General features: G+C 41.4%; 1 protein-coding gene across 2 annotated transcripts; it reads right to left on the bottom strand.

Annotated features, from left to right (window-relative positions):
- Window positions 1-20,566: 20,566 nt before the first annotated feature.
- Window positions 20,567-60,839, bottom strand: Cand1 (cullin associated and neddylation dissociated 1). Of its 2 annotated transcripts, none has more exons than XM_059245737.1 (15): window positions 60,042-60,839; window positions 48,405-48,548; window positions 42,194-42,348; window positions 40,798-40,921; window positions 37,645-37,901; window positions 37,261-37,366; window positions 36,030-36,175; window positions 33,442-33,734; window positions 31,865-32,006; window positions 30,053-31,546; window positions 29,198-29,293; window positions 26,881-27,050; window positions 26,635-26,799; window positions 25,606-25,713; window positions 20,567-21,136 (listed from the first exon to the last, which is right to left on the bottom strand). In XM_059245737.1, exons 1-15 carry the CDS (start codon window positions 60,107-60,109, stop codon window positions 20,912-20,914), a joined length of 3,693 nt encoding a protein of 1,230 aa, XP_059101720.1. In that variant the 5' UTR covers window positions 60,110-60,839; the 3' UTR covers window positions 20,567-20,911. The 2 variants fall into 2 exon arrangements, with proteins under 2 accessions (XP_059101720.1, XP_059101721.1); XM_059245738.1 differs by lacking the exon at window positions 60,042-60,839 and adding an exon at window positions 59,760-59,782.
- Window positions 60,840-72,089: the final 11,250 nt, after the last annotated feature.

The raw sequence follows: 72,089 nt of genomic DNA, 5'->3' as shown, positions 1-72,089 counted from the left end.
TTAAGACCTCCTCCCTCCTTCAATAAATGTCATTTGGCATTAAAAAAAAATTGTGCTAGTTGTTTTTAAATTTTGAAACCTTTCTGTTAGAGGTCTGTAAATAGGCATTACTTTAATGAATAAATTATTCTGTGTGCTAAATGAAAAAACAAAACAAAACAAAACAAAAATCTCTGTGTGCTTGCATTGGATATTGGCTCTGTGGTGGTCTTGTTTGGGGTTCTTGCAACCTGGGCACAACACCACCAGCTTGGGTCAGCTAAGATGGGTTTATTTTGACCTAAAGTTTGAGAGGGACACAGTCTGTCCTGGGGAGCAGAGCAGGGAGGCCTGGGCAGGAGTCCAGATGGCTCTATGGTACCTGCTGTCAAGAAGCAGAGTGAGGGACGCTTGTTCTCAACTAGCTTTTTCCCTTCAGTGCAGTTTAAGGCCCCAGCCCAAGGAAGGGTGCTCCTCACATTGTGGGTGGGTCCTTTTGCCTCAGTTAGCCCTGATGTAGAAAACATCTCACAGACAGGTCCCAAGACTCTTCTCCAAGGTGATTCCTGCCATGTTGACAGTCAATACAAACCATTATGCCAAATAACAATTCAAATAGGGTTCAGGAATATTTATTATGCTTGTACTTTTTAATATTCCAGTTCAGGAATCTGCCTGACTCCATTTTGAAGGCAGGAACCATTATTCTGTATTGTTAAAAGTAAGTTTCTATTTACTGTAAGTGCCTTGATTTGTTTTTGAGAATACCCTAACCCTCTCTGATCACATGGTGACCGCATGATGTTTTTTGAGATTTTTTTCCTGCATTCCCTTATTGCCCCATTGTCTTACGTCTATAAACCTGTTTTGCAACTACTTGTGATTTTGCTCTTTAGAAGGGGCTCAAGAGGTGGATTTGGGGCTGGGATGCTCTCTTTAACCTGACTTAGAAGGCAGCCACAGGCCAGCTCTTGGGTGCAGCCCAATAGGAACCAAGCTTGCTTCGAATTTGGCTCCAATTGTGGTAGTGGTCTTAGTCTCATTGGTGTGATTAACGAGGTAGCCACTCTATGTACCTGAATAGATTTAGAGAGATATAGTTTTAAATGTTCAACAATGACATGAAACCTGTTGGTTTGTTAATAAGGGAATACTTCAAAAATAAGAATTTCTTTTTTTTTTTTTTTTTTTTTTTTTTTTTTTGGTTTTTTGAGACAGGGTTTCTCTGTATAGCTTTACACCTTTCCTGGAACTCACTCTATAGCCCAGGCTGGCCTCAAACTCACAGAGATCCGCCTGGCTCTGCCTCCCAACTGTTATTAGTCTTCAAGATGTCCCCGTTTGGTGGATGAACTGTACTTCTGTGTAAACCCAATCTCAATGCAGACTGTGTGGCGCTGTCATGGCTAACATTATGTATTAAGTTTCTATTACTGTGCTTAAGAGGCCCATAAAACAAAATTGCCTCTAACCTGGAAACCCCACCTGCCCCAGGAGAGATAACTTCCAGGAATGCTGGGGGCTGTTCTTGTAATCTTTAAAAAACTCTTGTTTATGCAAGATAATGGTCACAAAAGCTTGCTTGCTCAAGATAACCGAGACATCTGTTTGCTAACTGGAACATAGCCTTCTTTTTGTAGGACGTGTGCCTGCCCATAAAGAGAACACAGCCTTATGGGTATTTTGTTTGTTTGTTTTGTTGTTGTTGTTTTATTTGTTTGTTTTTAGGGTTTTTTTTTGACTTTATAAACCTCTAACTAATGGGGCTCAGCATTACATTTTGGGAATCCCAATTTCCATGTCTAGCTCTGGTGCCAGAACCCAAGTAAAACCCTCTTCTTTGTTAAAATACACACACACACACACACACACACACACACACACACACACACACACGCGCGCGCACACACACACACACACACACACATATATTCATGGTCAGACTGGTGACTCTCTGAACAACCCCAGACTCATGACAGCAGCTCAGGAAGGAGTACGAATCAGTCTTGTCAATTCATCCGAGGAGTCTGGTGCTATTCTGATTGTTCGGGCAGCAGAGGACAGAGCACAAGGGAAGAGAGATGGGTAGAACTGGGCAGGGCTGTCGGGCGTCTGCCTGCATTCCCACTCACATTCAAAGCAGCAATCTTATTTCTGTCTCCCATACTGCACTGCCATATAAACTGTAATCTGAAGAAATGGTTTTATAGCTAAAAATAAGCTTGCTAATACAGCTGTGGGCCATGAAGAGTCAGGAAAGGATCTTAAGCAGGAGAAGGACAGGATCGAGTTTGCATATTTAAAAGTCACTCTGAAAAGAAGACGGATGTTTATGAGAAATAAACACCTGGAGCATGTGAATTTAGAAGAGGACTTCTCTACATTATGAATTAATGTTTTATTCTTAGATTCTGAGAAAACCTCCCAAACTGTGTTTACGGAGTCCCTTGTTCAAGGAGCTGCGCGCAGAACGATAATTTGACTTTCAGAAAAAATGATGTTTGTTCAGATGATCTCATGTTTGTTTCAACACAAATAAAAAAGAACTATTTAACTGTGATAGTTCCTGTTTTTAAATTTTAAAAATGTGTGTTTGTCCATGAGTTTTAGTGTGGGCACATGCATATCATAGCGCATTTCTGGAGGTCAGGGTCAGCCTTGTGTGCTGGCGCTCACTTCCCTGCATTTGAGACAAGGTCTCTTCCTGGCCACTGCTGCATATGCCTGGCTAGCTGGACAGAGGTCCAGGGATTCTCCTGTCTGCACTTCCCATCTCACCACAGGAGCACAGGGATCACAGATGTGCACCACTGTGTGCACCTTTCCGTGGGTTCTGAGCATCCAAGCACAAATCCTCCCACTCACGTGGCAAGTGTTTTACCTATTGAGGTCTTAAAGGGACAATGACTTTCATAGGGACTTCAGATCGTTAGAGGTACGGAGTGGGCAATTTGAACACAGATGCACGAGAATAACATCATTTGAAGATGGAGGTGCACCAAAGAGTATGCCAAAGTTCAATATCGTCTTAGTTAGGGTTTCTACTGCTGTGAAGAGACACTATGACCTCTCCAACAGGCTGAGTCAAAAACCCAGCCAGTGTCAGTTCAGAGGCAGTGGTTCCTGAACGGAGAAACAGTCAGAATGCAATGACAGAGCTGAACTGACAATTAATTTCACAAGGCTGGCCGGGCCATTAGGCCCAGGTCTGCAACTAGCTATTAACATGTTTAGTGCACTCTCGTCCAGAAGTAATAAAACGGGGCAGGTTTCACCTGTTTCCAAGGAATTCAAAATGAAGCAGTTTTCAAAGCTCTTCTTTAGTGTTTCACTCTGTCTTAATCAGGGTTTTATTGCTGTGAAGAGACACCATGACCACAGCAACTCTTATAAAGGAAAGCATTGAATTGTGGTGGCTTACAGTTAGGAGGTTCAGTCCATTATCATTATGGTGGGACATGGCGGTGTATAGGCAGGCATGGTGCTGGAGGAGGAGCTGAGACTCCTACATCTTGTGCAGCCAACAGGAAGTGAACTGTCATACTGGACATGGCTTAAGCATATATGAGACCACAGAGCCCACTTCCACAGTGACATACTTCCTCCAACAAGGCCACACCCCCTCCAACAAAGCCACACTTCCTAATAGTGCCACTCCTTATGGGCCAAGCATTCAAATGTATGAGTCTATGGGGGCCACACCTATTCAAATCACCACAGGTGTTTTGTTTTAACTTGCTTGCAGTACATACTACTAGTATTAATATATTTGTTAGTCTGTTAAAACTGAGTAAGCCTATAAAGATATCTCTATTCTATCTCTCCAAATTTGTTAAGGAAGATTGAAAACCTGGCTACATAATACGTTTATAGCCTTGAGAAATGAAGTTATGAACTGTGGATTACACATGCCATCCAGACCATCTTGTAGCCCAGATGCCCCACTAATGATGTTCCTTTCATTACTCCTTACCTGTATCTCTCCTGTAGAATGTTCGCACCCTCAGGGTATAGGAAGGTCCAAGAGAGCATAGCCTTGATTCAGAGATCTTCAGTCCATCCTCGTGATCATCACACTGAAAACAGAACATTTCACTATTGAGAGTATTTTGTTAACAACAATTACAATGTTATTGTAACTGTAAAGGAAACAATAAGGTAATAGGATATGTATCCTCCCTCACAAATCATAAAGGAATGTACACTTTGCTGAGAACAATGCGTGTCAGAACAGAAACTCCTAAAGCTGCGGTTTGTCTGTTCTTTCTTTTCTCATCTCTGGTGAGGCAGGCGGGACAAATGGAGTGCTGATGACTTATTCATTGTTCTATTGCTGTGAGGAGACACCATGACCAATGCAACCCTTATAAAGCAACACATTTAATTGGGGCTGGCTTGCAGTTTCACAGGCTTAGTCTATTATCACCACGGCAGGGAGCATGGGGGCATGCATGGCACTGAGCGGTGGCTGAGAGCTTTACTTCCTGGTCCACTGGCAGGCAGGCAGGCAGGCAGAGACACAGACGACACTGGGTTTGGCATGGGCTTTTGAAACCTCAAAGCCCACTTCCAGAGACACACCTCTCCTCCAACGAAGCCATACCTCCCATCCTTCCAAGCAGTTCACCAACTGTGGACCAAGCATGCAAATATATGATCCCACGGGGGCCACCATTCTCATTCAAAACGCCACAGCTGGGAGGCACAGTGGCCCACAGTAAGCAAGAAATGACAGGGAGGCCGGGCGGTGGTGGCGCACACGCCTTTAATCCCAGCACTCGGGAGGCAGAGGCCAGCAGATCTCCCTGAGTTTGAGGCCAGCCTGGTCTACAGAGCGAGATCCAGGACAGACAGGGAGACATAGAGTGTTGTGTGATATTTTGTTTCTGTTCTGACAAATAAAGCTTGCTTGGAGTCAGAGGGTAGAACTAGCCATTAGTTAACCATAGAGGTCTGGAGGTCTGTACAGAGAGGAGACAGGAAGTGAGGAGGCAGGGCGAAGACAGGATCTCGGCCCTTTTGGATGGAGGAACAAAAGAGGTAGGAAGCAACTGGTGGTTGATCCCGGTTCTCTTTCAGGTTTTTTTTTCAATTTATTTATTATGTATACAGTGTTCTGCCTGCATGTGTCCCTGCAGGCCAGAAGAGGGCACCAGACCTCAGTATAGGTGGTTGTGAGCCACCGTGTGGTTGCTGGGAATTGAACTCAGGTCCTCTGGAAGAGCAATCAGTGCTCTTAACCTCTGAGCCATCTCTCCAGCCCCTCTTTCAGGTTCTTACCCCAATATTTGAATCCTGATTTCTTATTGATTAAGATTAATTAGATTAACACTTCAAAAGAGTCTATAAAACACACACTCATCTGTTTTATACCCCAACGATGGTAGTGTGCTGAAGCAAGGCTTAACATTTCATACCTCCAATGAGAACATTTCAAAATACGGTCAAAACTCCAAAAGAGATAGAAAAGAGCCTATCATTCATAAATCACTTGCTAAAAAGAACTCTTTTGAAACTTAAAATCTAAATGTTTTCTTTCTTTTTTGGTTTGTTTTGTCTGCGTCAAATGCCTTCCTAGCAGTTACAACAAGAATATTCATTGCACTTGAAATAATATGGTGGACCCAATTTTGTATTGATTAACACATTAAAGACAACCTCAGATGAACCAAAACACAGACTTCCTCTTTTCATTAATTTGACCAAGAGTGAGCTCAAACATGAATTCACTTCTCTCCTTATTCCTTCCGTTCCTCTGTAGTTTGTGTTTATTGGCCTATCTTTACTCTGTGGTGTCTATGCCTTCCTGAATGTTGTCTGATGTCTGACTGCCCCTGTGTCTGTCTGCTCCTAACAAAGGGTATTGCTGTGTATTTACTGAGCAGCCTAGAAAACATGGTGTAGTGGTATTTGCTCTGCCCATAACCTTGGGCTATAGGGCTCTAAGGAGGTGGTGCTTGTACATGACCTCTTAAAAGGTAAGGGAGAAGGGTCATGAGCCCTTTCTCCCTGCTGCCTGCTTCCTGGTCTAATCAAACTGCCAGGTGGATTGGCTCCCGGTCAGATCAAAGGATGACTTCAGCTGTCTACTCCGTTCTGTATTCATGAGTGTATTTCCTCAATTTATATCTTAATAAATCCCTATTACCCATTAAATAGACTCACATGGATTGATCTTAACAACATGGCATGGGAAAGAAATGAGAGATACTTTACAGCAATCTTTTAACAGAGCTTTCCAGGACAAGAAGTCATTTTAATGACCCTAAGTGACTTCAAAGCTCTCATAAAAGCAAACAGTCTTGCAAACAGATACTATCAACCTATATCTTTGGGTTGTTTCCAACATTTATGGCAGATATTTGTTGTATAAGGCTGTTTTCTAACCTATTGGCTGCTTTAGCAAAAGATTGCCACAACATAAGTGCTGGATAGTTTTGTATTAATTCGACACAAGCTAAAGTTATCTGAAAAGAGGGAACCTCAACTGAGAAAAATGCCTCCCTAAGATCTGACTGTCAGTATTTTCTTAATTTCTTAATTAGTAGTTGATGGTGTTTTGGCACAGCAATAGAAACCTTAAATAAGACACACATAAACACATGCATTATTCTGGGTCAAGGACATGGATGAGTACATAACTTAAGATTAAAGCTTTGCATTGGCTTAGATTTTAAAAGCTGATTGCATGGTATATCAAAAGAATAAGTCTGATTCTTACATTGTTTTCCTAAAGGAAAGTTAGACTTAGACAAGCTGATACACAGTAGGACAGCAGGAGAAGTCTTGAGTGATCCCAAGGTGAGTTGTTAACTTGGCTATGAGGTCTAATGACAGTTCAGACCTTTGGGAGGTCAAGAAATATTTTCATAAAATTGTATTTTTACCAAATCTACTATCATGGTGAATTTATATTATGGATTACTAGAGTACTTTCAAAATATGAAGCATATGTACTACTGCTAACATGTGAGATTCTTTAAGCTACATTGATAAATTTTTAAAAGCAAGATGGCACATGCTCCCAAGTAGGTAAGAAAGAATATACAGATATGCTTATATATGTTTAAACAACTTTTGGCATGATGCCTAAGAGCAGTGGTTCTCAACCTTCCTAATGCTACAACCCTTTAATATAGTTCCTCATGCTGTGCTGACCCCAACCATAAAATTATTTTCATTGTTACTTCATAACAGTAATTTTGCTACTATTATGAATTGTAATGTAAATATGTGACATGCAGGACATCCAATATATAACCCCCAAAGGGGTCACAACCCCCAGGTTGAGAACTACTTCACTAGAGTCAAGAGCAACTCCCTGAGGACAAGAGGGAAAATTGGAGATAAATACAGAAGAGAGACTTGCTTTTTATCAGATATCCCTTCTGAAAATCCACTTTTTGAACTTTCTGCTACAAAGTGATTACCAATTCAAAGGAACAGTGAATTCTCAAATAAAAACTTCCCATGTAAAATTAGTAGCCTCAAGGGTGGCTGCCATAATTCTTGTGGAATCAACATGTCTCTTGCAAGAATCACACACAAGACATCTGCAACCATCTGCAACCATCTAGAGCTATGGGAGATATTTATTCATGTTTTCACCCATCCATTCACTCAACATTTATGAGTATATTATCATGCATGTCTTAAATATTAATGCTACAACTGTTATGATCAGATGGTGGAGACCCCCCAAAAGACCACCATGGAGACCGAATCTCATACGTAAAAGCAAAGAGCCTTTATTTCAAGCTCGAGCTTGGACTCTCCATCTGTCCAAATCAGTGGTGAGAGCAGAGAGTGCCAAGCCTGGGTGGGATAGGGTTTTTATTATAGTAGAGGTTGAGGGTGAGGGGGTTTCCAGGGTTCAAGATCCTGAATGGCTGACATTTGTCTAGGGGGTCTCTTGGCAAAAAGGGAAATAGGTGTGTGCTAGGTTCAGGAGCATCTAATCCTATCTAGTAGTTGGAATGTTTGGAATGTTAGGTACTTCCCCTTAGATGCTGGCCCTCCCTGGATGGTGTCAGCTTATTGGCTTTTCCTGGATCTGGGTGCTCCCCGCTAGTAAACTGAAAATCAGGCCTACCTTTTAGCTGGTTTTTATGGAGCCTGTCATGGCAGCAGTGTGGCCAAGCTGCTGCTTGGGTCCCACAACAACAACAAAGTACATAAAACCCTCTGCCCACTTGGAGGTTTTATGTTGCCATATAGACAGCCTGAGCCAGGTGGTGGTGGTGAATGCCTTTAATCCCAGCACTCTGAAGGCAGAGGCAGGCAGATCTCTGTGAGTTTGAGGCCAGCCTGGTCTACAGAGTGAGTTCCAGGAAAGGCACCAAGCTACACAGAGAAACCCTGTATATATATGTGTGTGTGTGTGTATATACGTATATATACACACACACACACACACACACACATATATATATATATATATATATATATATATATATATATATATATATATATATATATATATTCTGTAAAACTTTCAAGGGCAAACCTAAATTTAAGGGCAACCTGTGACTCAGTTAGTCCTCCCCCTGGAGGGTAAATGTCTTTTCAGAAAATTGCAAGACAAGCTGATAGCCTGAAGGGAAAATGCTTTTAGGTGTGCCTTTGGGGAAGTATGTTCACAAGGTAGATCTGATCCTTTATGACCTGTAAGAGCTCTCTTATGTAGAGCTCTAGATAAGGTCTACCACTCCCAGTAATCCCTCCCACCTTGCCACCCGCCCCCACTCTGCCCTTGAAATATACCAAACTGTAAAACAAAGTTGTTCTCTTTACTCAGTAAAAAGAACCCAGAAAGTCTGTGTGTCTCTCTGCAATAATTGCTCTTCTCTTTCAGGAACTCTAACTTTTAGCTCTTGCTCTACTGGATAAAGCAGTTTTGTTCTCTAGGGAAGACACAGGGAAGTTATATGTGTGTGTGTGTGTGTGTGTGTGTGTGTGTGTGTGTGTATTCATAGGTAATATTGTACATTATACGGTGGTGAAGATTGTTGTGTAATAAATAGGGCAGTAACAAGAGCCAGACATGAAAGGATTAGTTTGAAAAGACGCACATAAATTAGAAGGTATGATCAAAGTGACTATCTGGCTGAGACAGGGCACTTTGGAAGACAGTGTTCTAGGCAGAAGGAAGAGCCAGTGCAAATGTCTTGAGGTGGGCGTGTACCTGGCACCATGGGGTGACAAGTAGGAGGCTAAGAGAGATGCAGCCGAGTGCATCTTGGAGAGTAGCTGAAGTCAGAAAGGTAATGGACAGTTAGATCCTCGAGGGACTTAAAAGCTATATGGAAAGGTCTGCTGTTCTGAGTAGAGGGCTCTAGATTATGAAGTGGTATAATTGTTGTGCCTGCATCGAGAGACCCCCAAGCAAAACCACCACAGAGCTGATATCCAATGCAAAACACACAGGGGTTTATTGATGACAAGCAAGCCTGGCGTGGTCTGTGTCCAACACTCCAGGGTGGAGGAGGGTGGCCTTGAGCTCTCAGAGTGAGGGGTTTTTAAAGGGAAAAACCGCAAGCAGGGTGGTATAAGCCTTGTGTCATAGGACTGGGTGAGAGTGTGTAACTTTTGAACTTACTGATTGGGGGTTACAGGCTCTGTCCTTGAGCTGCCGTGGAGGCTGGCTGGCCTAGCACATACTGACTGTGGGGGCTGACTCAGTGTCCCAGGCTCTGTCCTTGACTCATGCACGTAGCTCTAAGTTGGTGAGGGGTTCCAGACAGTAAACAATTGACTGAACCTTAAGCAGTCAGAGTACATGCAGAAAGGGAGCTACTGCAAGGACTGTGTCTTTTGTTCAGGGCCCTCCCAGAGACTGCTTGCTCAAATCTCAGGGAACTGAAATTGAGGCCTGATCTCTGAGAGAAGACTGAGCAGCCTGTTATGGCATCGGCTTGGTCTTTTCATAATCAGATTTTACTTTCTAGAAGACCACTCTAATTCCTCTGCTGAGACTTGCCTTGAGGGCTAAAATTATGTTTTAAGTTTAAATGACTGTGCTTAAGAGATCTATAAAACAAAAATGCCTCTAACCTGTAAGCCCCATTTATCCAAGGACAGATACTTCCTGGAATGCTGGGGGCTGTTGTTCACGTAAGACAACAAGCCACGTGTTTTCACTTCTGCAAACAAGGTTGGTTGCCCCAACTGCACAGGATGTGCTTGATCACACATAGGTGAGAGGTATGTAAGGAGAATGTATGTTTGCCCCCCCACCCCACCCCACTCCATTGGACAAAGGTGGGAAGTATGTTACCTTGAGGGTTTTGCCTTTATAAGCACCAGACTAATGTGATTCATGGTCATTCTCTGGTAATCACAGGTGTCCAGTGTCCATTGTCCTGGCCAGCATTTAATAAAGCTTGTTTCAAATTTGACTCAAAAAATTGTGGTAGTGGTCTTATTCTCATCCAGTGGGATTAACATAGCCTGTAGGAGAATAAGCAAAAGAGCGCTAAAGAGAGCTGGGAAGTAGTTACCAAAATCTAGGCAGACCAGATGTGCTCATAAAAACTAACTAGACTAGTGTCAATAGAGATATAGAGAAGTGACCAGAAAGATGGAGGATTCCTACAAGAAAAAGGATGCTTCATAAATTGTGTATGTTATATGAGAGGGCAAGGGGAATTGAGGATGACTTGAAGCCTTGGGACTTGTAATTAGAAGATGAGGCTATCATACTTAGTATGACAAAGGACCCTGTGTGTAGCACAAATTTCTAATAGGTCTTTAAATCAAAAATAAATAATAAAAAAAAACCCTAGGGCCAGATATTGGGTAAGTGCTGAGAGATCAGAGAGACAAAGGAACAAGCCACAGCCACCACCTCTTACCTCATCAACTCAGCCCGAAAAAGCTCTAGCTGAAAGGGATAATTCTGCCAAAAAGCCTTTAGTTTCTGTCTCCTCATGCCTTATATACCTTTCTCAGGCCAGCCATCCCTTCCTGGGACTAAAGGCGTGTGCTTTCCAGTACTGGGATTGAAGGTGTGTGCCACCACTGCCTGGCCCCTATGTTTGATCTAGTGGCTTCTTCTGTTCTCTGATCTTCAGGCTAATTTTATTAGGGTACACAATGTATCACCATACCTGTGGGCTGAGAAGTTACAAGGGAGAGTTAAGAATTTAGTTCTATGCCATTAAACTGGAGATGCTTGTAAGATTATCAAAATGACAGTGTCAAGTAGGCAGTTGGATAAACGAGGCTCAGGTTCAGGGGCAATGTTCTAACTGGAGACATTAATTTCAGAGTTGTAGGTATACAGACAATATGTACATTTTTAGGAGTTTACTGGCCCACAAAGGGAGTGAGTATGAGCCCCAAAGTCTTAGTCCTGGTACTTAAACACTAAAAGGACAATGTGATGAGCAACAAGGGTGAAGCAGGGTGCTGATTAGTCATCTTTTCTGACCAGAGTGATGGCCACACGAATGTGTTCACTTTTTGATAACTTATTGAACCAGAATACCTTGGTTCTATATATGTTATTCTCCAACAAAATTTTGTCCCTCTTTTCTAATCTTTTGCTTTTTCTATTCCTCAGTTTTCTCTCTGGAATCATAGAGAAATTAACTTCCTCAAAAAATTTTAAGATGTCTAGTTTCTTTTCTTCCATTCTGATGGACTCTTCTTTTCAAAAACATGGCTAGCCTCAGAATTAAGGCATACTAATTTTTTCAATTTAAACTTAAAAAAAAAAAATTCTGTCTGCGGTGTTTTACTTGCATGTGTCTGTGCACATGTGGTTCATGCCCAAGAAAGCTGGAAGAGGGCATCAGATAGGCTAGGACTCGAGTTACAGATGGTTGTGAGCCACAATGTGGGTGTTGGGAATTGAACCCAGGTCCTCTGAAAGAAGAGCAAGTACAGCCATTGAGCAATCTCTCTAGTTCCAAACATTGAATTAAAAAAAAAAAAAGATTATCTGAGAAGCCATTATCTCACTATTTAAAGTGGCATGAATTCAGTCTCATTATTAATGGAGGTGGACAAGGAGGTGACATGGAATTCAGTCTCATTGTTATTAATGGAGGTGGACAAGGAGGAGTGTTGGCTCTCACTCTTTATCCAGGCTCATGTTTCCCCATCTCCTGAAGAGCAAAGGAGTCTTTCTTCAAGGCTTGGAAGCCATGGGACTCAGAGTAGACAGAATTCCCATTCAAAGTCTTGGTCATTGTGTAGAAGCACAGATTGCTACATACTAGTGTGGGTAACTGTCTGTGATGGTTAAATTTGGTTGTCAACTGATTGGATCTGGATTCAACTAAGACACAAGTCTCTTGGCACACCTGTGAGAGATTTTTTTTCTTTTTTTTTCCCCCCCGAAACAGGGTTTCTCTGTGTAGCTCTTTGTGCCTTTCCTGGAACTCGCTTTGGAGACCAGGCTGGCCTCGAACTCACAAAGATCCGCCTGCCCCTGCCTCCCAGTGCTGGGATTGAAGGCGTGCACCACTGCCGCCCGGCTGAGAGATTTTCTTAATTAGATTATCTGAAATAGAGGCTCTACCCTAAGCATGGGCAGCACTCCCCTGGAGGCCCAGTGTAGTTTCATCAGAGCCTCTGAGAGTTTTGGGTTAGTCTGGCTTCCTGAGGCCAAGACATAAGAAGGTGCTGTGGAATAATCCTCTTGTATACTGTAAAGATTTGTCACTCGAATTGGTTTGATAAAATGCTGACTGGCCAGTAGCCAGGCAGGAAGTATAGGTGGGGTGGCCAAACTGAGGAGAAGGCTGGGAGAGAGAAGGGTGGAGTCAAGGAGTCGCCAGCCAGATGCAAGGGAAACAAGATGAGAATGCCATTTTGAGAAAAGGTACTAAGTCACATGGCTAAACATAGATAAGAATTATGGCTTAATTTAAGTGTAAGAACTAGTTAGTAATAAGCCTGAGCTACCGACTGATCATTTATAAATAATATTAAGCCTCTGAGTCAATTATTATTTGGGAACAGGCAGACAGGAGAAACTCCTGCCTACAAGAAGGTCCAAAGGGAAAGCCTTTGCTTTTTGCCTCTTTTACTTCCCATCTTGATGGCAAGTTCATCTGTTTCTGCCACTGCCACCACTGCAATCCTTGGCTGACATTTGAAACCAGATCTTTTTGGCCAACATAGATTGAAAACCAGTGGCTTGCTCTTCAGGAATCTTCTGTGCCTTCAGCACCACATTGAGACTGCTGAGGCATCCATCCTCATGGATGGAACAGCTCCTGAGTTCTCATCCTGTCTACTGTGAACAAAGCCACTGTTAGACTACCCAGACCATGTCATGTAAGCCTACCTAAAATACCTTTCAGTTATGTTCATTCTATTGGTTCTGTTCCTCTAGAGCAGATTAAGAAAGCAACGACACATGGGCTGAGAAGATGGCTCAGAGGTTAAGAGCACTTGCTGTTCTTGTAGAGGAGCTGGGTTCAGTTCCTAGCCCCCACCTGAAGGCTCACAATGTTGTCTTTTAACTCCAGTTCCAGGGGATCCAACACTCTCTTCTGGCTCTAGAGGCACCAGGCACACATATGGTACACATACTTGCAGATAAAACTAAATTTTTTTTTTTAAATCCACACATAAACCATAAGCGTGGCGATATTTCTGAGCAACCCATCTTTCAATTCCTTTAGTCCTCTTATGGTAGATTTGGCGGTGGACAGCAGAACTGCTATTGTAGATCCAGACCTACGAGCCAGTTCTCAAGCAGGAACCAGTGCCAACCACTCACTATTGGAAACTCAGTACTTTTATTATGTACAGCACAGGATGGGGTTAGCAAGTCTTGGAGGGAGGTCTCTATCAGGGAGCAGTCTCAGGTGAGTCATTCAGGAGGAAGAAGCTGCAGTTGTAGATTTTGTATACATTGACAACATATGCTCACATACTAGAGGAAGGCTTTACCACTTCCCTGACCCTGACCTGGGGGAGGCTTTGCCAGTTCCCATGGGTCTGAGGCATTGGGGTCCTTGTTAATAATACATCCATTCAGGACTTCATCAGCTCCTCACTCTTTCACTCAGGGCTTCCTTCAATCCCCACAATAATGGGAATCAAGGCTGTAATTTCATTGGTGAAGTGAGGCTACTGGTTTTGCCAGAGTATGGAGGTAAGGATTAAGTAGTAACACTTAAAATAAGCACCTGTAACCCAGGAAGAGACAAGCAACTGCACAAATAAGTTATTCACAACACCAAGAGGAACTGGACTGCAGGCCTCTGGGATGTTTCAGTGACTGAGGCTCACAGACCTTGATGGATAGAAGAATGTATTAGTTACTTCTCTGTTGATACAAAACACCAAGGCAACTTTCCTCCAAACAACTACAAGAAAGGTCTTAGAGTTTTAAATTTAAATAACCAGATGGAAAATGTTCAATATAGCTTGTAGAGGTTGGATGAAATAGTGGGTAGTTTCAGTTAGAAGTATTTGAGATCTACTGTACAACATGATGACCTTTCATAATTAGACCAAATTTCAAAAAAAAAAAATCAAAAAAACAAAAAACACCCACCCACCCACGTATACTTTTTGACCCATAAATATGTGCCATTCTAATTTGTCAATTTATGATATAAATAAAATTTACAAAATTAAAACTAAAGAAATATGGTAAAGATTAAAACAAGACTCATGGGTACGGAATGTAAAATGAAGGCACCTAAGCATGTTAGAAAACATCTAATGTGCTGGTCCTCTCAGGGGGACCATTGTTACTCAGAATGAAACTGGTGAGGTTGCCTTGGAAGGGGCGAGGGCAGTTTAGTCAATAGCCATGGCAAGGTAAAGGGGGGAGATGGGGCAAAGAATAAGCTGTTCAGCGGCAGGGGGATTGAAAAGGATTTGTAACAGGCACTTGACATTCTGTAGTGGAGTGTACAACTGATCCAGCCCTTCTACGCCACTCAACTGCAAGCTGTTTTCACCAGCCTGGTGAAGGAGCTGTTGGATAGCATCTTGTTCTCTCACCTACCCAAACGTGGTCAAATGTGGTGTGTCATCCCAAGTGAAAGTATAGAATCTGATGGGATTCACTTCCCACTTCCCTCTACTGCAAACACCAGCGTGTCTCAAAAAGGTGTTTTGGTTATCCTGGGTCCCAAGTGGGACTGGAACAAATCCTTCCTCCCACGTTGCCAACAATGTTTTCACAGAATAAAACACTCTTGTTCTAAACAGCAAACTATATTGGTTTAGTTAACCACTCCCTACATTACTCCAGCAATATCCTGCCTTCTTTCCAGTGCATTTTCTAAAAGACAGCTCATCTTTCAAGTGCAAATCCCACCCCATCACTGACTAGCTTTGCACCTTTCTCTAGCTTGCTAGTGTCCCTGCAAATTCCAGGTCTCTAACCCCTGCATCCCAGACTCTCACTACTCCATTTAAACTAGCCACACTGTGTTCCTTAACTCGCCATGCAGGCATGCCTGTCTGCCTTAGCCAGAAATGTCCTGTCACATGCAGTCGTTCTCGGTATCCCTATGCCAGAATAGAGCCTCTCTGCCCTAAACCACACCAAACTTCACTTTCCCAACTAGCATGCTATTTACTAGTCCCTTTATGTGACTGAGCCTTCCAGCTGATGGTCCACAGGAGCAATAGCAATGTCTTTTATATCAGGCCCTTTTTCCTTTAATGTTTACGTGTTACCCGCATTTATGTAAGGACGTGCATCACATGCCTGATCTCTCGCCAGCTCCCTTTTGAGTCTCAATGTGTCTATGTTGGCTGTGTGAGAGCCACGCAGTACCTTTTTCAGTAGTGCTCATCTGGGCAGCCTTGTATGCTTATCTGACTTCCGGATTGTTATTTTCTACAGATCTGATGCTGGAGAACAAGTGTTTAATGTTTTAAGTGTAGATTTTATTTTTAAAATTTGTTACATTTACTTTATGGGGGGTGTCCAAGCACACATGCCATGGTATGCGTATGGGGGCAGCCAGAAGACAACTTGTAGAATTGTCTCTCGTTCTACCATGTGGACTCATCCCAAGGACCAAACTCAGGTCAGTAGCTTTCTGAGGAGCAAGTGCCTTTACCTCCTGAGCCATCCAGTGGCCCTAAATGTAGATTTAAACGCATTTAAACCTCTATGCAAGAATGTGCTCAAGGTTACCAACCCAGTCACCATTCTAGTCATATTCCTGGTAAATTAACCTCATTAGTATTCCGTTACTGTGTAAAAAAAGCAATCAAGTTATCATCGTTGCGTATGCTGTTCCTCCCAAACAAACCCATTCAATGGCCTCATTTCAAAGACAATTTGTGGCAGTTCTTCTGCCATTGTGCCCTACCGTCTTCAGTCTTCAAAATTCCACAGGACTAGCAAGATTCACACTAAATCACTTTCTCTCTGACCCCGAGCGAATTCTAGCAAAACAGCAAAAACCTGCTGTAGTCAACTTGACTTGAAATATGCCTTGGAAGCATGAAAAAGTCACCGTTCGGCACCAACAGGACCCATATTGACTAGGAAACAAATTAATGGGGAAATCTCATGAAAAAAGGGTTGTTTTGTTTTGTTTTACATCTATTTCTTAGGTCTTACTAAGAACTCAAGTTCATTAGATGCTTTTGGCCACTTAAGCTTATTATACGCTGCACACCAATTTCAACTGTTTCAGACACATTACACTACTGGCCCTTTATAATCAGACTTCTATTAAATGTCACTTTATAGCCAGAGGAAAGTAGATGATAGGACTTACTGAATCATGCTAACTAGCACAATCGATTGATTATAAGCAACAACCATACACTAAGATGAAAAAATGATACACAGGAAGACCTCTTCCATGAGATGGTTACCTTCTTCAAAGAAACATCTATTTAACTGCTGCTGGATATGGTGGCTAGAAAGGAGATGGATCTCAATGGAGGCAATGCAGTCAGTGCCCCTCCTCTGGGGACTTGCAGCAGTCTCTGAAGGAGTCTTAGTGCCGGCTGGCCCCCAGAAGGTAGCAGCCAGGACCGAGCTATCTTACAATACACTCACACTCAACAACGCAAACTCTGAACAGTGTCAACATCCAAAATCCTTACCTGAAGTAACGTTTGTCTACTGCAGTATAAATTCTCAAGGAAAACATGGATTTTGTTTCTAGAATAAGGAACCAGGAGTTTATTTCCGAATCTTGTAGGAAAGCCTTGCTTGGTTTACACGTGGCAATGATTGCAAGCAAATACACGTCTTACACTAGTACAGGTACATTCCCATTCAGCTGCCCTCACCTAAGCAAGCAGCTGCAGTTTTGTTTAAATGTGGGAAAAAAAAAAATCTATGAAACAAGCAAAGTAACTTTTCAGATAGCAGCTTATTACAAACCAGTGAACAAGGGGCTGCCGTGGTATCATACAGAGTACAACTCCATAGCTTTTCATCCGTGTGTGAACATTCCCAAGGCACTCAAGGAGCACCCACTACCACCAAGTGGCAAAATAATGCTAATCCCAACACTCCTTCAGCTGCAAAGGACTTTGTTCCAAGTAAGTTTTCTCTCCATTCTCCCTTCTGAAGATCTGAACAAAACAAACATCCCCGAACAACCCAGAGATCTGATATGAGAACGGAGGTCTGAAGGCTGCACCACGGAGCTTTAATCTACTAAATAACATCTTTGGGAATCGGACTCACTGATGCTGTGGGTCTAGCAGAAAACAATCACATACATCACCTCTTCGGCATTTTCAGAGTTGGTTGTTTAAATGCCTCAAGAAGACGAAATCCTTTTTGGGATGCCATGCTAGTTTTCCAACATAGAAAGAACAGAACCATGTTACTGAAACCCAAAAGCCCTAAACCATGATACAGGTCTTCACAAAATCTTTATTAGTATTACTAGGAGAACAAGCTACTCTTGTACTGAACAGGGAAAAATAAATAATACCACTTTGTGTTTTCCCTAAGAAAACAGCCTTATCTGGTGAGCTCTGGATAGCTGCTGGCACACTTCTATTGTGTTCTATTTTTCAACCAAATGTCAATTTTTCAACTCCACAGAAATGAAAGAAGACAGTAACTTAAAAGTAAAAATGAAATTTTGAGTAAAGGCTACAATTTGAATTTTTCTTGGAAGCTTCCACATCCAAATATCAAAAATTTAATTTTGACAACTTGGGTTTACACACTTGCACATACACACACACTCATTTGAGAAAGGGTCTTGTTATGTAGCCCAAGCTGTCCTTGAACTCATGATCCTCCTGTGTCAGCTTCCTGAAGATTCTCAAATTTAATGTGAGAAGAAAATATCACTTCCATTACAAAGCATTACTATACATTTCATCACATAACTGAACATGGCTCTGAAGACATATGAACAAATTAAATGAAATTAAACAAATTCTTCAGCAGCTGAGGATTTTATATACTTCAACATTTTGAACCTCAATCATGAGGTCATATCCAAGGCTGAGATAGATACAAAAATAGCCAAACATCCTAGAGAAGTTAATTGTGTATATCCCTGTGTTACTGTTTACACAAGGAATGTGTAGATTACAAAGGACTCATTTGGTTACTTATGATTAATTCATGTAAACATACAAACATTTAACAAAGCCATCATATTCCAATCTCTTAAGAATTCTAACTGCTAGTAGCTAAGCAGCTTTTAGATATCACTAACAAAATATATGAATAGTAGCATTCAATCCTACTAACTTTATAAATAACTCTTGTTAGACTTTTCTTCCTAAATTTCATAAGACAGTCTAAACCCTAAACTCAATGCATATTGAGTTTTCTTTTAAAATAATTTCAGATAGTTTTAAACTAACTTTAATGTATTCATAAAAAGTGCCAACAGCCTGCTCTCACACTATTTACTTCTAGGAACCTCCCAGGTAGAGAACTGCCAGGCAGAGCCCTACCTTTCTGGTGTGAGTGGTGATGTATCTGGATTCCATTCCTTGCTACTTCCATTTCAGATCTGGACCACATCACCAGTGCATTAGTGTGGCTCAGCACTGAAACCTGAGCGTTCTTCTGATGGCCTGTGTATAGATATCATTCCTCTGCTCTGTATGTATAGGTAGTGGACACTTCAACTATTAAAGCAGCATTTTCTTCAGAAAAGAATTTATCAATGTAGGAAAATGAGCTGACTTGCAAGACTCAAAACAGAAAAACAAAAATGTAACATGGACCTTGAATTCAAGAGAAACCAGGGAAAAACCCAATGAAAGTACATGGGTTTAACCCAAGGTAACTAACTAAGACAGTCACAGAACACATGGCTGTCACAATGCTATTCAGTCCTAGAGCCTGATGTATTGTAATTCACTGTGAAACCATTAACCCAAATCTTAACTCTATCCTCATCTATACCATAGTAATGCATAGTCCACAATCTACTAAACTATTAGCTTTATGCAAATTATGGCATAAAATCTGTTACCTGCCATATTTTGATATGGCACCAACTTCTAATAATGTTCCAAGCCAATGCATAATGGGCTCACCAGTACCAATGTCTTCTGCAGCATCTGGCATTCAGAGCCAAGCTGTTCTGTAATAGCCAGTCTGTTCCCACCTAAAACAACTGTGCATTCTACTACTACAGCACCTAAGTTCGATAACTGGAGAAGTATTTTAGTTCATTCACAGTTTTACATCTAACGGTGCCGTTTGTAAACCAATTACTTGAAACTGCTCACCCAATCAAATAACTGCCCCCTTTTGATGCATGTAAACTCCATCTGCACAGCATGGAGAGATGTCTTTATTTCAGAATAGCTTACTGTTAACAGGAGCACCACAATTGGAAGGAGCTAGAGTGTGAAATGAGCTCATGGAATGTTAGATCAAACTTCAGCTATAACAGAAAGAACTGCCAAAGCTTTGCTCCCCCAGCAAACAGTCAACACTTACCAAAGACAATATGGAGGTTAGCTTGACGAGAGATGGGCTGGGGAGGTGGGGGCTGTAACTCAACTACAAGAAAGCTTCAGCTAACAAATGAGAGCTGGCCAGCTTCAGAATGTCCTGAAAACGGACCTTGGGAGCACAGATGAGGTTTTCATCCTTCAGGAACAAAGGCAGACACTCAACAGGAACGAACCAGTCTGAGGAAACACGCACACACGGAACCGAGAAAAACTAAGTACTTAAAGGTGAAGATAGTTTATAATAGAAAAAGTTGCAAATTGCTGTGACTTGATTTGCTGAAACGATCCATAAATTCACACTGGTGGTTGGTTAGAAAACCAGTTTCAACATTAACTCCTCTCTCACCAGATTAATGTTTTCTGTGCAAAAGTATCTGAAAATTGCATTAATGCTTATTTTAACTGGTATTGTGAATAATCTGCACATGCTGTTACAGACAATACTTATTTGTAACCGTGTTCATGCAAAAATCAGTGTGCACAAGGGGATATTGTTAAGCCTTATACTTAAGTGATACTTTATTATCTTTGCTAAGATGCCAATCTCTGAAATATAACATTTTAAATGGATATTCTTATCTGCCTGTTAAAAATCAATTTATGTTGCTGAAAGAAGAGGTTATACAAGGAAAGAAACATGGTTTTTTGTGTTGAAGAATTGATTTTAAATGAGAATTTATAAAACAAGAAATCCATGGTCACAAAATTTTAACATTTTAATCCTACACATTACAGGGCAAACAGATACTGGACCCTATCTCCACATTCCATAAATCCTAACTTTAGTTCCCATTTCAAATGTTGCCCTAACCACTAAAAACATTAGTGGCTTTACAACCTCTGGAATATGGAAATACAGATTTCTGTAAATGCTATAAAAACAACAATGGAAGAAAGCTGAACAAACTCTCCATGGAGGAAAACAACAGTGGAACATCCTGAAGCTTCTAGACACTTCTCTTCCGTGTCTATGGTCAACTTGTCGATTCAGTGCATTGTGCGGTCAAATGTAATGGTCCCCATGTGGAACACACGTCTAACTAGTGTCCATTGATTCCAAATTAGTGGATGACGAATCTTTTTGGATACTTTCAAAGATGGCCGCCAGCTCCGGGTTAGAGCTGATCTGTGACTGGAATTCACTCATGAGTGGGCTCTTCTCGGCTTCGGGAATGGTTAACAATGCTGCCACTGCCCTCATGGCGGATCGCTTTAACTCATCTTGCTTTTCAAACTCCTGCTTTACAGAGTTTGCCTTTACCTGCAATACAAAGTAAAATCGGGTTACATGCTGGAACACTAACAACACTTATGCAGACAGGAACTCATGGTACATTATGTAAAGCCGCTCCCACCCTCACAGGTCAGAAGACACACTGCTCTGCAAGTGCAGTGTGCACCAAACCTCTTCCTGAGGCACTAGCTCTCTCCTAGTAAGGGAGTATTTCACACAACCCTATTATAAAAAGACTGAACAATCCCGTAATGTTTCCATGCATGCTTTTGTTTAGAATTACTTGGACTAAAACACAACCAAACCTGTCTCATCTTCAAGGTTCTCATTTCAAGCACCCCTCATATGTGTCAGCTATTCCCCTCTCTAGGAAGAACTAGAGCCTTCATTTTTTGAAGCCTAATTGTATCTTATTCCACACTGATCATACTTTTCATTTCTTTAAAAAAGTTTTTTTTAATGGGTTTTTGTTTGTTTTGCCTAAATTCACATATGAAGGGGGAAAAACACATTTGTTTGAGTCTGGCTTATTTTGCTTACCATGATTATCTTAAGTCTACCCATTTCCCTGGAAATGATATAATTTCATTTTCTTACTGATATTCTGTATTACATGTTTGCTTGTATTTGTATATGTATATACACACTATGTATCACACTTTAAAAATCCATTCATGCTGGGTAGTGGTGGAGCACGCCTTTAATCCCAGCACTCGGGAGGCAAAGGCAGGAGGGTCTCTGTGAATTCGAGGCCAGCCTGGGCTACAGAGTGAGTTCTAGGACAGGTTCCAAAGCTACACAGAGAAATCCTGTCTTGAAAAATTAAATAAATGAATAAATAAATAAATAGAAATCCATTCATCTCATGCGCACCTAGATTGATTCCATAGTTAGCTACTGTGAACAATGTTACAATAAACATGGCATGCATGTATTTGTACTTATGTCATGGTAGTTCATGCTACTTTTACTATTTTTGAGAATCAGCCAGACCAATTTCCACAGTGGCTGAAATTATTTATGTGCCTATCAGCACTACTCCAATTCCCTTATCCTTGCATCCTTACTAGCATCTTTCTTATTTTGTTGTTTTCTTGAGAACGTGAGATGGAAATCTTTTGATTTGTATTTCCTTCATGACGTTCTTTCATTATATATTGATCACTTGTACAACTTCACCTGCAAAGTACCTGTCCAATTCATTACTCCCCCCCCCCCCCGCCCCCCAGAGCTGAGGACCAAACCCAGGGCCTTAGCAAGTGCTCTACCACTGAGCTAAATCCCCAACCCCCTCATTACTCATTTATATACTAAATTATCTGTCTGTTAGTCTGTTTATATTCTGGGTACCAAGCCCACATCACATGAACAGCTGGTAAAGGTTTTCTCCTCTGATCATACTGAGTTGTTGATCTCTGTACAGAGTAAGAGGAAAGGATCTGCTGGGCAGTGGTAGTACATACCTTTAATCCCAGCACTCCAGGAGGCAGAGGCAGGTGGATCTCTGTGAGTTCAAGCAGTCTGGTTTACAGAACAAATTCCAGGACAGCCAGAGTTGTTACACACAGAAACCCTGTCTCCAAAACAAAAAAAAAACCCCAACCAACCAACCAACCAACCAACGGAAAAAAACAAAAACAAACCCTAAACCCAACCAAACAAGAGAGGGAGGATTCTAACTGTAGTCTCCATCTGAGGATGTCCAGTTTCCCAGGATCAGCTTTAGAGGGCTGTTTTTTTCCTCCAATCTTGTCAGCAATCAGATGAAAAAGTCGGGGGAGGGGGACAAATTATTAAAAACAATCGCAAACAAACAAAAATAAAGTAAAACCCAGATGGCCGTAGCTGTGTAGGCGCACTCCTGAGTATTCTGTTTCAGTCCTTTTATCTTTGTGTCTGATTCCGTGCCAACATCACACTGCTTTTGCTACTATGGATCTGCATATACATGTAAGTAGCATGCTGGGATGCTTCCAATGTTGACATTTTTTCTCAGAATGACTTTGGCTAGTGATGGTTTTTGTATTTGTTGTCATGGTTTCTCTGCGGTTTGTACTGGTACACAGAAAAGCCATTCACTACTGCGTCTCTTCACTTTGCTAAGAGTCTAGATCTTTTAAGTATAAGGCCACACTATCCTAAAACAGGGATAAGGTAATTAATTACCTTTTCTGTTTCTGTTTTACCCTTCTCTTGCCTTATTACTCTAAGACTTGAGGAACCACAGAGTAAGAATGTTAAGTGTGGACAACCTTGTCTTGTCTTTTATTTAAGAGGAAATGCTTTAAGTTTTTCTCAATTAAGTGTAATGCTGACTATCAATTTGTTGCACACTGCCTTTATTATATTGCAGAACGATCCTTTGGTTTCCAGTTCTACAGGACTTTCATTACAAAGGGATGCTTACTTTTATAAAAGACGTTTTCCTGCATCTACTTAAGTGGCTATATAGTATCTGCTTTTTTTATTTATGTGCTATATTACATATTACATTTATTGATTTGTGTATATTAACTGATCTTACAACCTGTAATAAAACCAATTTGATCTTTTTAATGTGTTGCTCAATTCTCCTAAGTACATGAGGATTTCTGGTTCTAAGACCATTGAGGAAATTGTCTACAGTTTTACTTTTTCTGTCTTTATCTGGTTCTGACAGCAGAGTTAATACTGCTCTGAGTTAACCCTCTGTCCAACAGCACTTTACTAGGATATGTGGAATACAGCTGAGTTCAGTGTAAGATACAAGTTTATAGCTATGAGTATCTACAATGAAAAAAAAAATCAGAAATGTCCAGTAAGCTACTGATGTACTCCAGTAATCAAGAGATTGAGGCCAACCTGGGCTATACAAGTTTCAGGCCAGTTTGTGCTCAAGAGTGAGATTCTACCTCAAACATCCAAAAGATTTAGAAAAAGAATAATAAATAAAACCCAAAAAGCAGAAAGAAAGAAACAATAAAGATCAGAGCTGAAATCAGTGAGGCAGAAATCAAGAGATTCCTAATAACACAAGAAATTAATGAAACAGAGTTGGTCTTTTGAAAAGATAAACAAAACTGACAAATCATTTTCTTTAAAGAGGAAGAAGTAAGAGGCAAATTAATTAGCCTTGAGACAGAATAAGAAATATTACAACAGACACCACTGAAATCCAAAAAGACCATTAGGGAAGACTGTGACAAAGTAGACGCAAATCAATGGAAAATTCTAAGAACTGAATAAATTTCTAGATCTATTTGAGCTATAAAACTGAACCGAGCCAGGCAGTGGTGGCACACACCTTTAATCCTGGCACTGAGGCAGAGGCAGGCGGAACTCTGAGTTCAAGGGCAGCCTGATCTATAGAGTTCCAGGACAGCCAACGTTACATAAGAAATTCAGCCTCAAAAAACAAACAAAACAAAACAAACAAAACCAAGAAGATGTACAGAACTGTGGTGGTTATTTATGATTAATTTTTTGTCAACCTGATACAAGTTAGAATTTTGAGAACAGAGAAGTCAACTGAGTAATGTCCCCATCAGACTATACTATCTATAGGTAAGTCTGTGCATTTTCTTAACAGACTAATAATGTGGAAGGCCACTGTAAGTGATGCTGTCCCTGGGCAAAGGTACTGGAGTGAATAAGAAAGCAACCCGAACAAGTCAGGAGAGGCAAGCAGTAAGCAGTGCTCCCCCCTTGGCCTCTGCATCAATTTCTGCCTTGACTTCCTGTCCTAAATTCCTTCATGGTGGTCTAGAAGCTGTAACAGGAAATAAACCCTCTCCCCGCCAAGCTGCTTTTGGTCATGGTCTGTATCACATCAATAGAATGCAAACTAAAATGCAATGGGATTTTTCACAAGAAAGACAACCCCTAGACTGAAGAGATGAACTTCTGAATTCTACCAGACCTTGAAGACACACCAATGCTTCTCAAAGTGTTCCGTGAACCAGAAAGAGAACAAAATTAAACTTCAAAAGTCAGAGAAAATAATAAGCTAGGAATCTAGAGTTTATAAAGTATCAGAAAAAGAAAAGTTTTTATCTTTTCCCTCTCCCCGCCCCCCAAGACAGGGTATCTGTGTAGCCTTGGGTGTCCTGGGTGTAGACCAGGCTGTCCTTGAACTCACAGAGATCTGCCTGCCTCTGCATGCTGAGTGCTGGGATTAAAGGTGTGTACGACCACTGCTTGGCTTTTTTTGTTTGTTATCCAATTAATTTTATGAAATGAAACAGCAACAAAAGTCCATTTTCTTGGCATGGTGGCATATGCCTGTAATCTCAGCATTTAGGAGGCTCAGACAAGTTGGAGAGTTGAAAGCCAGCTTAACTAAAACACAAGATTCAATACACACACCCACACATATCATGTAAATTACACATACTAATTAAGAATTTTAAAATTTATGGTCACAAAATTGAACATTTTATCTGAAATAAAGAGTTCTTTTCCACAGCCTGTAATTCCTATGCCCGGTGTAGCCTAAGCTGCTGCCTTGCAACAATTACCTTGGTTGTACATGTAGCGCGCAGTGGCTCAACAAGTCGGTCCAACCTTTGGAGTACTGCACTTGGACAAAGGGTAGATAGTCGCACCAACATTAAAAATGTTAGCATCTATGAGGAAGAAAAAAGATACAATTTTTTCTGACAAAAATCCACATTCTGACACCTTTTTAAATAGAAAAATGATTAGTATGCAAATTAGAGCATCATCGTAATTTAATCTGCCACTCAAATCAAGTCATTGCAAACCTTACTAAGGTGAATGCTAGGGAAACATCAGCTTCCATGTGGGTTCTACAATACAAAACTAGAAAATTGTTTTTCAGTTGTGACTGCACATCAGAATCACCTGGGTGGATGCATTAGAACACCCATTCCTCAGCCCCACCCTTAGAGAGTTATTTCACCTGTCAGCAGGGAGGGAACTCAGACTTCTGAAAAAGCTCATATGCAATGTAAACTAAAGTTCACTGGATTAGAACGTGCTCAACGAAAGCAAAACTATAGACATTTCCACTTTCTCAGTGGAGTTCGGGAGGGCAGATGTTCTTCAAGGGAGTCCATACAAAACCTGGAAAATCTCTACTAAAACATTCTTTCTCCCTTGGACTATGAATGCCTATGATTGCATCGTGAAAGCTGGAATTCTGGTACCTTACATGGCTCAAGCTCAGCAGAAGGCCAAAGGCCCTGTTAAAGAGTATCATGAAAAGGATATGATTCATTTACTTGATTGTCTTTTAAATCACTCATTTACTGACATATTGAAAGAGAAATAGGAAAGTAAGACACAGAAGCGAAATCCATGCTCTAAACCTAAGAAGCAATGTGACTCCTTCTAAGGCTCTGCAACTGCTGGGTCTGAAAAGACAGTCAGCCCAGCCTGAAACACAGCCCACGAAACTTCATCAAGACACCACCAGGAAAGAAAGCAAGCTGTCGCTAGTTTCTCATTAGGACAGGCCTGAAAGCATAAAAGTTGCTGTATCAAAGTCTATTAAATCGTTCTATAGACACTCACAAACATCTCACCTTAATATCATAATGGTCCTTCAACCCATCTTCAACATGATTCAGAAATTCAAAGATGTCCAGTCTATCAAGACAGCTGTCGAGAAGCGTATACATGCACTCAAAAGCTGCTTTTCTGATGTCCAGACCATCATCAACCGTGTGTTTGAAAGGACCCATTTCTACCTGTTAGAACCAGAAGGAACATGTGAGCACGTGACAACTACAGACAAGTGCAAGGTACCTGATGTGACCTAACTCACTTACCTCTCGTATAAGCTCCTTCCTAACTTTTGTCTCATTGTAAAGATGCGGGAGAACAGAGTCCAGAAGATCCCGTATCAGCGATGGCTTGTTGTGGGCTGCAGAATTGAATGTGACCAAGGCCACTCTTCTTACGTTCAAATCTGGGTCTTCCAGAGTTTTTAGAAAATCACCTGAAAAATGTAAAAGAAACAACACACTTCTGGTAAGCTTAGGACACAAGCTACACAGCATTTTTTCTAAACTGACTTAGTGATTATGGGTCTCATTGCTATTTCTTCAATGCAAGTCAGAGAACCAGATACAAGATTATTTCAGCAGTATGGAAACAAACCACTATTAATAAATGTGTGTACATTTTTCATTGATAACTCACTCTTGGCACATAAAATGCAGAGGGCATATAGAGCAGTACCTAAAGTTCCTCACTCACTACTTTTTATAAACAGATGGGTTGCTCAGAAGCAATGGAGCCAGTAGCCAACAAACACACACCTTAAAATTCCTTACACTTCACTACAAGCAGCAAGAAACTAAGCTCCTTGGTGAATAAGCTGGCTTTTTGGAGCCCATTAACTATGATGTAGGGGGAGGGGCCTGGACCTGCCTCTACTGAATGTACCAGGCTCTGCTGACTCCCCATGGGAGGGAGACCTTACCTTGTTGGAGGAAGGGCTGGGGGTGGGCTGGGGAGGGAAGGCGGGAAGGGTGGGAGGAGGGAGGAGGGGGGATCTGTGATTGGTATGTAAAATGAATAAAACTCCTTAATAAAAAAAGAAGCTAAGCTCACTATAGACTCAGCAGCAATACAATTCATCAAAGACAGGAAATCAATTGCACATCCTAATGTTATCTGTGTCTTCAGGGAGAAACACAGGAACTAGTAAGAGCACAGGAGCACCGTGAGGAAACTAAAACCTAACAGGACAAATGCCAAATACCCTGCTCCTTAGAAACAGATTTAAAGTCTGCTATTATGAAAACGTGCAGGAAGAAATTTACAATGTAAATCCTTAGGATCCCGCCCACATGTGTGCTTCAGGTCATTTCCCGTATTAACTGCGAAGCTTTGGGCAGATACTTTCAGTCAAGAGCCTTATTTCCCAGTCAAGCCAATGCTTTCAGGGTCACCGAGAGGAGGAAAAGCATGCATACTGTTGAACAGTGTCTGGCAGACAGGGACTGAACAGAGAGTAACTTCCTCTAGATAATCCCAACTCTATCATCACCAATCTTTCAGAATAGGGAAATGAATTCAGGGTGACTCGAAACTGGATTATCAATTTCAAGTAGAGCAAACGGATAAAATGAGGGGGAACCACAGACTACAGGCATTGCACATTGTTAAAATAAATGCTGAGACACTGGAATCTTCTAGCAGGTCCCCCCCCCCCCCCCCCCCCGCCCCCAGTCCTATCTTTCACAACACAAATGTCTGAGACAACAAGAAGGGAATAGACATCTTCTCACATAAACTATTTGTATCTGTATTGATCTAACTCTGAACTAACTGTAGGCCCCTTTATGCAGTTCAAAGTGTTCACTACCCCTGACCCCCTTTCCTGCACACGAAGAACCTGCTTAGCCACATCCCTCGTCTCCTTCCTTGTGCCCCATCACCTGTCCTTAAGAAAATAGCGGTTGCGCCCTGAGGGATTTGGATTGCTATTAGCATTAGGATAACTGACCAGGAAGACAAGAAAACAGCAAAGCTGTCAAAGTCTACTTCCAGAAGCTAACTCCAGTCTTAACAAAAACAGCGACGGCTCTAGTTTTTCCTGGGCTTCCTCTCAACACTTCTGAAAATGAGCGCTTCTTCCTTTTGTTCTTAGGTTTTCTTCACCTTATGTGGGAACTTCTCATGGATCCTCTCAGAGCTAGAGCGTTCCAAGCAACCATCAGAAATTGAGGCTCTAACAACTCCAGTAAGATTCCTTTCTATTGAGAGGAAACTTCTAACTGGTCAGACAGATTTAACATCTATGTGCTTTATTCATTAAGACTATTTTAGGTCATCACCAAAAATATGATGACCAAGGAGGATAACTATGAAGACATGCTGCCACATTTAGCGACCTCCCGTGCTGAGCAAATCATCTGGTAGTTCTTTTTGATAAAGAAATGCCTATATAAATTTAACTGCTAACCCTGTAAACCATACATTATAAATGATCTTTGCAATGGAACAATTACCTTGGTGCATTTTACCTCCTCAGTAATAAGAATGTTCACAGTGCCGGTCTTAGTTACTGAAGTAACAGTACCATGACAAAACTGTCCTTTCCCAAGTAGCTATCCAGTATTTGTCGTCTCCACTCACCTATGCAGTTCTTTAATAGGGGATCAATGGGCTGAGGATGATCAGAAATAGTAAACTTCACAGCTGTAACCACTGAGCTTCGGGCATATGAAGACCCTAATTAAAAACAAAATGCAAGTCTATTGGTATGCATTCCACTAATGCTCATGAGTGACATTTTAAAACCGTGTCACAAACTTCGTAAAACTCATCATTGTCCCCAAAGGCTGTCTTCTGGCTCTTGGGATACTAAATCAGGAGTTTTCTTACCTTAAAAAAAAACAATCTTACTAGATTTTACAAGAAAACTTGTCTTCTATGAAGGAGGAATCCAGGGAACCAGCAACAGGGAACCGAGCCCTCACGAAAGGGGCTGGTTAAATCTATGAAGGGACTGGTTCAGTCTATAAACAGTTTATCAAATTGTTAAACTAAACATTTTAAGAATGAACAGCTTTATCACCTATTTATTCTAACCAGGTAAACACTGATAAATCAAAAATCTCTTTTATTTCTTGCATTTAAATTCAATAATTTCGGCAATTTTAATATAGTAAGTACTACCAAGGTCTTCTTTTTAAATTCAAGACCTGCCTTCCCTGTATTTTAATTCAAAAAAATAACAATAAAATGTAGTCAGCATAAAGAACTAGATCACACTACTTAAGAATTACCCAATCAGGCTTTATCCTTCTCAGAAACAGTCTCTTGAATATCACTTCACATTACAACACATGGCATACATACACCACAAACGTGACTTTAACACACTAAAATAAAAAAGCAGATGGTTTTAGTTCCTCAATGGGCATCTTTCAAGGCAACTAAGTCAACGAACTTAGAGATAAGAACACCTAGACACCCCTAGATACCCACCTGATATCAAATACCCTTTAAGCCGAGGAAGGAGCGTTTCAGGATCTATGAGAGTGAGCTTCCCTAGACATTCAGCAACAACGTTTCTGGTGCCTTCCTCTGCACACTCACAGTGCTTTAGCAGCAAGGCCCAGATGTTCTCAACATACGGCTTAAGGCCTGCCACTGATGCAGAGCTGATGATCTCTTTCAAGGAATGAAGCAGAAGGTATTGCCTCTTGGGCTGACTGGTTATTTCTTGTAGTACAAATGGCAGATACTCAGGAAGGTTGCCTACACTAATGCTGCCTAGTGCGTAGGATGCAGCTGATTTCACTTCTTCACTAGGAGATGAGAAAGCCTCTAAAATTACAGATTTCAATTCCAACTGCCCACTTAAGTCAATATGATGTCCAACTTCTCCAAGAGAAAGGAGTGCTAAGAGACGAATGGAATCTGTAGACCTTGAATTCTTGACATCTTGAATAAACTGACCTACTACAGCAGGTCCCTCTTTAGGGCATGCTCGGGTAAGGGCAGCTACACATTTGGCAATGGAATAATATGACTGCTTATGAGTAAGAGCTGTGCTCTGAGAGTAAACCGGACCAGTCAGCATGCGCAACAAATCCATGTAGCCTAGATTGTTTGTTCCAGTGACAACCAGAGCTTGGAAGAAGTCTAGCATGGCACTAAGAGCTCCGCCCTGCAGTAGAGGTGATCTCACAAGTCCGATCAGTTCATTGAGAATGGATCCACTTATCTTTGAAAGGGAGGAGGGATAGACTTTTGCCAGGGTAGTAAGAAAGCTGATAGCCATCTGCGAAACATGCATATCACTTTCGCTGATGAGAGGAGGGAGCTCGTCCAGGACCGCATCCATCATGGCAGTCGTCAGGCTGTCACTATAGTTCTTAATCAGAATATCCAGGGCCGAAAGGGTCCCCAGTTTCAAAGCTCTCTGATTTTTCCTGAGAAATGAGGCAAGGATGGGCACTCCTTCTCCCAGGACAGGCCTCAAGTCTATCTTCAGAGGTGACCCGGCAATCAGTGTCAACGCTTTCACTGTAGTTAGCCGGGTAATTTCATTCTTGAGTCTCTCCAAGAAGATCTGAAGTGTATTGGATAAGTCAGGCCCCAAGTTGTCTCCAAGGTTGCAAATAATTTGTCCCATACAGGAAATAGCCCTTTCCTTGACTTCCTGGTCAATGTCAGCTGCTTTTAACCGCTTAATTGTACAGGTAAACAGATCTTTGATGTAAGGAGTTGCATCAAAGGAGGAAGGCTGATCTAAGGGGCGGATCACTTTAACAAGCTGCTGAGTGACGAGAAGGGCTTCTGAGGTGATCTTGTAAAACGGGTCTCCAACACAAGCCACCACCGGAGGGACCAAAGCCTGCACGTGAGGGTGGAACACTTGAGGGGAGTGGTTACAGAGGATTACGTAGAGGCACGACAGCGCATCAATCTTCAAATTCGATGAGCTGGACTTATCATTCAGTGAGAAAATGATTCCTGAAAAGCCAATAAAAGCATCTAATCATTTCTATGCAGTTCTCAAATAATGAAAAACCAGCCCCTGAAAGATTGTTACAATTTCCATCTGCATAAAACCTCTAAAACGGCAGATGCTTTACAATCTATATATAGAAAATACTAAATCCCCTTTACTTACAGGGGGATAACTTCATGTGCTCAAACGGTCACAATTAAAATGTTGTAGGTCCAAATTGTCACAAACTTCCCTTTTAAGCAAAACAATCCTTCAAGCTTATTTAAGTGCAAAAATAAAAAGTGCTTAAGAAGTACCCCAAGAGACCGTCCCCTACATACCTGGTACAAGTACAGGAATGTGCTGTGTTAGTGCCCCAGGTAATACATTCACCAGTTCAGTTAACATGTTAAAACAACACTGTCGGGTCTTGACACTTTTTTCTTTCATCTGTTTGTGCAGAGCTTTAACGATGTTGGGAACCTGCAATTGTCACGTATCATCAGCCAGTTGAGCCAAAGGTACTTCCTCCATATACTTAATATGACTTAGAGGACAAAGACTCTTGTTTGTCACATTTCCAGTTCAGCTCTCCAATATTGCTAAGGCAGACACTATTATATAGGAACCAAGTTTAAATGTATTCATGCACTGTACATACTGTATTATAACTATATCTGCTCGATAGCATCAAGGAACTGGAGAAAAGCTTCCTAACAAGCAACAAGTCTTCAATGACTTCAATCACTTCCAACCAAAGATTTAAGCATACAATTTGTAAATAGAAAAATACCAGAAAGGAAATTATGGAAAACTACCCATCAAATTGGTGTTTTTTCTCTTTTTTAGTTTGCTATTACAATAAAAGACATTGCACCTCAAAGGTACAAGGAGCAGGGGTAAAATTCAGACATCTGATCTAAACTTTCTAATGTTTAGTGAACTTCAGTGTATTCTTCACTGACAAGTCATGGATGCAAGGCTATGGACAGGGATCTCCCCCACAAGAGATTAAAACACTCTCTTCCTTACACAGACAAATTTCATATATAAAAATAATCTCAGAAATAAAGGCAAAGAGATTCTCAGAATTCCTGAGAATTCATAGTTCTACTAAACAATTTCTCTGCTGTCTGTCTACTTATTTATTATCCATCCATCTATTCATCCTCCATCTATTTTAATTAATCTCCACATTCACTTTTATTAACAAGCTCAGCTCAAAATATATTTGCATTACTTAAAAATAAGGCAGACAGCCAGACGGCGCTGGCACACACCTTTAATCCCAGCACTTGGGAGGCAGAGGCAGGCGGATAGATCTCTCTAAAATACAGATGGAACTACAAGGCATGGCAGATGATGCCTGTCATCTTAGCACTTGGGGGCAGAGGCAAAAGGACTGCCAAGAGTGCAGGTCAGCTTGGGACCATCTCAGAAACAAAGCAGAACACAAAAATGCCTACAGCTGCTACAGGAGTTACAGACAGACAGGAAAATGCCTAGTATGAACAAAGATTCAGTAAATGGGAGTGATGGTGACTTAATGTTCCGGGCCTTAGGGAAACCAATTACTATGTAGTAAACCAGACACTAAAACTACACTGGTAATTCCATCCATCAGAACCCTGGGGACTTACAAAGGATTAAAAGCAAGGCTTACTAAAAATGACTAACTTGTCTAAGAACACACAAATTATGAGTGAAGCTGGCTATATGATCCCACAGCTTTGATTTCTCCACTAAGATCACAGATAATTCCCTGAATCTTCAGGTATATTTAAGTTACAACCAATGGTTTACAAGTCATTGAGCACCCATTAACTTTGTCCTTCTCTAAATTATCTCGGCATTCCCATCCCCCTAAGAACGACTGTAAAGCACCACTGTCAGTGACTTTCAGGGCACACACACTAACCTGACTCTGAAGCATTGTTAAGGGTGTTTCTCCCTGTTCCATTGCATCAGGGTCACACAGCCAACTCTGCACAGGACGAGTTTGCTTCAAAAGAGAAAGGTACGCATGAAAAACATCTGCCTTTACATTCTCTTCGCGCTCTTTAAATCTGGATATCAGTGCAGGAGAGACGGTCTTGTAGAACTCTGGAAGCATTTCGTGCCTTGTGCTAACTACGGCATCCAGGCACTTAGCAGCTGCGCGTCTCACTTTCCAGCTCATGTCATCATCATCACTGTATTCATCATCACTCCCTAAAGGGAAGTTTTAATGTTGAACAGGCTATTAATGGTAGAGAAATACATAATCTCATACAGAACGTGAACTGCTAATGCAAGGAAGACAATTAGTTCATCTAGCTTGAACAGCTACAGCAATAGGTGGCTTTAAACAGCCATGCCTGTTTCAATCTGCTAAGCACTGTCTTGTTAAGAAGGTGACAAACAGTGGCTTACAACCTTTTCATCAATACAGTGAATGCTTAGAAACTCACAAATTTCTCAGTCTTTGAACCAAATTCAAGACTCAATAGGAGGAAAAAAAAACAATCAATGGACATTTATAAGATGAACTATGAAACAGATTTGGCTACAGATGTAGTAAAAAAAAACAAAACAGTTATGAATAACTTTCAGCAAAAAGATTCCTGTTACTGGTTTTGTATATAGCTTTTCACTGAGCCTCTTATGTGCTATCAGAACAAAGACATGTTTTCAACTTTTGATCAATCTGCCTGAAGAGACTACTGGACATCTATCTTTCATAAGAAAATTCAACCAAATACTGCTAAAATACAAGGCATCACATTCATTTAACAGTACCTACTTAAAAATTACAAGGTAGCACCAAGGTAAGACTTAATTTAACAAGAAAATAAACAAAATTCTTTCTTTCGTCAACACATCATGAAAACTGCATCCTAGAAACAATGTTTAATAGAAAATTAACAAATGTCTTAATCACTGAAATTGCAACACCATGGTTGAGTAATATTTCTAATTTTAAAGCAGCTGAAGGACTTGGGTTATTTAGCATGATAAACACCAAATCAAAACCTGTAACATACATTTAATTCCTAAGGTTTCTCTTTGTTAATGTAACACATTCACCAAGTGACCACTATGGGTCCAGCATTATCCTAGACACTACACTGGAAGCATAGCAATCCAGGTTACATTTGCTAGTCTTCAGGAAGATTGCATTCTAATAGGTGGATGATAATCAATTACAATATGCATGAAAATGATTAAATGTGCTAAAGTAAAAATGCTAAAGGGGTATAAAGTTATGCCAAGTGAGAGAAAGTTCTGGGGTGTGAGGGATGAAGGACTTAGTCTAAGATGGAAGAGACTAAAGAAGAAGCAGGGGCTGGAGAAAGGGTATGGATATTTTAGTTAAGCAATCAGTAAAATCAATTAAACAACCATGCATGAACCCAGATTTACAGGAAAGGTATAGAGCTGAGCTAATTAATAGATACTAAACTCAGAAGACTTAATGAGACACAAAGGAAAATTAAGAATATTACAGCTAAGTACAAAGATTTAGCCCAGTCATATCCTTATTTAGTGGTTAGAGATGAGTAAGAACCAGAACAGAAGACAGGCAGAAGTGTGATATCCTGGTCCCTGGATGCTAAATAAGAGAGTGTAACAAACATTTTCAAGCATTTATAATCTTGTCCATTACTGGAAATGCATTCAAGACAGATGAGGGAAAAATGGACTGAATAGCATAGCACTTGTGTGAGGGAAGAAAGCTGCTGTAAGAGAGAAAATGGGGCAGTACCTGCTAGAGGACTAGATGGGTTAAACCAGATTTTTTTTTTTAAGTTTTAATGTTCTATTTTATTTTAAGTTAAATAAGCTCAAGTTAAATGAATTCTATCAGAATCCTTTCTTGTACATTTTCACATGACTTGACCTCTTGATGAGCGGTACCTCCTGAAGGTTAAGGTTTTGCTCACCAGGTTGTCTGGTGGTCTGAGGGGAGCACCACAGCAATGTTAGTCTTGACATTAGAATATTCAGATTGGTAGGGTGAGAGTTAAGAGATCCTGAAGCCCAGAGGTGTAAACCACAGATTTTATATAAGAAAGATTTTATATAAAAAGTTACTGCATAAATTCACACAATCAAACTAAAAACTAAGAATGACAGAAAACCTACTAACCCATGTACTTAAGTCACAGAAATGTTTACATTATTCATGAACATTAAACAGGGTCTTAAACAATATTTAGCATTTTTGAATACCAACCAAACTACCCTGAATATATATGTATTTAGATTCATTTTTCAAACACAATGACTCATCTTGCACAAACACTTTGTAAAAAAAAGTATAGACACTGGACTGGGGATATAAAGAAGAGACTTGTTATCCACCACTCTGCTTAAGACTGCAGGCTTGAGCACCACAAGAAAAAAGAACTGTTCTAAGGAACAAAACTATGGTACAATCTGCAGTTACACTGCTGTCTTTCCATCTCTAACCCTGGCCTCTTTTATGAAGTAACAGCTAGATTGCGTCTATATAACTCAAGATACCTTGATCGTCATCATCTCCACCATCAGCATCCATAGCATTTTCATCTTCATCTTCATCATCATAATTGTAATTTGGATCATAGGTAAGATACTTTAGACAAATGTTTATAATGGTAGAAACATGAGGATAAACTTCCTTAGGGCATCTAAATACAAAGACAAGAGCTGCTTTGAAACACACACAAAGCTAGACTTTTCTTCTTGCTTCAGTTATTAGCAATAACACCAAAGTGGTTTCTGATCACTTAAATTTTTGTCCCATGGCGTCACATCTGACAAGATATTTCCCTTTCAAATGATATTTAGTTTTAGGATGTGTGTCCCCACACAAGTAACTACATGGTTCAAGTGGGAGCAGTAGTACTGAGATCTCTAAGTCATTAGCACTTGTAAAATGGTTAGTGAACATTCATTTAGCATGGTTTTCTCTCACTGATGCTAATTATCAATAAAAATACACATATGCCCATAGAGTCAAAATTAAAGGGGCAATTTGTGGTTCTTAATAAAAACATTCCCAATTTTCAAAATGTGGCATGGAGGCTGGAGGCTCACACCTGCCTGTAGTTCCTGGGGACCTGATACTTTCTTGTGGCTTCCATGTGTATCAGGCACATACATGGTATAGGTATGCATGTAGCCCAAACACCCATGCACATTATACCAGTAATGATAAAGTATTTTAAATTGGCATTAACTATAAAGGTGCTCCCTAAATCATGAGGTAAAAGGGCAAAGTCCAGAACAAAAGCAGTTAGGATCAAGACCCCATCCAGACTCTATTAGCCAAAGGCAAATGTTCAGCTAATACTGCCTTCACACAATTTTTATTAAGATTTATAAAGAAAATCAGAGTCCATGTTTCCAAATTGTTGTACCTGTATTGGCAAAACAGGTACATCAAATCTAACACACAAAGGTTAAAAACATGCTATCTTCTGTGCTTCTCTTTGGAAAATCCACTGTGACTCTGCAGACAGACTATATTACATGGCATTCCCCTTGTCTGAGCATTCTAAGTTCTACAGTGATACACACTTTCATAGTAAGATGGCATTTGTTACAAATATTCTATTAGCAATCAATCACTACTTAATGAAAAATTAGATAAAATACATCTGAAATCCTGTTATTTCTCTTCATTTACCTAATCTTAATTATTCCAATCTTAAGGAAAAACTTTTCTAAATACAAAGATTTAAAAAAAAATACAGAGAGCTTAAAAACTCACCTTCTCACAAATGATTCAAAAGCTTGAATGCAGTATTCTCTTAATTCATCATCATCTACATTACAAAATTTTACCACCAAAGGAATTATCTTCTCAAGGTATTCACCTAAGAAAAGCATATTGCTTCTTAAAACCACACACTTAACATTTAAAACCCATTTCTGGGGGACAGCCAGTGAGAGGGCTCAGAGGGTAAAGGCACCTGCTGCACAAGCCTTGATCCAGGGTTAATTCCCCAAACCCGTGTCCAGGTGGAAGGAGAACTGATTCCAGATTTGCTCTCTGACCTCACATGCACGTTGAGTCACACATACATCATGCACAAACAACATACAGACAATTGAAGAAAAGAGACAACTTTGAAACATTTTAAAAATGTCTTACCTATTCTATGGCCAGCTTGTCTACTAATAGCAGCAATACATTGGATGTAGGTCCTTGTTGTTGACATGGAGTCATTTTTGGACAACTCTGACAACAGGTGTTCAATAAGGTCTACAAAAACTATATTCCCACAGCTCATAACTAGATGGCCAAGAGCAATAATGGTTCTTTTCCTCACTGCAAGTCGAGGACTCGTCAGCTGGGGGAGTAGACAGGTCAGAATTGAAGGATGGAAATTTACAAGAAGTCCTCCTTGCCTTAAAAAAAAAGGAAGGAAAGAAAGAAAAACAGAAAGAAAACAAATGAATTCAACATGCCAGAGCACCATTAATGTCTAGACTCTAAACTCAATGTACATATTTAGGGTACAAATTAGGTTGAGACAAAGTGGAAGTCAGAATAAAGAAAAGCTGACCTTTCACTGCACCTACCAATGCAAGTGAAAACCCTAAGCTAACCATCTACGGAGACCAACTCCTGGAAGTGAGGCCAGTAGCACCTACTAGGCTGTCATAGCATCAACCAAAAAAAAGCACAATGACCTTGTCACTTTCCTCCTTCCAAGACTTCAAAGTATTTATCTACTTAGTCTTGCTTTTTTGAGTACTCGCAACATCAAAAACCCAGATGTCTCTTCATCCTTCTCCCTCTTCTTTTCTCTGTCCATCTCACGCTCAGTTTTATTGGTTCATTTGCTCCCAAAATTGTGTTTCCCAATCCTTCAACAGGCACAGTTAGCCTCAGTATTCATACCATCATGTGCCAACAGTGCCAGTGAGCACATCACACGGGACAACGGGTTATCACTGCTCATCAATTAAGCGGAGATTTCTACCCACCACAGCAGGACCCCAATCCAGGACCTCCTACTGCCTTTGTATTTAATCCCTATCGTGGAAAATCAGATTATAACAACTCGGCTTCAACATTCTGACATGTGTGCATTCTACACCTTAGCACATTTAATCACCCAAGTGCCGCCTAGTCTTCAAACTCAATAATGATTTCCATAAAAAGCTTCATTCAACACAGTCCCGTTTAGTCTCGACTCCCTATGGCCTTTCAGCCATTTATTTCCCTTCTTATCTCCTAGAGTAAAAGCATAAATGCTCTGTGTGACAGGGTAATAATACCCTCATTACATATAGTTAATATACACACAATTTTCTGTATCAAAACCCTCAACTGTTTTTATACTAAACCAAAGTCATTACAAATAGTAGTCACAAATAATGAAGAACTAATAATTATTAGAAACAGGGCACACTGAGACAGAAATGCCCTTTAAGGTTTACTTTCTTAGGAGTGGCTTATTTCTTCCAAAGCCTGCCTACCACAGCAAGCAGGAAAGCCACCAACAAGTGAGATCCAACTCCCGCCCACAAACATGCAGTGGAAACACGGTTCTGAGAGGTCATTATTGTTTAACTGCAGATTAGTGACTTCCACTTGTAGCTAGAGTTTTCCTGCCTGGCCCACAGTCAGGGCAAATCTCTATCACCCGCCAGTCCCACAGCCTCACAGACCCGACCAAGCAAACACAGAGACTTATGTTGCTTACAAACTGTATGGCCGTGGCAGGCTTCTTGCTAACTGTTCTTACAGCTTAAATTAATCCATTTCCATTAATCTATGCCTTGCCACGTGGCTCGTGGCTTACCGGCATCTTCACATGCTGTTTCTCATCTTGGCGGCTGGCAGTGTCTCTCTGACTCAGCCTTCCACTTCCCAGCTTTATTCTCCTCCTTGCCCCACCTATACTTCCTGCCTAGCCAACGGCCAATCAGTGTTTTATTGATTAATTAGCAACACATTTGCTTTATTGATTAATTAGCAACACATTTGCCATACATCCCACAGCACTCCCCCCCCCCCTTTTTTTTTTTTTCAAAAAAGCTGTAAGAACAGTTAGCAAGAAGCCTGCCACGGCCATACAGTTTGTAAGCAACATAAGTCTCTGTGTTTGCTTGGTCGGGTCTGAGAGGCTGTGGGACTGGCGGGTGATAGAGATTTGCCCTGACTGTGGGCCAGGCAGGAAAACTCTAGCTACAAATGGCGTCCAACGTGAGGCAAGAGTTTCCACCTAAAAACTGAGAAAAAAGATTCTAAAACGGAGCTAAAACCAGCTTCCTAATTGTCTCTCTCAAATGAGCGGCAGCTGCCAGTTGGAGCTACTGGCGGGAATGAGGCCTCTGCAAGTGGCACATTAAGCTGCATGGTGGATTTAGCCTTTGCAGGTACAAAACAAAAAAAGAGGTTTCTGGACTACACGCTGCTTGGATAAAAGCATAGACCCATCATAGCTCCCAGAGCTGGCGGTAAACGTAGTACTGTACCGTACCACCATGTTGGGAAGCTGAGGTGGGCGGAGCCAGCAGCCACAGCTGCTGCAGTTTAAGGCAATGGATTCACGATAAGACAGATTCAGATTGCCGTTTCAGTCTTACAAATGCTGCAGTTTAAAGCAATAGATTTACAATAAGACAGATTCAGATGTAATAGTTTACAATGTGTGTAAAAATGTAGGTAGGCTTGAAAGAGAGAGAAAAAGGAATATATACAGTTATATAAAGAAAGTTTTTAAAAATAAAGTCTTTAAAAAGACAGTAAAGGTAGTATAAAAAATAAGCCACATAAAAATGGATATTACACAGAGAATCTGGATTGTGTTGTCTTTGGGATTTTTAACTGCAGAAAAACATTTGACTGTAAAAGCTGTTGAGTTATGCCAAAATGTATATTTTAAAGATACCTTGACTTCAAAATTTGGATGTAAAGATACGTTACTTTGGAAAGGAGACTCTGCTTTTGTTCCCACAGAAAGCCAGAGGCTATGGATTTGCTCAAGATTAAGATACATCAGGTTTGACCAGCCAAGACCCCCTGAAAGATCTCCGATGACACCATGGCCCAGATGATCCAACATCCACTAAAACATCTCCTCACTCAAGCAGATTACTGAACATGAACACAATAATAAAACATAAGCTGCTAAAAAATGTTCAATCACAAACTTGAGATTTTTCAGAATCACAAACTATCTGTGACACATCAGAATAGCTTACATTTCCTTTACCCCCACCACAGAAATCCAGGCCAAGTTTCACTCTATTTCTCACACACGTAATACAAACAAACAGTGGGCATATTTACCTGCTCAGCATATCTGCCATAATATCCAAGGCCTCGAGCTGGACAGAGACATCTTCCTGCTTTGCTATTGCGCTGGTCAGGCGTCCAGTAATCTTCTTACACACATTAGCAGCTAGTGCGGAGCCTGTAAGGGGAGGAAAGAAAAAGTTCAGGTATGACACGTTCTATCTGATAGCTGCACTGCTTACCAAATATCCAACAGACTAAACTTGTTCAAGACACTTAAGAGATCTTTGCTAAGGAAGAAAATGTTACAACAAAACAAAACAAAAAAACCTTATGAAAGCCACCAATGAGTGAAATCCAACTCACATATACACACACACCACCACCCTCTCTTTAAAGTAGGTGATTTGTTACTGATAAATGCCCGGAAAAGGGACCAGGTAACTCACTGTGAAAGTTAGAATCTCAATGGGTAAAAAGAAATCTTGTTAAAACCAGCTAAATGCAACACGAGAGAAAGCCATGAGGACAGGTAAGACAATTTTATGGCGCATCCTTGGGAACTGACAGACTATTGGCCGCTGAAGAAGAGTGAAGCAATCAATAATGGTATGCTCTGGCAGACGAGCACCCATTTAAGATGGAAAGAATTGCTTTCCTTCTTGGGGTGCGAGGGATGGAACCCAGGGCCCCGTACATGGTAGGCATGCTTTACCACTGAACCACATTCAGAGCCGCCCAAAAGGGTTTAATCTTGGCACAGCCAGGATCAAAACTTTGGGTGCTAACTTCATCTCTGTAAATGTCAACTGCGCGATGTTTAGACTCACTGAAGCGACTCAGAGAGCACTGACTGGGACAAGTAGAGTGAATTACTAGTAGTCACAAAATGTACACTAGATTACCAGTCTAAAATCTTCCCACAAAGTAGGCATATAATTCCCATTTGCAGAAGAAACAACAACTTTCAGACTTCTAATTTAAACCCCAGTACTGCAGTCAAAGCCAACTGCATATAGCTAATTACCAAATTAATTAATTATTAAATTATCAAGTAACCGAAAAGGGCTCAAACACGAAAAGCTACTAGTAAGAACTATTTCATAGCTATGCCTTAACTCCTAAGCTTTGATGCAAAACTCAATCAAACCTGGTACTGCAAACTAATGAGAAGTGGCTCACTCTCTGGTTCTCGTCTCCCACACTGCAGAGCTGCACACACAGCAGCGCTCGCTCGCTCGCTCTCGCCTGCAGAACATGTAGCACTCTTAACACCCTGCTTCAACCTAACTATCCTGCAGAACTGACTCGGCATATTTAAATCTCATTACTCCAAAGTTACACTTGTGTTTGCGAGAAATACGGCTTCAAATCACCCCTCTCTGCCTTGGACCGCAGAGGGAGGGCGTCTCTCCATAGAAAGAAAAGAAGACAAAGCGTTCTTGCTTACCACTGGAAGCCGGAGGAAGCTCTCCAATTACCGTTTTAAGGCCAATACTGGAAATATCCCGAAGCTGCTCCTTGTCGGAAAGCATGTTTGTGCAGAGGGTGTCGACGATCGTCTCTACTTGGTACTCTTTTACTTTACTCACTAAAGGGCCAAGACTGCAACAGAAAGAAGAAGGAAGTTCTTTTAACATCTAGATAAACACAAAAATAAACAGAAAAACTAAGTAGAAATAGAAACCTGGCCTCGTAGCTGTCAATTTTAACCACGATGCCTATATCATGATATATAGTTAAGGATGCAGGGGAGCTAACTGATAGGTTCCTTGTAGTTGGCCTCCAATTTTCCCCACTGATTTCCAACAGAGTAACAAGAAACTGAAGATGGTTTCCATCCTGCACGCTAATCCTCCAAGCACACAAAAACAAGCAAACAAGGCTTTAGTAGTCAGGTGCTGCTCCCAATAAGATGCACCTACAAGAAAAGCTCCATACAATGTTACACTGCCAACTTAGGGCCTTTCTTGTTATTATTCTGGTTTCCTCTAATTTCCTGTCTGAATTTTAAAAGCACATGGAAAACCACTAGTCCTACTATGTGCTCCCAAAGCACACTGCACATCTTCTGTTTGGTACTGGTGTGTTACTCCTGCTGGGTGAGCCCTTCCATGAGGATAAAGTCCTTCCTGTGTGTCCTGCCCAAACACTGGAGCACACAACAGACATGTTCAGTATATGAATATTCATCAGGAAACCACTTTTAGTCAAGATTCCTGATGAAGAAGGCATGGGCCCTAAAATAGAGGATTTACTATCAAGTTTATGAGGTAAGAAACTCATGTAACTATGAAATATAAAAAGGCACTAACAATTTAACAGTTTTCTAAAACTTTCACATTCAGTTTTATTGGCAGACTTATAAGTGAGATTTTTTTTTGGTAGTAGGTTTGAAGAAATAGTTAGGAAAGAAGACTATTTCAATAGCTCTCACTTAGGTAAGCAACCCTAATCAATACAAGGGTCACCAAAGTCATGAGACTTAGTGGGAGTAGGATGTTACAATATATACAAGAAGAAAGAAAAAAGAAAAGAAAAAAAAAGACCACCATTTCCAATGGAGAGGTTAAGACCGGAAACTACAATAGACTTAATGTATACTGGAAGAAATGAGTGAAAAGGAGGCCGAAGAGACGGCTCAGCTAGTCGAGTGCTTTCCATAAGTACACACACACACACACACACACACACACACACACACACACACACACACCACAAACATATACAATAAATTATCTCCTCAAAAATAGTAAAGAGTACTATTTTGTATTTTTTAAATTTTTCTTTAATGTTTGAGGTTTAAAAAAACAATTTCCATAATTTCCATAGACAGTTTTGTGTTCAATATGTTGTGGAAACACATGTTACGTGGTCTCCAGATAATCACTTGTGTACTGATAAAAACAAGGAGGAAACAAGTCCTCAACAGCATTCAGTGACAGTCTGAACCTCAGGTAATGGACCACCTCAGGAGGTCCCCGGACCACTCCAAGAACCACTGCATAAGCAACCTAAAGGAGTGGGGTAGGTGGGAATCAAACAGATGACAAGCAAAGCAACTTCTCCAAATCCAACTGTATCAGCATTTACAAAACATGAATAGACTCCTCTACTATGAAGCAATCAAGCATTAGTTAGAGCAATTAAAACTGTGTATGCCCAATCACTGATAAAGATGGCGCCCCAGAGCCCTCTTTTCAACAAAGGCCTTGACTTTGCTTCCATCTTTGCTGGGCAAGTATGCAGAGCCAATCAGTAAGTTAAGAATCCCCTCACTCATGTCTCCTCCTGTGTTATTTCCCATCTCCTAATGTCCCCCTTCTGCTTTCTTGGCCTTTTTAGTCACCGGTGAATCCAATCTCTCTCCTTACTGCAATAATCATGCACTTATCACAACCAAGTGGCCAGTTTGAGTACAGGCTTCCTTATTGTTTAAACATCAGTCATTTCACCTTTAACAGCATAGACTTTTAAATGCATGAAAAGAAGATTGATATTACTAAGAAGAAATGGCACAGTACCATAGAAATCTTAAGATCCCTCTCAGTCAATAGATTATTCAAACCAAACACCAGAGAAGATCTATCTCCAATACCCAAAAAATAATAACCAGGACTTAAAGAGAGATTCACACTGAAGTGACTGTTATGTACTAAGCTCCAAGGATTTAACAAAAATTAATGTAACGAACAGATATGAGAAGCCGTGGTTCACAGTTGAAAGACAGAACACTAGTAGTACGTGGGTTCTTCTCAAACATTCCTCCAGCTTTGCCATAATTATATCTGCAGATGAACATGTTGACATTTTAAATATAGAAATAGACAGTGATTAAAATAAGGGCTTTTAAAGAAACAATATAGTCCCAAGATAGGAAAAAAAAAAAAAAAAACCAAGCTAGACAACGTAAGCCACATTACTTCAGACTTACTATACATCAAGTATTTGACAACATCTGTAGACATCTATCACTGACATCTGGGAAAGCAGATGAGGTACTGGCAGACAATGAAAATAGGCAGGAACGCTGCTACGCAGACTAATAGCTCCTCCACTTGATTTAGACTGATCTGGTCTAAACTCTTAGCAGGACCAGAGTGGAAAAGCCCAGAACAATGACAATATAACAGCATAATACTGTTGTTAAGGACAGACAGATGGGTCGATAGAGCACAAAAGTCTGAAACACACACTTTCATACTGATTGCTTTTTTCTTTTTCAAAGATGGCAGGTAAATTCTGAAGTCAGTCCACTGGGGGAAAGGAAGATCTTTTCAACACAGAGTGCTGCAACAGCTACCCATCCATATGAGAAGAAGTGAACAGCCCCGATCTTACATTTTCCTCCATACAATTAGTTCCACACAGTTCACAGAACTAAAAATAAAAATGAAAACCACACCTAGGAGAAAATCTTTGTAAACTAAATCAAACATTTCTTAGGACATGAAAAAATAACTACAAAATAAACACTTTGTAAGTTAAATCAAACTTAAAAATCAAAATTAATCACAAGTCATCAAATTAGAAGATAATTACAAAATAAATGTCAATGGATTGATATAAAAACATACTTTAAAAATCCTACAACTTGATAATAAAGATGAATCCAATTCTAAAAGCTGGAAAAGTCTGTAACCCAGTAAACAGCCACACTCTGACCAGAACACATAATGTGAAACAGCTCCTAGAACAAGGCTCTCCAAATGACCTGGGTAAAGCTCATGAACTCAGAGAGACTGAAGCGGCAGTCACAGGGCCTGCACGGGTCTGCACTAGGTCTTCTGCACATATATTATAGCTTTCAGTTGAGTACTTTAAAAAAAATTTTTTTTTAATTTTTTTGTTTGTTTGTTTTGTTTTTCAAGACAGGGTTTCTCTGTGTAGTTTTGGTACCTGTCCTGGATCTTGCTTTGTAGACCAGGCTGGCCTCGAACTCAGAGATCCACCTGCCTCTGCCTCCCAAGTGCTGGGATTAAAGGCGTGCAACACCACCGCCTGGCTCAGTTTAGTACTTTTATGGGACTCCTGAATGTGCAAACGAGTGGGTCTCAGATTCTCGTGCCTTTTCCTGGGGCTCTGTTTCTTGGCTTATCCAAGATGTTTTCGTTTATTATTACATTTATTTGTTAAGTAAAATAAATTTAAAAAAAAAATACCAGCATTAAAAGAAAACTCTTTCGCTTTTTTGACAAACAGAGTACTACACAGTTGTGAGAAATCACAAATACTAAAACGACCACAAAAACCAGCTGCAGGAGGTGCACGGGTGTGAGAGGTTAATGTTCGGTCTAATAATAGGCATAGCCAAGAAACCATTTACCTATGTACACATACGTTTAGAGAACAATTCGTGTGCTACTGGCAGAACCCATGGACTCCTTTATGACCCGTCTGTCTTGTGTCACTTCTCCTTTTCCACCCCGTTTCCTAAGGACAAGGGGGTTTTACTACCCTCTGTTATTAAGACTCCATTCTGAGTCTTCTTTTTCCATTGTCTTCTTGCAGTGGAAATACTCCACAGCTTTACCTTTATCAAAAGAAGGACACTCCACTTGGACATCTTCTAACCACACAGAAAGATTCTTACTATTTAGTCCTTGCCAATGATGGCTATCTTTTGAACTTGACAGAATAAAGAAGTAACCTCAACTGATGGAAGGTTCATCAGATTGGCCAGTGGTAGTCTATGGGGCATTTTCTTGACTGTCAGGTGATGGGCAGTATCATCCCTAAGCAGACTGGCCTGGGCTGACTAGGAAACGGAGCTGGATGTGACCCTGAGAGAAAGCTGGTTAATTAGCTTTTGTCTAGTTTCTACTTCAAACTCCTGCCTTGAGTTCCTGTCTTGGCTCTGCTCCATGATGGACTACAACTTATAAGATGAAATAAAATCCTTCCTAAGTTGCCTTTGGCTAGTGATTTACCACTGTAACAGAAAAGCTTGTATCCTAAGTCCTTTAGAAATATAATATAAAAGTTTCTTCCCCATCTTTTAATAGTGCTAGGGATCAACTAGTAACTCACACATGCTAAGTAAGAACTCTACCATCAAGCTCCCCAATCTCTTTAATTATTAATGCAAAAACATAAAAGAGATCATTAAAAGAGCTAAAGATTCACGGACTTGGTGGCACACACCTTTAATCCCACCAGAGGCAGGCAGATCTCCAGGTTTGAGGACAGCCTGGTCTACAGAGAACAGTTCCAGAACAGCCAGGGCTACACAAAGAAACCCTATCTCGAAAAACAAAACAAAACGAACAAAAAAGATGAAAAGATTCCTGTACAAATATCCGTATATTTTATCCCACTTTAAATATCCTTCCACTATGTGCGAGAGTGCATGAGAGAAAATGGGGGACAAACTGTGGGAATTGGAGACTGCATTCAAACCTTCAAGCTTGGCGGCAAGCGCCTGGACCTGCTGAGCCAAATCGCCAGGGATACAGCACTTGTTACAGACCTGTTTTATTTTAAACTTGTAAAGGTCTCAGGGTTAAGTAAATGTGCACTGCAAGTCTAAAATTTCTATGTCAACCAATGATATCTCACCTTTTACAGGCTCTTCTTATAGACAGAAATCGAAATGACTAGGCAAAAACTCATGTGAAAGCTTTATACAAATCCAATAAGGCAGCAATGGAACAAAGCTTTAAATGGATAGATACTGAGTGATGTATGTGTACAATGACAGTGAATTTCACAAATGAAACTACCTTCCTTTCTACATTAGTTTCTAAGATTTAGCGCCCACAAATTAACGGACTCAATAATTCTTTATTGTTTGTGGCCCTGAGGAAGAAGCTAGGATATCACACATGTTAAGCAAACCCTCACCCACGAGCTGTTCTTCCAGGTCTTATTCCACTTCCTCGTTCTGAGCCAAGGTCTTACTAAGTCGCCAGGTAGGCCTTGAATCTGGAGACCCTCTTGCTTCAGCCTCCTGAGTACCTGGGATTACATGCAGGGCTTAAATCGGCTCAAAAAGAGTTTACTGAGAACTCAAATTCTACACTCTTAGGAATAAATGCAACTGCCAAGAACTGAACTAGTAAGAAGCGCTCAGTAGAAGCATACTAAAAAACAACTGGAATTTCTGCAATTTCAAGCAAGTCCTTATGATCACAGCATCACACCAAGTTCACTCTGGTTTTAACCGCTGTCTGCCTCTTATTTGACCCCACCCCACCCCCCACCCCCCGAGAAAGGAGCTTCGTAATGAACCCTTTGGCGGTCTTGAATGTGTGATCCTCCTGCCTCTGCCTCCTGTGATTTCAGGCATGCACACACAGTCTTTATTGCTGTCATTTTCTAAGATTTAAGTTTTGTTTTTCACTGAATCTCTGGTTTTGAATTTCACCTCAACTAGAGTGGGAATTTCAGATGCAGACCAAAATCAAATCAAAACAAAACAAAATAGGCAATGGTCACACGAAAAGCACTGTTTCTGGATTTCTCTACATATACTTCCTAACAGTTGAATAATCTCATGGAAGTCCACACTAATGAGCTGAGTCTGTAATGAAACATCCTGCATTCATCTCATGCAGTCACTCAACGTTTACAGTAACCTAAACATTCCAACAGAAACCTTCAGAAAAGAGCATCAGACTTGAACACGAGCTTTTCAAGATGGGCATGCAGAGCCCGCTTACCACTTGACAGCTAAGTTCTGTACTTCCCCATTCTTATCTTCCAGCAGCTTCAGAATCATCTTCACCACTTTCCTCTCGCTGTCATCATCCAGCTTGATGGAGTCTTTCTGCAGCTCTGTCATCAAGTCATTTGTCGCCATAAACCTGGTAAAATTGACAAAGTTCAAACAACTTAGTCGGGCAGTGGTGGCGCACTCCTTTAATCCAAGCTTGGGAGGCAGAGGTAAGCAGATTTCTGAGTTCGAGGCCAGCCTGGTCTACAGAGTGAGTTCCGGGACAGCCAGGGCTACACAGAGAGAAACCCTGTCTCAAACCCCTCACCCCAAAAGAGACAGAGACAGAGAGAATTTAAAGCATTAAAATACTGATTCCTCATACTTAGTGATGTTTCATTTTGCAAAAGAAACATAGTACGATATATTATAAAACACTCAACTACTTAAGTTGTCATAAATTTAAATGCTACAAAGAAAAGAGTAACAGACTATACTTAAAAATCAATGTTTTCAGAAAGGCACTTTTTAAAGAAATTAAGATTTACTTATACTTTTATGTGTATGAATGTTTTATCTGCATGCATGTATGTGTACCATGTGTATGCCTGTTGGATTCCCTGGAACTGGAGTTACAGATGCTGTGAGTCACCATGTGGGTACTGGGAATCCAACCCAGGTCCTTTACAAGTGTAACACATGCTCTCAACCTCTGATACGAGACCTCTCCAGCCCTTCAGAGAGGCACTTTTACAATTCTGATGTGCTCTTACATCAGTCTCTAACCAAATTATTCCTGGATCAATCTTGATTTCAATTTACTAACAAGACTTTAGTGAATGTTCTTCCAGTCTCATTAATTGCACTATTACTTTTGCGGCAGTGAGGGTGGGTGGTGGCTCCATATTCTTTGCATGGGATTTTAATTTAATTTGATTTACAAAAACCTTAACCACAAACACCAAAAATATCTTTCTTGCATGATATGAGTGTTGAATTGGGGGATTATGTATTATAAATTACTAGATTATATATACAAATTACTAGTTATCTAAGTATATTTTCAAAATAGACAGGGGCTGGGGAGATGGCTCAGCAGTTAAGAGCACTGGCTGTTTTTTCAGAGAACCTGGGTTCAAGTCCCAGAACCCACATGGCAGCTTGAAACTGTCTGTAACTCCAATCCCAGAGGATTGAACACCCTCTTCTGGCCTTTGTGGGCACCAAACATGTATACAGTAGAGACACACATGTAGACAAACACTCATACACATACAAATCAAAATAATAATATAGAAACTTTGATCACATTTTTAGTAAAAGGGTTGGATATTCAGAAAAGGAAAATGTGAAGTTCTAGATTTCCTTCCCTCATATAGGTTAACAAAAACATTGTTTAAAATTAATGTTGCTGGATACAGGTTGATCCCATGCAAATACAGCACTAAGAGCTGTTAAAAGCCAATGAACGTTTCCCTAATCCCTGGCCTCTCAACAGCTGGCAAGACAATTTAGTAAGTGATTAGTTTAAGGTAATTTTAAGGATAATTTCAATAATTAGGAATCAATATCCATTTAACACCAATATCAATTTTAAACTACATAAAAGCATGTAATTCAATTTTTACCAAGTCTTTCAATTTTTATTTCAGGTTTCATATTTATTTTATTTCAAGTTCCATAAAACTGCTAAAGAAAAACTTACGTTCACATTGAGGCAATAGGAGATAAATTAGACAGGCACTTTTTGAAGCTCCTCCCATTATATAATAAAATAAAAAGCAATATTAAAATCAAAGTTTTGATTAATATTCTGAAGTGGGGAGAACTGCATAATACCTTAATGAAGGTATATTAATTGTCTTAGTCACTATTCCATTCCTATGAAGAGACACCATGACCAAAGGCAACTCTTACGAGAAAAAGCAGTTAACTGGGGGCTTGCTTACAGTTTCAGCGAGTGAGTCCATTATCATGGAAGGGAGCATGGTGGCATGCAGGCAGGCACTGGAGCAGTAACTGAGAGCTCTACATCCTGATCCACAGGAGAAAAGAGAGAGACTGGGACTGGCTGTTTTGAAACCTTAAAGCTACTCAGGGTGATAGACTGGCTCCAACAAGGCCATACCTCCGAACCCTTAGGATCCTTTCAAAGAGTTCCACTCCCTGGTGACTAAGCATTCAAATATGGTACCTCCAATGGGGCCATCCTTATTCAAAACACTACACAAAGCACTGAAAACATTTTAGCATGCTTTCCTTAAATAAAACACACTAAATACTCACTAGTTTACAACCTCTCAGCATTTTGTAATGCCAGCTGTTGAGTCCAGTAACAATAATCAATTCAAGTTAAAAAAAAAAAGTAGACAATCTCAATAACAAGGTGTTTGATAGTTCTGATGGGTTCTACTGGATACAAGAATGGGTACATTCTTTCACTCATCTTCTACTTATTCACTGTCTAGTAAACTAGAAAGCCAAGACTAAGCTAAGCACAAGCAAAGGGTCAACCAGCCTCCAATTTGACATCAAAAACATGTAATAAAGAAGCCTATTGATTTTCAAAACCCCAGTGATTAAAAGCTAAATCATTTTTAAGGTTGAAAAGAATCAGCAAAGTTATCAACATGATTTTTGAACATCAGAAAATCTGGATGAAAGTATGATAATCCCAAGATTACCTCTCAGTGGTGATGCCGAAACAGACAGTTCTGGAAGTTTCTTTCCTAGTCCTATATAAAAACCTGCATAATAAACACTCTTGGAAGGAAGTTTTTCAGCCAGTCAGAAAGCTGTTTTCAAGCAGGCTGAAAAGCTAATTTGGAAGACTCCAGTACACTCTACTGTTCTAGGTTCTAAGGCAGAGATGACACACACACATTCAGTCTGCTGTTTTTCATCTAATGGGACAGACATAAATAGACAAAATCTCATCCTTACAACTTTTTCCAAGAATTTATTAGTTTCATCTAAAGTTTCAAATACATTCATCTCTTTTTAAAATTATTTCTTTTATTCTTCTTACAAATTTTTAACACCAAAAAGCACCCTGGCATGGCATGCATACCTATAATCCCAGGTGCAGAAGGACAGGTCAAGGTCATACTCAGCTAAATGACTTTGAGGCTAGACAAAGCTACATGAGACACTGTCTTAACAAGACAAGACAACACTTACTGAGACTATCCAAACAATCACATCCAACAAAGCGCCTGCTGGTTGAGCTCTCAGAGCAGGAACAGGGGTTTAATGGGGAAGTTGTCCTAGGACTTATCTTTCTCTTTTGGTAAGGGTGGTGGAGGGGTCCAGAGCCCATGAGAATAAAGCCTAGCTGTTCAGTGTGTCTGGAGCACAGAACCAAGTGGAGAGAAATTTAATCTGAGAGAATGGAAACGCAGGCTAAAGTGAAGCTGGAAACGGTCCCAGGTCTTCACTAATCACGTACTAAGAAATCAACATACCAGGCATTCTACAAACTGCTAAGGTTACAGGGGCTAGTCATAGCAGATGCCAGTCTCTGTTGTTTCAGAATTTACAATACAATCCAGTAAGGGAAATATTTTTAAGGCTTCATATATGAACAAATACTTGCACAATTATGAAGTGAGATAAATACTACAAAGCAAAGCAAAGTCCCATCAAGAAAACTGCAGATGGAGAGATGGGTAAGTGGTTAAATGTGCTGAGTCCTAAGGACCAGAGTTTGGATCCCAGCACTCATACCGGGGGGGGGGGGGGGGGCTCACAACAGTTAACTCTAGCTCCAAGGGATGTGATTCCTTATTCTGTCCTCTACAGGACACCCCCTTCCCCAAATACACACTAACGTATATCCACTCACACAGAACAGAGGGAATCCATTCACAAAAAATAAAATTAAGAAAATTTAAAAGAAAGCACAATGTCCTGATACCCATATCAAGGAATGCTGAGCTATGATGAGAAGACAGAATTATTCTGGAAAAGGGAAAAAACTGACACCAGGTGACCAAGGGCTGGGAATAAAAGAGATCTGTAGACTATCCCAGGACTTGGGACCTTGGATTAAGAGTACTGGGAAGCTACCCAAAGACATGTGGGACAGAGCTGGGAAGAGAAATACTAGACTTGCCTTCCAGAAGAGCCATAACCACACTTCGGAGAGTCAACCATCAGTTAGCTGGACTAGAGACAGGTTAGGATACAGCACACAAAGACAACACAGACTAAATGAGTGACGAATGGAAATGGGCAGGGGTAAACACAGGCTTACACCTGTGAATTAACTTGTTAGAAATCAGAAAGCCCTACACAAACCCTCCCCACTCCGGAACCACCTGCAGAGAGCTGCAAAGTGATGACAAGTTCCAGTCATCCAACACTTCACTGCAGGGGGGGGGAGGGTTCTGCCTTCAACTTCCCTATCACAGACAACTAATCGTCTCTGGGTTAGTTAGAGCTTTGTGGTCCATGTTTACGCTTTCAGCTGATGGTTTTGCTGCTTATCATGGCCCTCAGGCATAATCTGAAGAACTGTCTAGCATTCCCACATACAAAAGGGCTGTGATGTGCCTTCTGGAAAAAAAAAACATGTTAAATAAGCTTCATTCATGCATGTGTTAAACTGCTATTGACTGAGTTCACTGTTTAATCAACCATATTAAATAAAGTGTTTTTAAATGCAAGTAGACATAAAACAAAACTACTAACATATCAACTAATAAAAATGCAGGAATCAGAGGCTCACAGAAATCAAACTTCATAATCTCCTTAAAAGCAATGATTTGGGGTTCAATGTCTGCTAATTCAGATTTGAGGAAATTTTCCAGAACATGATACTACAAACACTAAGGGCCAAATCCTTGTATTTGAATTTAAGGGGTAAAATTAATAGTTCTCTTCAGAGTCAATTACATACAGGGACAGAAAGTAAAGAAAGAAATAAGGGATTACACACAGGGACAGAGAGAGCTAGGAGAAAGTGGAAAGAGACTTAAGACTTGAATCAGAGAGCATTCCTGATGCCAAGGAGGAAGAACAAAAGCTGTGGGCATCTCTGTGAGAGGAATAGTCTCCATGTTATGGAGCAGCACTGTTAACACCAGAGCGACAGGGAGTAACGTGGGTTAACTCCAAACTATCCTGACTGGGTATGCCTCTAACGGTAAGCAACAGAAGCAAACAAATATGAAGACATGAACACCACAAATTAATGTCCTATGGCTCAACTTTGCCACTAGTCAGAAGTAGCGGCTGAAAATTTTGAAAAAACACAATAGTCCACGCCATTAAGAAACCAACGATCTGGCCGGGCTGTGGTGGCGCACGCCTTTAATCCCAGCACTTGGGAGGCAGAGCCAGGCGGATCTCTGTGAGTTCGAGGCCAGCCTGGGCTACCAAGTGAGTTCCAGGAGAGGCGCAAAGCTACACAGAGAAACCCTGTCTCGAAAAACCAAAAAAAAAAAAAAAAAAAAAAAAAAAAAAAAAAAAAAAAAAAAAAAGAAAGAAACCAACGATCTGAGGCCCACACCTAAACCCTAGTTAACTACAAACTGATGAGATGCTTCCATCTACAGCATATTGTTTCCTTGGACTTAATCTGAAAGAACATCCACTGCAGGTAAGTTTATAGTAATGAAAACTATCATATATCCCCCTCTCTTCCTAGTGATCCAGTTTTTCCACTCTTATGTTCTCCCCGTCACATTTATTGAGATGCAATTATACAACTGTCCCCTTTCTGACAACACCCAATTTAAAGCAAAACTGCTTCCTTTGCCTTTATAAACATGACTCAAATAAAGAGGTTCCTTCCAACAGCCTCTTTCTGAGACACTCACAGCTTTCGGAGGTACTAAATGATATCAGGGATGGCACTTAAGAAAACTTCAAGTGTGCTGTTTAAATACAAAACAAAAGACATGCACTCAATCTATTACATGAAGAGACTGTTAGGGATTTTAGGGAGAGTGACTTTAATAAGTTCAGATACCAGCTTTGATGTTCCAAGTCTTTCTTGTAGTCAATCAGAATTAGTAAGAGAGTTAAAAAAAAAAAAAGCTATGATTTTTAGGGGGAAATATCTAATGGACAGAGCAGATCAGACTTCAGAAGGGACTAAGACCAGGAGACTAATTTGAGAAATATTTACTAGAGGAAGGCTGAAGAAGAGTTGCATCCAGGTGCTGTTCTATTTGCAATTTCCAGCAAACATTAATTTAATAAGCTAACATGAGGCTAAAGGAGATTTAAGATGAGACGCAGAGCTAACTTCCAGCCTGTTAAGCAATTCTCTAGTGGACCTACTCTGCAGGCAAGACACCTTACTTACACAGTCAACAAGTGTTTGGGGGCCGAGTGGTAGTGGAGGCGTCAGCAGCAAGAGCTCATGGGAAGCTCTTCAAACAGTGACTTACCAGAGTCAGAATCCAGAACCTACACACCTGACTTACTCTATTGCTTTGAGCTTCCAGAGGGGAGAGGTTACTCATTCCAGGTCAATTCAGCACACAGAAGCAGAAATGACATCAGAACGTGGCATACTGTGCTGTACAATGAGTAACTTTCACCACCTCCCCCTCATACATAAACACAACTTTACTCTTAACTACAGCAGAGATCTAGGCGACTTAGCCAGAATGCATCATGCAGCAATTATCTTTCAAAGATTTTATGCACATACCACCTTTTCCTCGTGTATTTACTAGAGCTATGAATAAGCCTGGAGTAATCTATCTATATAGACAAGTTTCCTCTATGACACTCCTTTCTCCCCCTTCTCAGGCCTGAACTCTCCCCACTGCTGAGCCGTCTGCACACAGGCATACAGGAAGATCAAGCAAGCTGTAACCATCACCTATCTGCCTTAGAGTATGTACAAAGTATCCCAAATCACCTTATCATCTCTTTAAACCTGCTCTTCAAGAAAGGCAATCAATCAAGTGGTGAGGCTACACTTCTTTTTATGATTATGTGAAAACCCACTTTCAGCTACGCAACACTCTCCAAGTTCCCTTCCCACTCCAAGATGACATTTTTACTAACCTTCAAGTTTCCAAAGGGAAACACCCTCTAGTATTCAAAACAATATAAACAAACTTTATAACAACTACTATCAACATCATAAATTATCTCAAGATTGTATCAAGCAGCACAGAGTTGTCTTATAATGATTTCTTGAAGAGGTTTCTCAAAATTCTTGCATGCTTTTTCCTTCCTTAACCTTGGAACTAAAAGGCAATTCAAGCATTACAAGCTCTCACAGAAGCCAGCTGTCCAACGAACTAAGTAAAAGTAGTATGAAGTAGGACCAAGTCCCTGGACTGAAGACATAGCTCCGAGGTTAAAGAGTTGCTGTCGCTCTTAGAGAGAACTTGGGTTCAGTCGCCAGCACCTACACAGTGACTCACAAACATCCATAACTCCAGTTCCAGGGGATCCAATATCCTCTTCTGACCCGAGGGCCCCAGGCACACACATAGTGCACATACGTACACGTGGGCCAAACATTCATACACACAAAATAAAATAACCCAAGTATTTTTAACAATCAGGTCCCTATTCTTAAGGACTCTGCTGAACCAATGACTATCCAGCTATAGGATAAACCATCTTCTCCCTTCCCCTCAATCGTGTTTTAGGTCATGTGTTTTCATACTTTTCTCTGCCAAGAATTTTGCTAGCAAGACCTCAGTAAGATCAGCACAGACATGACATCTCTTTGCTTTAATCCTCTGTCACTTACTACCAGACACCTACTTACTGCTGACATTACACACCTCTATCATTCATCGAGCAGATTTTCTGGGGATAAGCAGTAGAGCCCAAACTCCCCAAAGCTCTACTACAGGAACTAAACTGTCTTCTAGAACAAACATTCCATCAACCTGATTTTAGAAGCAACTGAAATTTAAAACCTGACTCAGAATGTCCATAAGTCAAGGTCCTGAGAACTAACACAGAACAGGTACCAGACACTCATGCATAAAGAGAAATCCCAGCTCTACTATCCGACTTCCAGCAAATCCTTACCCAATTCTTAAGTTTCCAAAATGTAATAGAGGTTGTTACTATCCACTTTACCAGAGAGAAGGATAACCGAAATCAGGTGGATAAAGCTCATAAGTTATTACAACCCACTGAATATTTACTATTAATATTCATAAACGGGCCAGGCAGTGGTGGTGGTGCACGCCTTTAATCCCAGCACTAGGGAGGCAGAGCCAGGTGGATCTCTGTGAGTTCAAGGCCAGTCTAGTCTACAGAACAAGATCCAGGACAGGCACCAAAACTACACAGAGAAACCCTGTCTCGAAAAACAAAAACAAAAAACAAAACAAAAAATCATAAACGGAATACTCAGAGTTATCTATTACTAAAGCTTTCACTGTTATCTATAGAATCTGCTGACTGCTAACTGTTATCAGTTCATTTGTACTCTTTGGTTCTTGCACACACCCCTAAAGCTCTATGGACCCAAGTATCTAGTTTATATTGATATAAAGTCTGGGGGAGAGGTGTCTGAGCACAGTCAAGTGGGTTTTTTTTGGGGGGGGGGGAAGTAATGTGAACTGCTCTCAGGTATACTGACAATGAATAATTTTTTATTTTTCTTCTAAAGCGTTAATTGAATCAAAGCAAGTAGGTGACAGGTATTATCCATCCTAGACATTGGGACATTCCAATGTCCCCTCTCATTAGCTTCCAAGTTCATATTTCACCTCCTCATGCTTCCTTTATTCACAACACCAGTACCAATCTTCAAAACTCTAAAATTAAAGAGCTAGTAGAGGTTTTATTTATTTATTTAAATAAAATGAGCCTACAATTTAAATTCCACAAATAGATCGTTGTTTACCTTTTCTGCCTTAATGGACTGTGCTGCTGTCTAAAAAGACCTAGCCTCAGGATTTTGTGACCACACATAATGAAGCCTTCTGGCAGTGAAAACTGAATCTCAAGTTAGATAGGTTTCCCAAGACCTCACAATTTACAGAATCACACAGGACTAGAACCCAGATCTGATAACTAGACCTAATCCTCTGTACTGCACCATGAGAGAATAGTTCTTCCTTCCTTCTGTCTTCCTTCTGAGCATGTCCAAGCTTCTGACATTGTGACATGACATTGTCACTTACAAAGTTCATCCCAGAGAGCCACACAACAGTTATATATAAAACCTCAAAAACCGCAAAACAGCATGCCTCACAATTTTGTGTTGGGCCAAACCTAACTGCTCTTCTGGAGCTCAAGGGGTGCCCAGAGCAAGTCAGACATTACATAATGCTGCTTAGCCTGTCTTCAAACCTTCTGGCAATGAAGTATTTAAAAATATTTAGCCACAAATCTTGGTATTTACCCCAAAAATAAACATCTAATGAGAACCAAGCATGATTTAAAAAAATGATGTGTCTATACAATGAAAATATAGAAAACTCTTCAAAAGACTTGAGTTCAAACGTGTTGATTAATCTTTAAAAATGTTTAATATTTAATGTGTAGAGTGCTTTAGTCCCAAATATTTGTAAAGTAGATGAGTTCCAGGCCAGCCTGATCTACAGAGCAAGACCCAGGCCAGCCAGGACTGTTACACAAAGAAACCCTATGTTGAACCCCGCCCCAAGAAAGAGTTAATAAAAAATGTAATAATGTTAAATTAAAGGAAGTTGCTGTTACTAAAGATAACGTTCACCAAATTCTAGAACTGTAGCCAATAGTTTTGTCAATGTTTTGACTCACTCCAACCTAAGGTAGAAAAATCAGTGTAGCTTGGCATCAAGCATCATTATTTCTTTCATAGCAGTTTGTTTTCAAAATAAAAGAAAAACCCAAGTATGTACACATTCATTTACAGGAAATTCCTTCAATCAATAGGTGCATGAACTGTATCACCACAGGAAAGGATTGTAGTCTTTCAAAACATATTCATCCATGAGTCTATAATTAACAAAACTGTATGATCCCAGCAAAGGTACTGCCTTGAAGCAAAGAGAATCAGAGTGAAACTTAGTACTTCTACAGGAAGAGGCCACCGGACATGAGTGAGGAGGGATTTAACATCCACACCTCATATAGTTGAGTTTACATGTGTTTCATTTATTTCAAAGTCAAGACTTCAACTGTGAGAAAGCAAAGATCCAGAAGGAATCAAACTCATTCTAACCCCCAAAAGTCTAGTAACAATCCCTTCAATCTTTAATTTGGGTCCTAGAAACAAACAAATCTAAAACTTCAAAATGCTTCCAACAAACATGTTGCTCTCTTTCCCCCACATCACAACACTGAAATCTTCGAGGAAACGACTTTTTATTTTTTTAAATGAAAAGTTAAGACTCAGAAGATCCCTAAGTAGAAAGGAAAAAGAATTAAGGTCCTAGTGGTTTTGGGTCACAGAAACGACCCTGTATTTATTTCCCTGACCACTTTAATGACTTTATCTAGGAACAAAGGCATTATTTTCCCCAGGGGTCTCCTTTCACAGATCGGAAAATTGCTTCTGATGGAATGTGGACAAATCTTCAGGTGCTAAAACTAAAACAGTTCACACAGCAGAACCCAAGCTCCTAGGTTAGTTTCAACCAAAGACTACTTGTTCTTTTTAAATGTACACAATACTGTATCTCCCAAAGCACTGCAGAACAAAACTTGTGTATCAAAGTAATAGTTTTTTTTTCTTTTTTTGACAGAAGGGTTATTTAAGTCATGAAGGATGTGTAACAGTGTATCGTGGAAAAAAAAAAACAAAAACAAAACACAGACTAAGCTAATCCGTGAAAATATAACACCTTCAATATGCACAGAAAGAAGAACCAATAGTGCAGGTCTCCCACAACACAACTCTACAATTAAGCTTCACGGCTCACCAGCCCCTCTTTTCCAAGATTCGGATGCTTTGGCAAAAGGCCCACCAACCAGCCCTCTGGCCATGATTCTGTACAGGGATAGGGGAGTGAAACCCGGAGATCCTGAGTGGGGTTTCACCTGACCTGGGAAAGTGACAGCGACGCTGGCGGGAAAAAAAAACCCCGCAGGCCAAGTTTCCCCCACCCAGGCTCCCTTCCCCCTTCTCCCCACCTTCCAGCACAACAATTATCCAAAAGGGGGTGAAAAAAGTCTATAATCCAATCAGCGGAGGTCTCAAAAAAAAAAAAAAGAAAAGAAAAGAAAAGAAAAAAAAAGTTGATCGTCGCACCCATTCCCATCCGCGGGAAAGCAGGCGGCTGCTGCGTGGCTGGTGAGCAGCAGCAAGCTTGTCCCCAAAGCGCCAGGACGGCCTGGTGTCTCGGGAGGGCCGGGGACTAGGCCCGGCCGGCCGCTCGCCTCCCGGGCCGGGAAAGACTCCTTCCCTAGCCGAGCGGGTGCCTGCGGCCCTCGGCGTTACCTGGGACGCTCGCATCGTGTCCCTGGGGGTGGACAAAGGATGCGATGGGGGTGCAGGGGGGTGAGGGGGGGGGACGCAGAAGGGACCCGGTGGCCACAGCGGACAACGGCCTAGGGGAAAGATGGGGGAGGGGGTGGCTGGAGACCCGCCGGACTTGAGGGGTGGGGCAGGGCCTGCCGCGAGGCCCGGGCGGCGGCGGCGGCGGCGGCGGCGGCGGCAGCGTCTGCCCTCCGCCACCTTCCCCCACCGAGGTGGGGTGAGGGTCGGATTTCCCAGTCTCACCTAAAGTCCTTGTCGCTGGATGTCATTTTTTCCAGCAAGTTGGAGATGTGGTACGAAGCGCTCGCCATGTTGCCGGCCTCGATCCCGCCTGCTGGCTCGGTGGCTGCTGGGACCCGCGGCGGCCGGGGCTCCTCCTCTCGTTGGCGGCGGCGCCCGCTTCCAGGGTCGCAGCGCGACACGGGACTGGGGGGGTGGGGGGTGGGGGTGGGGAAGGCGCTTCGACACGATCTGCCCGGTTCCCCGGCCAGACGGGGTGGGGTAGGGGTGCCGGTGGTGGTGGTGGAGGGGTGCCTGTCCCGGGGGAGGGAGTGAGGGGACGGGGAGGGCGGACCAGAGAGACAGGGACGGCCTAACGACGACGGCGCTGCTGCTCGCGGAGCAACGAGCTCATGGGCGGCGGGACGGACGGCTGGGCCTCGCCGGGAAGCCAGACACTTGCGCTCTCGGGCCGTCGCGCTCCCACTCGCTCCGCACTCGCTCCCTAGGGCAAGAGGCCAAAGCCCGCCTCCTTCGCTGGGAGGGCTGGGGCTGGGGAGGGGGGAAGAAGAGAACCGGAGAGGGGAGGGCGGCCGACGCAGGGCGCTGCGGGGAGGCGGGGTCAGAGTTCACCGAGGCCGTCCCCAGCGCTCTGCGCAGGCGCCGCCGAAGGAGACGCCCCCGTTGGCTGGCTCCAATGTCTGTCTTCGCGCGGACCGCCCTCCGGGGGTGGGGAGGAAAGGACCACGCCTTCCAGGGCCTTGTCTCGCGAGACCTTAAAGCGACGGTTAAAGGACGGGCCGTGAGCTTAGCAAGGCCGGAGTTCTTCCGAGGGAGCTTGCGTGTCCTCCTCCGTCGGGCATTATGGGGGTGGATGTGGGGGGGAGGAAAAAAAAAAAAGATGGATGCGTTTTAAAGCGCGCGAGGCTCGTGAGGGACGATGCTCAGAGCTGACGTGCAGGCCCACGGCAGCACTGTAAAATGAGCTTTCCTTCCGCACGGTACGCGTGGCCGGGACTGTGCCCCGACAACCATGCTGGAGGGGTTGCCACGTGAAAACCACAATTCCCACAATTCAACCGGGCGATACGCGAAGGACGGGATTGGCTGCTTGACCTGGAGCTTGCTCATTGGTTGCCAGGGTCGGAGAGAATGCTGGGATTTGCAGGCAGGCGACGCGGTTATGCTAAATAAAAACCTTTGCCTCCGCTTGGTCCGTGTTTTCTATCTTGAGTGTTTATTTCTCTGAAAACATCACACACCACCACCACTCCCCCATCCTCATGTTGTGCTGTTAGATCGGGCAAGCGCACTGCATCTTTTGGTGTTTTGGCAGGGTCCTAGTTGAGACTTCTTAGCACTAATCTTTGCCTTGCTAAAAAGCATCAGGGCAGGGACACTTCGCTCCCTTCATTCAGCCTAGAACCAGCTTCTTTACTCCAGCTAGGTCCTACTAAGTGTTATGCCCAGATGTCCGGGATCCCCAAAAGACCACCAGGGAGACAGAATCCCACATGTAAAAGCAAAGATCCTTTATTTTCCTCAAGCTCCAGGCTTGGTCTCTGTCCAACGCAGCAATGAGAGCAGAGAGCCCTGAGCTCAGGTGGGGTGGGGTTTTATCATAGTAGAGGTTGGGGTGAGGGGATTTCCGATTGTCTAGGGTTATCTGTAAAACAAAAAACAGATGTGTGCTACACCCAGGCCATCTTATCTAATGGTTGGAATGTTTGGGATGTTGGGTGCTTCCCCATCCCTGGGTAGTGTCAGCTTAAGGCTTTTTTGGATCTTGGTGTTGCCTGCCAGTAAGCCTGTCACAGAAACTGTGTCTGGGCCCCTAAGCCTGTCATGGCGGCTGTGTGGTCAAGCTCTTTTGGGGCCCCGCTACAGTAAGAATTCCCTACTAAGGCCAAATGTAGGGGTGGTGCACGCTAATCCCTGGACTCTAGAGGCAGGTGTAAGAGAGGCTGTTGGTGAGTACAAGACCAGTCTGGTCTACAAAGCAAGCCCCAGGCCAGCCAGGGCTGCAGAGTGCATCCCTGTCTCAAAGGAAACAAAAAGTGTTGTTACAGTTTGTACTCACAGCCTACATCGTTTAGTGGTCGGCTTTTGTGTACTTGATCCTGTGACTGTGTCTTCCTGTCTCCGCAGAGAGACCAATACAACCATCAGAGATCGGAGGTGAAATAGCCAATCGTTTCTTTATTATCCAAGTTTCCTTACCTGTTCAGTATTTGAGATGTTTCACCAAAGTTCGCCGGCCAGTGATCAAGAGCTAAAAATCTGAGAGTTAACTAGCAGTCATGTCTATAAGAACAAAGAGCCCGGTGAAGAATTGGAAGGATCGGATTTATTTCGGTCCTCAAATAACAATAAATCTTTAAATAGCTCACTGCTTCCAAATACTTCAAATCCCAGCCAAGCTACCTGGCTGTGTTTTCTTTTTGATACGTTCATCAAGTAACAGTACCAAACAAACTTTTATGATATAGTAGTTAGGATATCCACTGCGGTGGATTAAATATGATTGGGGTTCACAGTGAGGGTCCCCATTTCCTCATGCTGCTTTTGTCCACCCCCCACCCCCACCCCCGCTTTCTTTGACGTTAATGGGATTGGTGTAGGTTTTTTCCTTTGCATTAATGCCGAACGTCTCCTTTCATTTTCGTCGTCTGTGAGTAACTTTTACATGATATTTAATGTAAACCCCCAACACACACAAGCAGGTCACTTTTCTCATGTCAACCTGAAAACTGGAAGCCTCACTTATTTGGTAATAGTCTTTCTTTAGTGTGTATCCAGGAAGACACCAAGTAATGGCTTGTCTTTGGGTGTGCAACTCTTTTTATCAGTTCCCAACAGACTCCATTATTTGCAACCAGACACCCTGGATATAGACCACGTTTCCTGCCACTTTTTGTGTATCTTTCCTGCCACTTACTATGTATCTTAGGAAATTCATTCTAACGTCTCCAAGCCTCAGTTTCTTTGGGAGAAAGATAATGACCTTTAGAGTATTGCCTTTCTAGAGTTAATTTTTTAATTAGAGTCAGTCATGTTGGCATTGGCCCATAATCTTAGTCATTTGGGAAACCTGGGCAGGAGAGCCACAGATTCCAGGCCTGTCTGGACTATGGAGAACAGGCAAGGTAGTGACTAGTGTTCTTGGAAGGGGAACAACTGTGGGCTGGTAGAGAATCTGAGGTATCCTTGGGGAAGCTCTTGAAGACTGGAGTGCTCTCGCTTCCCAACTCTACATAATCATGACCCAAAAGAATATTATTTCTCTTTTAAGTTGTTTATCTCAGGCATTTTGTCACCAAAATGGAAAGCTAACTAACACAACTGTAACAAATACGGAATAACACTTCAACAGAACAGTAAAGAAATGTTTTTCAAAATCCCTATGTCAAATTAACCTTATCTGTAACAGGAGTCTAGAAGCAAGAAGTAAGTCTAGATTAAGCTAAATTCAGAATTTTGCTACTAGACAGTGATCAGCATGGAAGGTTCGGATGGGAAATTTGAGAGAGCGAGGAAAACGCAGTCCAAGCTGTTGGGATTTGCATCAACAAATGTCCAGCATCAACCAATAGTTTAACAGAGTTCACAAACATCTGGAGCACCTACACTGTGACAAGCCCTGTAGCAGACAGTGGGGAATAGAATGATGAAATGTGGTGATATATTGTGTACCCTAATAAACTTGCCTGAGGATCGGAGGACAGAGCCAGTCACTACATTGGACATAGAGGTCAGGCAGTGGTGGCACACACCTTTAATCCCTAGCACTTGAGATCTCATGCCTTTGTTTGGGAAGCACAGATGCCTTTAACCCCAGGAAGTGATGTCTGGGCAGAGAAAGGTATATAAGGCATGAGGAAGCAGGAACTCACTTTCTTTAGACAGAGGATTTCGTAGAGTAAGAACTAGTGGCTGGCTGCTCTGCTTCTCTGATCTTTCAGCTTTCACCCTGATAATCTAGCTCTGGGATTTTTATTGAAGGAACATCTAAGATTCGAACGACAATGAACAAGACCTGTTCATTAAACTTGAACACTCATCTTGATCCAAACATAAATTTTATATAAAGTCCTTATATCCTAGGTTGGTCTCGGTAACATGGTCCTGGGAAAACAGAGACAGGAGTATTCCTAGAGCTCACTAGCAGACAATCTAGCTGAATCTGTGAGTTCCAAATTGTGCAACAGCTTCCTCTGAGATTAAAACATTCAATCCTGTAGGAAGCTTCTTAAACAGGAAGGCAAACAACTCAAAATAGCTTCAGGAAGTCCCTGAAACTGAACAGATTCATTAGCACATTCTCCTCTCACTCCCCAACCCTGGCTAGAGTAGGCAATAAAAGCTGAGATCCTCCTCAGAAGGAAGGCGGATGAGCTGCAAAGAAGAAACTGAGGAGAGAATGGCTGCAAAGAAGACTCTCTGAGACCAGACTAGCTGCATGGAAGAAGACACCAACAGAGACTCCTGGAAGAGGTTGGAAGGGACACCTTCCAACCTTTCAAGCCACCTGCAGGCTGTGCAGGGTGCTGCAGGTTCCCAGCTTCTGTGAGCTGTCACTCATGCTGAAGTGGGCCTTGGTGATGCAGCTGTCTTTGAGAAGAAGTCCTGTAAGTAACCCTTCACCTATAGTCCTGTAAGTAACCCTTCACCTATAGTCCTGTAAGTAACCCTTCACCTATAGTCCTGTAAGTGACCCTTCACCTATAGTCCTGCAAGTAACCCTTCACCTATAGTCCTGCAAGTAACCCTTCACCTATAGTCCTGTAAGTAACCCTTCGCCTATAGTCCTGTAAGTAACCCTTTGCCTATAGTCCTGTAAGTAACCCTTCACCTATAGTCCTGTAAGTAACCCTTTGCCTATAGTCCTGTAAGTAACCCTTCACCTATAGTCCTGTAAGTAACCCTTCACCTATAGTCCTATAAGTAACCCTTCACCTATAGTCCTGTAAGTAACCCTTCACCTATAGTCCTGTAAGTAACCCTTCGCCTATAGTCCTGTAAGTAACCCTTCGCCTATAGTCCTGTAAGTAACCCTTCGCCTATAGTCCTGTAAGTAACCCTTCGCCTATAGTCCTGTAAGTAACCCTTCGCCTATAGTCCTGTAAGTAACCCTTCGCCTATAGTCCTGTAAGTAACCCTTCGCCTATAGTCCTGTAAGTAACCCTTCGCCTATAGTCCTGTAAGTAACCCTTCGCCTATAGTCCTGTAAGTAACCCTTCGCCTATAGTCCTGTAAGTAACCCTTCACCTATAGTCCTGTAAGTAACCCTTCGCCTATAGTCCTGTAAGTAACCCTTCGCCTATAGTCCTGTAAGTAACCCTTCACCTATAGTCCTGTAAGTAACCCTTCACCTATAGTCCTGTAAGTAACCCTTCACCTATAGTCCTGTAAGTAACCCTTCGCCTATAGTCCTGTAAGTAACCCTTCGCCTATAGTCCTGTAAGTAACCCTTCGCCTATAGTCCTGTAAGTAACCCTTCGCCTATAGTCCTGTAAGTAACCCTTTTTGCCTATAGTCCTGTAAGTAACCCTTCGCCTATAGTCCTGTAAGTAACCCTTCACCTATAGTCCTGTAAGTAACCCTTCACCTATAGTCCTGTAAGTAACCCTTCGCCTATAGTCCTGTAAGTAACCCTTCGCCTATAGTCCTGTAAGTAACCCTTCGCCTATAGTCCTGTAAGTAACCCTTCGCCTATAGTCCTGTAAGTAACCCTTCGCCTATAGTCCTGTAAGTAACCCTTCGCCTATAGTCCTGTAAGTAACCCTTCGCCTATAGTCCTGTAAGTAACCCTTCACCTATAGTCCTGTAAGTAACCCTTCACCTATAGTCCTGTAAGTAACCCTTCGCCTATAGTCCTGTAAGTAACCCTTCGCCTATAGTCCTGCAAGTAACCCTTTGCCTATAGTCCTGTAAGTAACCCTTTGCCTATAGTCCTGTAAGTAACCCTTTGCCTATAGTCCTGTAAGTAACCCTTCGCCTATAGTCCTGTAAGTAACCCTTCGCCTATAGTCCTGTAAGTAACCCTTTGCCTATAGTCCTGTAAGTAACCCTTTGCCTATAGTCCTGTAAGTAACCCTTTGCCTATAGTCCTGTAAGTAACCCTTCACCTATAGTCCTGTAAGTAACCCTTTGCCTATAGTCCTGCAAGTAACCCTTTGCCTATAGTCCTGTAAGTAACCCTTTGCCTATAGTCCTGTAAGTAACCCTTCACCTATAGTCCTGTAAGTAACCCTTTGCCTATAGTCCTGCAAGTAACCCTTTGCCTATAGTCCTGTAAGTAACCCTTTGCCTATAGTCCTGTAAGTAACCCCAATAAAACTCATTGGTTCACCAAGTTGGACTTTGGTGGTATCCATACTTTGATCTATCATTGGATTCCTATCTGGGGTGAGTAGATGTGTGTGTGTGTGTGTGTGTGTGTGTGTGTGTGTGTGTGTGTCTGTGTGTGTGTGTGTGTCTGTGAGTGTGTGTCTCTGTGTGTCTCTGTGTGTGTGTGTGTGTGTGAGTCTGTCTGTGTGTATTCCTCCTAAGAAAATTTTGTCACACAGCACAAGGTTAGTGAGAGATTCTGTCTTAAGAATCAATGGGCTGGAGAGATGGCTCAACCATTAAGAGCAGCAGCTGCTCTTCCAGAGGTCTGGAGTTCAACTCCTAGTACCCACATGATAGTCCACAGCTGTCTATAACTATAGTGTCATGAATTCCAATGCCCTCTTCTGGTGTGCAAATGTACATGCAGACAAAACATCTCTCTCTCTCTCTCTGTATATATGTATATATATATATGTATATATATCTTTTAAAAAAAGAATTAAGAATTAAGACAGAAACAATTAAAGAAGGAAAGCAGATGCCAACCTCTCGGTGCATACATGTGACTAACCACACACACACAAACACATATATACACATATACACATTTCTAACATATTAAATAAAATTTAGAAAAGGGTCTTAGCATGAGAATAGAATCAAGATAGCTTTCTAGTATATATTTGAAATGAAGAGTAGAACTTAACGTTGTCTTTAACATGTTTAAATATGACAGGACTGGGTGGGGCGTTAAAAGGTGAATGACTGGGGGACAACAATGGAAATATCATATAATTCATTACCTGAGTAGTTGATGTATCAGTGTGACCTGTTACATTATTACAAACATGTGTGTAAAATATTTTCAGTGACGTTTAATGACCTCCTGGGCAGATCATAGATTTCCAGACTTTTGGAGGTGTTAAAAATCCAATCTAAATGCAGTGGCTTAAATATCCTGTTCAAAAATCTGTTGGAATTTATTATCACTATGATGAATTTAAAAGGTAGAACTGCTTGTGTCTCATCTGCCCCGTAACCCCCATGTGTGAGTGAGTGTGTGTGTGTGTGTGTGTGTGTGTGTGTGTGTGTGTGTATGTGTGCTGGCATGGCCTTGGACATCCTAAGTAAGCACTCCAGCACTCTACCTCTGAGCTACATCCCCAGCCCACAGATGAGCTCTTTAAGAGATGATTATATCACATGTCCTCCATCCTCATAAATGGGTTGGTGCCATTATTCTGGGAGTGAGATCCTGATTAAAGAGATAAGTTCACACAGATCTCCGCTCTGTCTCACATATTCTCACTGGCCTTTCCACCATGTTATGATATAAAACCCTCACCACACGCAGAGGCCACAGTTTAGGAAGTCCTACCTTCCGGAACCACAAGCCAAACAGACTTCTATGGCTTACAATTTGCCAAGTCAGTAGTATTGCATTAGAGCAGCAGAAAACCAACCAGGATACTGATTTACTCCAATGGTCATACAGACATTTCCTTCTGCTTCTAGATCCTGTAGGGCTGAGGGTAGATTACAAAGGAAGATAAGACAAAAGAGGGGAATTTTCTTTGTTCCCGTGTTCTAAGTCTATCCTTGCCGTTAACGCTGTCTTTGCCAAGTACGCAAACACTTCTCGTGTGAAGCCCGAGGTTGTGAGTTGCTTACGTTGTCTCGGAGATCACCCCACTGCACAGTTCCCATGATGGAATAGGTCTGAGAACATCACTAGGCCTCCAGGTGGCAACAGCACTCTTAGATGGGGAACTTCAGAGCACTGAAGCCCAACTTACTTTAGAGGATGCGTCCATGTCTCCCACTGAAAAACCCATGGGCATTGCACAGTCAGCCCCTCTCCACCCCACCAAGTCTCTGCATTCCTCTTCTGCTTTCCTTAAATATCCACTGATGTGGTCAACCAAAGAATAAGGAAGCAGCAATGCTTACCAACAAGAACGCTTTCTTTATTATCTGTTTTTTTCCCGATCACCATTTGCAACCACAATGTCCATTTTTTTTTTTCATCACCCTTAATGACTTCTCGACTGACCAGAAATCTCTCTTGAATCTTCCTTTCTGGAAGAGTCTTTCATTTCCTCCACTGTCTGTTGTTGTCATTATTATTGTTTATGTAGTGAGTCGGGGGAGAAAGACCCAACGCTTTCCACCCATCAAGAGTTTCCCCGTTTCTTTTAGCATCCACTCTCCCCACAGAAGCTGAGAGGACATTGGTGGGAGGCAGACTGTCTGACTAGAATGGCTTTAAAACTATGAAGACAAATTACATGTAACATTTTCAACCCTGAGACTTTTGTTTTGTTTCTGTTTTTGAGACAGGGTTTCTCTGTATAGCCTGGCTGTCCAGGAACTCACTCTGTAGATCAAGTTGGCCTCAAACTCACAGAGATCTGCCTGCCTCTGCCTCCCAACAGCTGGGATTAAAGGCGTGCACCGCCATGCCCAGCTAGCACTGGCGTCTTGGAATATATGCTGTTGGTGGTAGCAGAGCAGTGGTTAAAAGTGAAAGAGTTGGGCTGACAAGATGGCTCACTCAGTGGGCAAAGGAATTGGGCTATGAGTTCATCCCTGTGACCCGGGTGTTGGGAGGTAACAGCAGACTCCTGCAAGTTGTCCTCTGACCTTTATATGCATATGTGACACTCATGGGCGCCCCCCCCATACATGTTTTTAAAGAAAAAGCTTAGGAAACCATTTTCTTATCTATGGAGGGTTTCAGAACATTTAATATGTAAACATGTATCCCAAGTCCCAAAGAGAAATAAGGAACATTTAGGTGTGCCAGGTGCTGGATACACTTGGGCACAGAGTTTAAAGTTGTAACTATTTACCATCTCAAGGAATGAGGTTTACCAGGAAACTCAGTTTGGAAACCATTGTTCTCTTGATATTTTTCTCTAAATTGAGTGCTGGATTATGATGAATAAGAGATCTTTGGGAGAAAACGAATTCAAAATACATTTTAAAATTAATCTTCTACCAAGTAAATTTGGCTATGATTAATTCCTACATTTGTTGTGAGTTGAGTTAAAGAAAAGAGAGTTCTATTTATTAAACTAGTTATTCATTTCCAAGATACGAGGACGTCTCTTTGATTGTCAAGGCGGGTATTTTAATAGAGGGGGAAAAGGGCAGTTCTGATTTGTGTTTGGGAACAGACAGCTTCACACTCAAATAGACACAAATGCTTCCTGTTATGGATCATTTATCAATACTGACTTCAACTTAGATGCCAAAGGAAGAAAATGCATGTAAGACTAATCTCGAGATCTATTTCAAACTGATGAGAAACAACCCAACAGCTAGTTTTTCCTACGATCTATTCTCTACTAAACAACTGCTAGAAGCACTTGGTTAATTTTTAGTGGTCCTCTAAATCAAAACTAATTGCAATTCTGTGAAGGAATTATTCTCTTAGAGTTAGAAATACATGTGCAGCATATTAGTGAAAATTACAGAGATTATTTATGTCACTGAAGTGCTCTGTTGGAATGCCTATCATTCCAGCTTAGTGTCTGACTTTCATATCAGTATTGGCAATAAAGGAAACACCATATATTTCTGATATGAATTGATAAGAGAGTTTTTTCAGGACTTTTGGGACAAATGCAATTATGATTGTATTCACGTCAAATTTGTTGTTTGGGGCATAAGAAAGCAGATGAAAGTGCTAGAATCCAGCAAACGCTAGGATTTTCTTTAAATACAGATATTGTGTTGATGATGCCTCATCGTTTTGTTTAAAAATATGTTCTTACTACCAAGTATAAGTTTTGGCTTTTGATAAAAAAGTGTTAAGGAGCACTTAAAGAGAAGCCATGAACCTGCAGATCACAAATTTTTAAAATTTAAAGCAAGTGAGGCTGGAAAAATAGCAGTTCAATCAAAGTAAATGTAAAGAAATTGAGCGTCCATCTCTCCCCTTTCTGACCGCATACACAATGTAACCAGCTGCCTCAAGCTCCTGTTTCTATGGCTTCCCCTACCATGATACACTGTAGTTTTGAATGTGAGCCAAAATGAAACCTTATTTCTAAAAGCAGAAGAAAGAGGAGGAGAAGGAGGAGGAGGAGGAGGAGGAGGAGGAGGAGGAGGAGGAGGAGGAGGAGGAGGAGGAAGGGAGGGAGGGAGGGAGAGAGGGAGGGAGGGAGAGAGGGAGGGAGGGAGGGAGGGAAAAGAAATAGTTTTGGGCATTATGAAATAATATCAGTACATAATTACTGCTTATCCTAATAGGTTAAATAAAAAAAAACCACATTCTAGGAAAAACTGCTGATCATATAAGATGTGCGTTTACTATCTGTCTTAGTTAAGAGTTTCTGTTGCTGTGATAAAACAACATGACCAAAATCGAATACAACTGACCTCTTGTCAGTTTGACACACAAACACATCACTGCTAAACCATAATCTTTCCTTTCTTGTTAATCCCCAAAGATCTCACATGAGTATCAGTATTATAATATAAAACGTTCCAACGTTTAAAAGTCATACAGTCTTTAAAATTCCAAACACTTGAAAATCCAAAGTCTCTTTAAAATATTCAAAATCTCTCTGAAAATTCCATCATGGAGGGAACTCAGAGCAGGAAATGGAGCAGGAGAGGAGCCCACGCAGGACAGGAAACTGGAGGCAGGGGCTGAGACAGAGGCCAAGGAGGAGTGCTGCTTCCTGGCTTGTTCCGTATGACTTTCTCAGTTTACTTTCCTATACACTCACAGGACCACCTACCCAGGGGTGTCAGTCCCCACAGTGGTCTAGGTCCTCCCACAACTATCACTAACTAAGAAAATGTCCCACCAGTAATGGTGGCACACGCCTTTAATCCCAACACTCAGAAGGCAGAGCCAGGTGGATCTCTGAGAGTTCGAGGCCAACCTGGTCTACAGAGTGAGATCCAGGACAGATACCAAAACTATGCAGAGAAACTCTGTCTCAAAAAACAAAATAAAAAAAAAAGAAAGAAAATGTCCCATAAGCTTGCTCACAGGCCCATCTGGTGGGGAAATTTTGATATCCCCTCTTCTCAAAGGATTCAGTTGGGTCAAGCTGACATAAAAGTAGCCAGCAACTATCTATATATGTCAGTTTGGAGAACAGGCACTTTCCTTTTGCATATGACCTATGAAAAACATTGTAAGTAACCTCTCAATGTATATCATGAAAAAAGCTATAAGCATGTGTTAATTTCCAAAAAAACCATCATTGGTTCACTGTAATCTATTTTCAACATCAAGCCATGTCACTGTCTAGGATCAGTGCAGAAGAAAATATTTATTGATTGAGCTGTTGCTTTTACACTTTAATCCCACTCTAAAACAAGGGAAATTCCATATTTGAAAAGGTCTAGAATTCATAACGTGCAACCAGTGTATACAACTAAATAATAAGATGCAAATCCTGATTTTTAAGGTATAAAATATATTTGATTGGATGCATCAACAAAGAAGATACAGGAGGCAATAAATTCCTATGGAATGCTAATATATACTTCTTAGAATAGCTAAATCTACAAGTTGAGTGTGCCACATGTTGATCAAGACAATAGGATGACTGGAACTCTTACGGATTGTAGAAAAGTTTCGTAATTTCTTCAAAAGTTAAAGATGCATCCACCATATAACCTACCCATTTCCTTCATGGACACTTACCTAAGAGAAATGGAAGCAAATGCTCATACCAAGAAATGGAACGCGACATTCATAAAAAAATCTATTAA

This window comes from Peromyscus eremicus, chromosome 18 (assembly GCF_949786415.1).
Source record: "Peromyscus eremicus chromosome 18, PerEre_H2_v1, whole genome shotgun sequence".
NCBI lineage: Eukaryota > Metazoa > Chordata > Mammalia > Rodentia > Cricetidae > Peromyscus > Peromyscus eremicus.
Note: the sequence above shows the minus strand (reverse complement) of the source record. Positions and strands in the feature narration are given on the sequence as shown.

What these genes read in the sequence shown, in the direction of transcription:
- Cand1 (XM_059245737.1), bottom strand. Translation starts at nt 60,109, where the DNA reads ATGGCGAGCGCTTCGTACCACATCTCCAACTTGCTGGAAAAAATGACA. An exon ending in GCTTCCTCCGGCTTCCAGTG is followed by an intron (nt 40,922 to 42,193) that starts GTAAGCAAGAAC and finishes CTCCCCTTACAG; the next exon opens with GCTCCGCACTAGCTGCTAAT. An exon ending in GCGCTACATGTACAACCAAG is followed by an intron (nt 21,137 to 25,605) that starts GTAATTGTTGCA and finishes TTTGTATTGCAG; the next exon opens with GTAAAGGCAAACTCTGTAAA.